The 66107-nt window shown below is 58.2% G+C and overlaps 7 protein-coding genes and 1 long non-coding RNA gene across 9 annotated transcripts; 4 read left to right on the forward strand and 4 right to left on the reverse strand.

Moving 5' to 3' along the window:
* Positions 1 to 405: 405 nt before the first annotated feature.
* On the forward strand, positions 406 to 8476 carry NLRP6 (NLR family pyrin domain containing 6). 2 transcript variants are annotated; one of them, XM_012456063.3, is made up of 8 exons: positions 406 to 607; positions 1252 to 1532; positions 1730 to 1768; positions 1955 to 3683; positions 5811 to 5903; positions 7279 to 7449; positions 7522 to 7689; positions 8111 to 8476. In XM_012456063.3, the coding sequence occupies exons 1-8, from the start codon at positions 579 to 581 to the stop codon at positions 8247 to 8249; spliced, it is 2649 nt and encodes an 882-aa protein (XP_012311486.1). In that variant the 5' UTR covers positions 406 to 578; the 3' UTR covers positions 8250 to 8476. The 2 variants fall into 2 exon arrangements, with proteins under 2 accessions (XP_012311486.1, XP_012311485.1); XM_012456062.3 differs by having other exon boundaries at positions 579 to 607; positions 5808 to 5903.
* Positions 8477 to 12360: 3884 nt separating this feature from the next.
* PGGHG (protein-glucosylgalactosylhydroxylysine glucosidase) lies at positions 12361 to 18461 on the forward strand. Its single transcript, XM_012456065.3, has 13 exons — positions 12361 to 12701; positions 13044 to 13254; positions 13331 to 13766; positions 14709 to 14828; positions 15305 to 15436; positions 15648 to 15759; positions 15888 to 15960; positions 16089 to 16225; positions 16349 to 16482; positions 16582 to 16677; positions 16848 to 16945; positions 17016 to 17227; positions 17328 to 18461. Exons 1-13 carry the CDS (start codon positions 12455 to 12457, stop codon positions 17426 to 17428), a joined length of 2109 nt encoding a protein of 702 aa, XP_012311488.2. The 5' UTR covers positions 12361 to 12454; the 3' UTR covers positions 17429 to 18461.
* A 1658-nt stretch (positions 18462 to 20119) lies between these two features.
* Positions 20120 to 21417, reverse strand: IFITM5 (interferon induced transmembrane protein 5). The gene is made up of 2 exons (XM_012456046.2): positions 21197 to 21417; positions 20120 to 20603 (listed from the first exon to the last, which is right to left on the reverse strand). Exons 1-2 carry the CDS (start codon positions 21380 to 21382, stop codon positions 20391 to 20393), a joined length of 399 nt encoding a protein of 132 aa, XP_012311469.2. The 5' UTR covers positions 21383 to 21417; the 3' UTR covers positions 20120 to 20390.
* Positions 21418 to 27045: 5628 nt separating this feature from the next.
* On the reverse strand, positions 27046 to 28361 carry LOC105719828 (interferon-induced transmembrane protein 3). The gene is made up of 2 exons (XM_012456047.3): positions 27924 to 28361; positions 27046 to 27358 (listed from the first exon to the last, which is right to left on the reverse strand). Exons 1-2 carry the CDS (start codon positions 28170 to 28172, stop codon positions 27206 to 27208), a joined length of 402 nt encoding a protein of 133 aa, XP_012311470.1. The 5' UTR covers positions 28173 to 28361; the 3' UTR covers positions 27046 to 27205.
* A 6051-nt stretch (positions 28362 to 34412) lies between these two features.
* LOC135272148 (interferon-induced transmembrane protein 3) lies at positions 34413 to 35680 on the forward strand. The gene is made up of 2 exons (XM_064370324.1): positions 34413 to 34802; positions 35368 to 35680. The coding sequence occupies exons 1-2, from the start codon at positions 34554 to 34556 to the stop codon at positions 35518 to 35520; spliced, it is 402 nt and encodes a 133-aa protein (XP_064226394.1). The 5' UTR covers positions 34413 to 34553; the 3' UTR covers positions 35521 to 35680.
* Positions 35681 to 44275: 8595 nt separating this feature from the next.
* IFITM1 (interferon induced transmembrane protein 1) lies at positions 44276 to 45582 on the reverse strand. The gene is made up of 2 exons (XM_012456068.3): positions 45171 to 45582; positions 44276 to 44604 (listed from the first exon to the last, which is right to left on the reverse strand). The coding sequence occupies exons 1-2, from the start codon at positions 45354 to 45356 to the stop codon at positions 44410 to 44412; spliced, it is 381 nt and encodes a 126-aa protein (XP_012311491.1). The 5' UTR covers positions 45357 to 45582; the 3' UTR covers positions 44276 to 44409.
* Positions 45583 to 46117: 535 nt separating this feature from the next.
* Positions 46118 to 49745, reverse strand: LOC135272105 (interferon-induced transmembrane protein 3-like). Its single transcript, XM_064370254.1, has 3 exons — positions 49531 to 49745; positions 48946 to 49096; positions 46118 to 48376 (listed from the first exon to the last, which is right to left on the reverse strand). Exons 1-3 carry the CDS (start codon positions 49743 to 49745, stop codon positions 48239 to 48241), a joined length of 504 nt encoding a protein of 167 aa, XP_064226324.1. The 3' UTR covers positions 46118 to 48238.
* Positions 49746 to 63480: 13735 nt separating this feature from the next.
* Positions 63481 to 65475, forward strand: LOC135272116 (uncharacterized). The gene is made up of 2 exons (XR_010340216.1): positions 63481 to 63594; positions 65329 to 65475. It is a non-coding gene; the product is annotated as an uncharacterized LOC135272116 (long non-coding RNA).
* Positions 65476 to 66107: the final 632 nt, after the last annotated feature.

Raw genomic sequence — 66107 nt, forward strand, 5'->3', positions numbered from 1 at the left:
GGCTGCTGTCAGTCAAGAAGGGATCTTTCCCAGGAGTCCCATTAGCTGTTAAGGGTCCCCATCTGGGGAGGAAAAAGCTCCACATGTCCCGTGATCCTGTACAAGCTTCATTCTGTCACCCACAGCCATCAGCAAAGACTGCAAGGGAGATTTGTCCAAAGAGAATAGCAGTTAACATCCCATAGTGCCAAACCTCTTTTCTTTATAAATCATCCACTCAGACCCCCATGGCACCTTCCACCTGTTCCCACTCTCAGCGGAAGCAGGTGAAAGCCACCTACTCGCAGCCGTGCCCCGATGCCACACCCAAGGGTCCTTAGGGAACATTAATGGAATAAATGAGTGAGAAAATCAAAGTTCACCAAGCTGAGCCCTTAAAGGGCAATGCTGTGCGTGTGCCACAGTGCACAATGGCATCTCGTGCCAGCTAAGCTGGGGTGTGTGGGCCCGGGGAATGGACCGGGCTGGACAACCTCTAAGGCTTGGCTCCAGCTCAGCCTGTGAAAGCCTGTGAAGAAATCACCTCTCTGGTCCCCACCTCTGCCTCTGAGTGCTAGACCCAGGGAGGAAGACGCCCCATGGACCAGTCAGACGCCCCCTGCTCCAGGTGAGTGCTGACCCCCGGGTGGTCACTGGGAATATCTCTGGGGCCCCCACCTCGCCCGCTGACTCCCTGGGGCGCTCCACCCTTGTCCACATCCTTCCGCTACCCTCATCCTCAGGCTTAGAAGTCTAAGGACTGCATCCCCGCAGAGGGCATTTGTGGTCTGTTCCTCACCAGAGGCTCAGGCTCAGGCCCTGGCCCCACCAAGGGCAGCCAGGGTGGGGACCCCAGGAGCACCGCCTGGGCCTGGCAGTGTCTGCTGCCACAGAGGCCAGCTCTGCTCCAGGCTCGGGAAGAGAGAGGAAAGAAGGAAAGAGAGCCCGGGGTCCCTTGGAAATGCCTCCCTGGGGCCGTTGGCCTGGCCTGGGGTGTGGAAGGACAGAAGCAGAAAGAGAGGTGCAGGGGAGAAAGGTGCCCCCCAGAGCTCGGGTCTGCGGTGGCCAGTGCCCACTTCACCCCCAAACAGTGAAGAACACCAAGATGCCCCCACCCGGGCCCAGGGAGGGGAGGGCGAAGTCTGGGGTCCTCCACTCCGGATGCACACGGTGCTCGTCCGGGGCTCCCTGAGGCCCTGCCTGCGGTGGGCTCTCGGACGCAGAGTCCCCTAAGGGTCGCCCACCCACGAACCCGCGCCCGCCCACCTCCAGCACCGGGCCGCGCTTCGCCGTGGCCCGCGAGCTGCTCCAGGCCGCGCTGGAGGACCTGAGCCAGGAGCAGCTGAAGCGCTTCCGCCACAAGCTGCGCGACGTGGGCTCGGACGGACGCAGCATCCCGTGGGGGCGGCTGGAGCGCGCGGACGCGACGGAGCTCGCGGAGCAGCTGGCCCAGTTCTACGGCCCGGAGCCCGCGCTGGAGGTGGCCCGCAAGACCCTGAAGAGGGCGGACGCGCGCGACGTGGCGGCGCAGCTCCAGGAGCAACGGCTGCAGCGTGAGCTCGGGGCGGGGGGGGGGGTCCCTCCGGGCTGGGCAGAGGCCGCGCCGTCCTCCTCCTCGCGTCCCCGAGAAACCCACAGATTCGCGGGCCCCTGGCTAGGACCCCGCGTGCTCCTCGGGGTGACCGGGATCCCCGTGGCGCCTTCCACCTGTTCCCGCCCTCGGCGGAGCCTCACCCCGTTTCCCTTGCAGGGCTTGGCCCCGGCCCCGCGGCGCTGCTCTCCGTGTCCGGTGGGTGTCTCCCGAGGCTGGGGCGCACGGGTAGGGCCGGGCGGGGAGGGCCGGCAGGGGCGTGGACTGTGGGCCCGCAGGGGAAACTGAGGCCTGAGCGGGGCCAGGGAGGGCGAAGGCTTCCGGAGCGCGGCCGCGCCCGCGCGCCCGCCCCGACCCCATCCCGCGCCGTCTCCGCCCGCCCAGAGTACAAGAAGAAGTACCGGGAGCACGTGCTGCAGCGGCACGCGCGCGTGAAGGAGAGGAACGCCCGCTCCGTGAAGATCACCAAGCGCTTCACCAAGCTGCTCATCGCGCCCGAGAGCGCCGCGCCGTCGGAGGAGCCCGAGCCGCAGCGCGCGCGGCGCTCGGACACCCACACGTTCAACCGCCTCTTCCGCGGCGACGAGGAGGGCCGGCGGCCGCTGACCGTGGTGCTGCAGGGCCCGGCGGGCATCGGCAAGACCATGGCGGCCAAGAAGATCCTGTACGACTGGGCGGCGGGCAAGCTCTACCAGGAGCAGGTGGACTTCGCCTTCTTCCTGCCCTGCGGCGAGCTGCTGGAGCGGCCGGGCACGCGCAGCCTGGCCGACCTGATCCTGGACCAGTGCCCCGACCGCGGCGCGCCGCTGCGGCGGATGCTGGCGCAGCCGGAGCGGCTGCTCTTCATCCTGGACGGCGCGGACGAGCTGCCGGCGCCGGGGGGTCCCGAGGCCGCGCCCTGCACGGACCCCTTCGAGGCGGCGAGCGGCGCGCGGGTGCTGGGCGCGCTGCTGAACAAGGCGCTGCTGCCCTCGGCCCTCCTGCTAGTGACCACGCGCGCCGCCGCCCCCGGGAGGCTGCAGGGCCGCCTGTGCTCCCCGCAGTGCGCGGAGGTTCGCGGCTTCTCCGACAAGGACAAGAAGAAGTATTTCTACAAGTTCTTCGGGAACGAGAGGAGGGCCGAGCGCGCCTACCGCTTCGTGAAGGAGAACGAGACGCTGTTCGCGCTGTGCTTCGTGCCCTTCGTGTGCTGGATCGTGTGCACCGTGCTGCACCAGCAGCTGGAGCTCGGCCGGGACCTGTCGCGCACGTCCAAGACCACCACGTCCGTCTACTTGCTTTTCGTCGCCAGCGTGCTGAGCTCGGCTCCCGCAGCCGACCGGCCCCGGGTGCAGGGCGACCTGCGCAAACTGTGCCGCCTGGCCCGCGGGGGCGTCCTCGAGCGCAGGGCGCAGTTCGCAGAGGAGGAACTGGAGCAACTGGAGCTTCGTGACTCCAAAGTCCAGACGCAGTTTTTTAGCAAGAAGGAGCGACCGGGCGTGCTGGAGACGGAGGTCACCTACCAGTTCCTCGACCAGAGCTTCCAGGAGTTCCTCGCTGCACTGTCTTACCTGCTGGAGGACGAGAGCGTGCCCGGGACCGCGGCCGGCGGCGTGGGGACACTCCTGCGTGGGGACGCGCAGCCGCACAGCCACTTGGTGCTCACCACGCGCTTCCTCTTCGGACTGCTGAGCGCGGAGCGGATGGGCGACATCCAGCGCCACTTCGGCTGCAGGGTCTCGGAGCGCGTGAAGCAGGAGGCCCTGCGGTGGGTGCAGGGACAGGGCTGCCCGGGAGCGGCACCAGAGGTGACCGAGGGGGCCAAAGGGCTTGAGGACACGGAGGAGCCAGAGGAGGAGGAGGAGGAGGAGCCCAACTACTCGCTGGAGCTGCTGTACTGCCTGTACGAGACGCAGGAGGACGCGTTTGTGCGCCAGGCCCTGAGCAGTCTCCCCGAGCTGGCGCTGCAGCGAGTGCGCTTCAGCCGCATGGATGTGGCTGTTCTGAGCTACTGCGTGAGGTGCTGCCACTCTGGACAGGCACTGCGGCTGAGTAGCTGCAGACTGGTTGCTACACAGGAGAAGAAGAAGAAGAGCCTGCGGAAGCGGCTGCAGGCCAGCCTGGGTGGGAGCAGGTGCGTCTCCAGGGCAGAGATGCTCTCTTGTCTGGGAGGTGTGTGCGGTGCATAAGCCGTGCACCTGTGTCCATCTGACAGGTGTGTGTGCGGTGCATAAGCCGTGCACCTGTGTCCATCTGGGAAGTGTGTGTGCGGTGCATAACCCGTGCACCTGTGTCCATCTGACAGGTGTGTGTGCGGTGCATAACCCAGGCACCTGTGTCCATCTGACAGGTGTGTCTGTGTGGTGCATAACCCGTGCACCTGTGTCCATCTGACAGGTGTGTGTGCGGTGCATAAGCCGTGCACCTGTGTCCATCTGACAGGTGTGTGTGCAGTGCATAATCCGGGCACCTGTGTCCATCTGGGAGGTGTGTGTGTGCGGTGCATAACCCGGGCACTTGTGTCCATCTAGGAGGTGTGTGTGTGCGGTGCATAACCCGGGCACCTGTGTCCATCTGACAGGTGTGTGTGCGGTGCATAACCCGTGCACCTGTGTCCATCTGACAGGTGTGTGTGTGGTGCATAACCCAGGCACCTGTGTCCATCTGGGAGGTGTGTGTGCGGTGCATAAGCCATGCACCTGTGTCCATCTGACAGGTGTGTGTGTGCGGTGCATAACCCGTGCACCTGCGTCCATCTGGGAAGTGTGTGTGCGGTGCATAACCAGTGCACCTGTGTCCATCTGACAGGTGTGTGTGTGGTGCATAACCCGTGCACCTGTGTCCATCTGACAGGTGTGTGTGCGGTGCATAACCCGTGCACCTGTGTCCATCTGACAGGTGTGTGTGCGGTGCATAACCCGGGCACCTGTGTCCATCTGGGAGGTGTGTGTGTGCGGTGCATAACCCGTGCACCTGTGTCCATCTGGGAGGTGTGTGTGTGCGATGCATAACCCGGGCACCTGTGTCCATCTGGGAGGTGTGTGTGCGGTGCATAACCAGTGCACCTGTGTCCATCTGACAGGTGTGTGTGCGGTGCATAACCCGTGCACCTGTGTCCATCTGGGAGGTGTGTGTGTGTGGTGCATAACCCATGCACCTGTGTCCATCTGACAGGTGTGTGTGCGGTGCATAACCCGGGCACCTGTGTCCATCTGACAGGTGTGTGTGTGCGGTGCATAACCGGTGCACCTGTGTCCATCTGACAGGTGTGTGTGTGCAGTGCATAAGCCGTGCACCTGTGTCCATCTGGGAGGTGTGTGTGCGGTGCATAACCCGGGCACCTGTGTCCATCTGGGAGGTGTGTGTGCGGTGAATAACCCATGCACATGTGTCCATCTGGAAAGTTTGTGTGCGGTGCATAACCCGGGCACCTGTGTCCATCTGGCATGGGGAGCATGTGCAGACCAGACCCTGGCTCCCCAGATGGGGAGGTTTGACCACTCCCTTGCAAGGCAACCACCGAATGCCTCTCTTCTTCCCCAGGGTGTCCTCATCATGCCCACCCTCAGCCATCCACAGCGTATGGAAACTTCCTAGTACGGCCCTGCAGCTCTGGCCCAGCCCTTCTTCCCATTATACTTTCTGACAATGAGTTCTGGAACAAACGATGCCCTCTGTGCCCTGAGCCTCTGCCTTGCCATTCCCTCCACCTAGAATATTCTGTTTGCTGCCTGTCCTACAAGTCTGCCTTGGCTCCCCCAGCTGGCTCCAGAAGTGCCCTGCTGACCACCCTGCCATGACATCTGCCCCAGGCCTCCACCAGACCCTCAGCTCCTCCAGGGCAAGGCTTTTGCCAGAGTTCCTTTGAATTTAGCTCCAATTCAGTTCCTGCCCAGGTGCCTGGCATCTGTTGAGAGAATGAATGTCACGATGTTGGCAGGGACTGTGTCTGGGGACCCAAACACCCATGTGTAGGGAATGTGGGTGACACCCTCCCACTGGCCTCACTTAAATACCCCAGTGGGATGGTATGAGGGCCAGAGATGAGTGGTTTCACTCTGGGATTGGTGGGGGGAGGGAGAAGGGGGTTGCTCAGCTTGGAATTGAGGAGGAGGGGCAGCTCTGAGACTGCAGGACTGGAGATAGGAAGGGGTCCTTTCTGGGAGGCCGTGAGGGGCAGGGTGGACTGGAGATAGGGAAGGGCCCTTTCTGGGAGGCTGTGAGGGGCAGGGTGGGCTTACCTTCCTCTCTCCCCCAGCAGTTCTCAAGCCACCGCAAAACAACTGCCAGCCTCCCTTCTTCATCCACTGTTTCAGGCGATGACTGACCCCCTGTGCCGTCTGAGCAGCCTCACGTGAGTGGCCATGCCCCCAGCCCTTCCCATAGAGGGGGCTGAGAGCAGGATGCCCCGGGCAGAGACAAAAGTGTGGCCTAAGAAAGAAGGCTGAGAGGTCAGGCCAGAGCCGGAGGCCTCTGGTGCTGGTGCTGGGGCTGGGGGGCTCTCCCCACGCACAGTGGAGGTGGGGGGGATGGGGTCTGGGGCGTCATTACCAGGTTACGGGCTGGTAGGAAAAGGCTGGTCCTGGTGTGAGTGGAAAGCACCTAAGCACGCTGAGGGAGGGATTAAAAAAGGCAAGAGTGTTTTTTCCTTCCGAAGGAAGCTGCCACTGGAAAAGACTGGGTTCTTAGAAGCAGTGGAGGAAGGTGTTGGGGCTCAGGCTCCAGGGTCAGGCTGTCTGCAAATCCTAGCCTGCTTCTGTGTGCCCCTGTGAATGGGGGTCGGTAGATCCACAGAGCTGAGGTGAGACTTAATGTGGCCACACATGTTCAGTTCTTACACGGCAGTAACTTTCCAGTGACTCTTAGCTGCCACCAGGTGAGCAGAAAGCAGGAGAAAATGCAGGACTTAGTCCCGATGGAGCCTGGTGACACAGGTACCTCATACGTTCACCGAGACTCAGCAGAGGAGCTTGGTGTGGGGCTGGGGAGCGTGGCAGTCTGGAGATAAACGTGAGAGCCAAAAAGGTGATCTCATTTGGCCCAGCAATTCTGCCGGCAAACTAAGATGCTCAGGACATCATTTATAATGGTGAAAAAAAGTAGAAACAGCATAACTACGCAAGCACTAGGGACTGGCTACGTCACTGAGTCGGCGCAGCTCAACCTGGCGGACAACTGTGTGGCAAAGCTGTGGAAACGTGTGTGTCTCAGCTCACCGAAGAGCTCGTGCAGAGTGTCGTAGGGGCCGGGCGCGGTGGTTCATGCCTGTAATCCCAGCACTTTGGGAGGCTGAGGTGGGCGGATCACAAGGTCAGGAGTTCAAGACCAGCCTGGCCAAGACGGTGAAACTCCCGTCTCTACTAAAAATACAAACATTAGACGGGCGTGGTGGCAGATGCCTGTGATCCCAGCTACTTTGGAGGCTGAGGCAGAGAACTGCTCGAACCCAGGAGGTGGAGGTTTCAGTGAGCCGAGATTGCGCCACTGCACTCCAGCCTGGGTGACAGAGTGAGACTCCGCCTCAAAAAAAAAGACAGAGTGTCACAGGGAGAAGTGGGCACAGCTCTCCAGGGGTGCGTGGTTACAAAGGGCAGGGCAGGCTCGGCAGCGTCCAGGGAGGGACGCGGTGCCCAAGTGTCTCCTAGCTGAACCTTGGGCAGTTTGTGCAGGTGGAGGTGGAGTGGCGGCTGAGGCACCTGCGGGTAAATCTACGTCCTTCTTTACCACAGGCTGTCCCACTGCAAACTCCCTGACGCAGTCTGCCGAGACCTCTCCGAGGCCCTGAGGGCAGCCCCCATGCTGACAGAGCTGAGCCTCCTCCACAACGGGCTCAGTGAGGCCGGTCTGCGTATGCTGAGTGAGGGCCTAGCCTGGCCCCAGTGCCAGGTGCAGACGTTCAGGTGAGGCCTGGCCTGGGAGGGCCGAGGGATACCCCCACCACCCCACAGCTCCTGAGGTCTGTCCTCCCACAGGGTGCAGCTATCTGGCCCCCAGCGAGGGCTGCAGTACCTGGTGCCTATGCTTCGGGAGAGCCCCGCCCTGACCACCCTGGATCTCAGCGGCTGCCAGCTGCCTGCCCCCATGGTGACCTACCTGTGTGCAGTCCTGCAGCACCCAGGATGCAGCCTGCAGACCCTCAGGTGGAGGCAGGGGTGGGAAGGGTGCTGGGGACACAGCCTGTCAACCCAGGGTGGGGATGGGTGCCTAGAGGCTTCACCTGGACCCAGAAGAGGGGCTCCCAAGGCCTCCCAAGTGACGGAGCTCAAACACCAACCTGGGAACCCGGCCCTGACATGCCCGCCCTCTGGAGCCCTGGCCACAGCGCTGGGCCTCGACCACTTTGCCTGACCACATGTTCATCTGTTCATCTGGCCCACAGCTTGGGCCAGGGACCCCAATACCCTTTTGCCACCCCCAAGGCCCTGCCTCTGCCCTCCCAATCAACCACTGCCTGTCACTGAGTGCCTGTGGCACAGCCTAAGCCGACAGCCACGTCACTGCCCGCAGCCCGGCTGCTTTCCCACCGCTCACCCCGCTTCTGCTCTGTGTGTGTGGCTGCAGTCTGGCCTCTGTGGAGCTGAGCGAGGAGTCACTACAGGAGCTGCGGGCTGCGAAGAGAGCAAAGCCCAATCTGGTCATCGCGCACCCAGCACTGGACGGCCACCCAGAACCTCCCAAGGAACTCAGCTCAATCTTCTGAGGCCCAGGTGGCCAGAGCAGGGTGGAAGACCCTAGTCTGAGCCCCTGTGGAGGGAACTGCAGGACCCTGCTCTCGCCTCTGGGAAACGTTTGAGCCCAGAGGCCCTGGACAGGCATATGGGAGGCCCAGACACGGCACCCTGCCCTGTCCAGGACAGGCCCGGGCACCTGCCCCTCTCTCCACACTCTGGGGGGCCCCTCCTCCCCCAGCCCCACCACTACTCCACCCACCTTCCTCTCCTGGGACCCACCAGCCATTCCCCTTGAAGACCCCCACCCCCACCAAGCCACAGTAACGACGGTGGGAACTCCAGTTAACTAAGCACCTACCAGAGCTGGCGGAATGACCCTTCACTGCCTGAGCCCTCCCTGGCAGAATGGCCCAGTAGCCTCCAGAACTGTGCCACTGTAGACTGAAGGTAGGCTGGTCACCGTCCCTCTCTGTTAAGAATGAGACCATCCCTGAGGCTGTGGCCTAGGCCCAGAGGAGTCCGGTGTCTGAGGTCTTCAGGAAGGGAGGCCAGGGCAGAGACAGAGCAGAAGCCCGGCGCTGGATGGGAGGTGTGAGCACAAGGTGGCCAGCAGCCCCCATGCCCTGGTGATACATTCTCCTGTGGATTCACTGCCGTTGGGTTCTGTTACACCTGGCCAGGCCCAGTGCAGCTAGGCGCTCACAATCTTTCCAGCATCCCACTTTCACAAGGCAGGATGATGGCCCCGGCTCCCCAGTGAGGAAAGAGAGTCTCAGGGGCTGCCTGACTGCAGAAACTGCTGCGACAAGGCTTGGCCTTGATGGACAGGGCCAGCAGTGCACAGTCCTTGGATCCTGGAGTCTTCTCTGCTCAACACTGCTGGGCCGCTGAGACCCTGGTGTGTGTGAGCATGGGGGGTGAGGGAGACTCTGGATTCAGCCCCATCACTTCCCAGTGGAAATCCCCTTCTAAAATCCACTTTCTAAATCCATTCCTTCATTTCACAAAACACAAATCTCTGTCCTCCTAGAGCTGACATTCTAGGTAGGAATACAAACACCTAAACAAAATGTAGTGTAATATAGTAAATACGCATAGGACACATAAATGCACAACACGTGTGTGTGTGACACACAGTGCAACAGCACAACAATGTGTACTGTACACACACGTCTGCCAGGTGTGGTCCCAGACACTCGAGAGGCTGAGGCAGGAGTTCTGGGATGCAGTGAGCTGTCAGGTTGGCTGGAAATAAGCAAAAACCGCAATTACTTTTGCCCCAACCTAATATGATTGAGCCACTGCACTCCAGCCTGGGCCGCAGAGAGACCTCCAGCTCTAATAAGTAAATAAATGTGTTTATGATACACAAATACACAACACAGTCAATGGGCCCATGATGCATAAATGTGTAACACAATTTAACAGAGATGCAAACCTAGGGCTGATAAATGCTGAGAGGAAAGCAGCGATGGGCTGCTGGGCATGGAGCCCAGGGTTTCCTGTTGCATGAAAGGGGCCTGGGGAAGTCTAATTGAGGACTGGCCGTTTGAAAACCCGAAGGACTAAGGGGGCGGCCCCAAAGAGGTCTAGAGAAAAAGCGCTCCAGACAATGACGCCGCCAGAGCCAGCCAGGAAGGGGAGCGTGCTTGGAAAGTTCTAGAAGCAGCAAGAAAGCCAGGTAGCCGCAGGGGAGTCGGGGAGGGGAGGAGATGAGGTCAGGGAACCAAGGCAGGTGCAGGAGGGGTTTGCGGGTGGAGCTCGTGCGGGACAGCTCGGCTCATCCTCAGTGAGCTGGGCGCCATGACAGCCTTCTGGGCAGAGCGCGGGGTCTGCCCTAAACGTTGGGGGTTGGGGTGTCTGTTAGCAACAAAAGCAGAAGCTGGGAGTGACTGAGCGCCTCCAGGAGGAGGTGTGGGCGGCTTCCACGGTGTCCTGGAGGTGCCGCCACAGCCCCTGCCCATGGGTTGGATGGGGTGCGGGTGATGGACGGGCAGAGCTAATGCAGGGCCCTTGGCCTGGGCGGCAGGACAGGCCGCGTCACCTCACCCGTGGGGGCAGGCCGCGTCACCTCACGCTGTCACCTCACCCGTGCGGGGCAGGCTGTCACCTCACCCGTGCGGGGCAGGCCACGTCACCTCAGGCCGTCACCTCACCTGTGCGGGGCAGGCTGTCACCTCACCCGTGCGGGGCAGGCCACGTCACCTCAGGCCGTCACCTCACCCGTGCGGGGCAGGCCGCGTCACCTCACGCTGTCACCTCACCCGTGCGGGGCAGGCCGCGTCACCTCACGCTGTCACCTCACCCGTGCGGGGCAGGCCGCGTCACCTCACGCTGTCACCTCACCCGTGCGGGGCAGGTCACGTCACCTCAGGCCGTCACCTCACCCGTGCGGGGCAGGTCGCGTCGCCTCAGGCCGTCACCTCACCCGTGCGGGGCAGGCCGTGTCGCCTCAGGCCGTCGCCTCACCCGTGCGGGGCAGGCCGTGTCGCCTCAGGCCGTCGCCTCACCCGTGCGGGGCAGGTCGCGTCGCCTCAGGCCGTCGCCTCACCTGTGCGGGGCAGCGTCACCTCACCCGTGCGGGGCAGGTCGCGTCGCCTCAGGCCGTCGCCTCACCCGTTCGGGGGGCTGTGGGAGCACCTGCTGGGCGCCGACCGGTCGGGCGCGGACACCTGCGTCGCGTCGGAGCCTGAGACACCGGGACGGCGGCGCTGAGGTGGGAACTGCGCGCGGTGGCGGCAGGAGGAGAAAAACCCAAACGAGGGGGAAGCGTCCGGAGCCGTCAGAGCGGCAGGTCCGCAGCCCGTCCCGGCGAACCCCACCGAGGGAGAAACGGGCGGGGGCGGCGGGGCCGGGGTTCCCTGAAAGCCCCGAGACTGTTCCGCGCGCCCGGGAACGCCCCGAGGCGGGAGCCCGGACCTCACGCTTCGCTCCCGCCTTTCGCCTCCTTCCGGCCCCGCCCTGAGCTCCCTCCCGACGGCGCTGGGGTGTCACCGGGTGGGGGACCCTCCCCCCGAGTCCGCAGGCCGCGGGGAGGGCGCAGGGGACGGAGGCGCCGGGAGCGAACCCCAGGCCCCGCCGGCGGGGACCGAGGGGAGCCCGGACCGCAGCCCGAGCCCACGGCCCGCCCCGCGGCCCAGCGCCCGCCCCGGCCCTTCCTGGTGGCGGCTCCTCCTTCCTCCCGGCGCCGCGAGGAGCAGACGGACCCGGGTTCCCGCGCTGGTGCCCGGCGACCGGGTGGGGTGCGGTGAGTCCCAGAGGCCCCCGGCCCGTCCCCGTCCCCACGCCGCTCCAGCCTTCCCCTGCGCTGCCCGCGCAGCCCCGCACCCCACCCAGCGAATCCAGAGGCCCCACCTTCCCCCCCACCCCCGCCTGCCCAGCGCCCCTGGCAGCCCCAGACTCCCTCCCCAACCTGCAGCCCCGGCGCTCCCCATCCCCCATCCTCATAGCCGCCACACACCCCCCACCCCACACCCACCACCCCACACCCACAACCCCTCCCCCCCACACCCCTTCCCACACACACCCCCACACCCCCACCCGCCCAGGGTCCCGTCCCCCCAGCGCCCCTGGCAGCCCCAGACTCCCTCCCCGACCTGCAGCCCCGGCGCTCCCCGTCCTCCACCCTCATACCCGCCACACACCCCCACACCCCCACCCCACACACACACACCCCCACCCCACACACACCCCCCCACACACACCCCTCCCCCCACACACCCCTCCCCCCTACACCCCTCCCCCCTACACCCCCCATCCCCCGCAACCCCCCCCACACACCCCCCACCCCACACACACCCCCCACCCCACACACACCCGCTGCCTCCTTTCCCGCCACTTCCACTTCCCTCCAGCCTGGTGGGGCTGACCACAGAAGGTGGGGGCGAGACGCGGTGAGACGCGGTTTGCCGCGGTTGCGTTTGGACAGCAGGGTTAGGACTGCACTTCTGAGGTGCCCTGTAGGACAGACAAGCTTAGGGACTCAGCTGGTTCCTGGAGATCAATTTTCCGGGTTTGAGCGTCTCAGAGTTGAGCTCCTTTCCTGGGTGTTTTCCTCCTAGGAGGGGCCTCAGGAAAATCGGGGCCGCCCAGCCGGTTCCGCAACTCCCCACCGCCCCCCGCCGCGAGGGAGGCTTCAGAGAATTACGGACAGACGGACAGTCTCAAGAGGGAGGCCCAGCCGGTCCCCGGGCCCCTGACCCCCAGCAGGCCGGCCCGGCCCAGCGGCATTTCCATGGAGGACCCCACCACATTTGCTGCCCGCCGGTTGCCCAGCGACCCCCGCCTCTTGGCCACTGTGACCAACGCATTCCTGGGCACACGAGTGTTTCACCACGCGCTGCATGTGAGCGGCGTGTACAACGGTGCTGGAGGGGACACGCACCGGGCAGTGCTGCCCAGCCCCCTCAACGTCCGGCTGGAGGCCCCTGCAGGGATGGGGGAGCAGCTGACCGAGACCTTCGCCCTGCACACCAACACTGGTATCACAGTTGGCCTGCCCACCCCTGCCCCAGGCATCGTTCCAGCTGGGGGGGCCACAGCCACAAATCCCCCCAGCACCTCCTGAGTGTACAGGGAGGTCTCACTGAGACAGGAGGCCCCAGAGGCCCTCAGGGTCCCCCCGCCCTCGGCCTGGAGGCCACCTGGAGGGGCAGCAGCCCGAGGCCCCCGGGGCAGCTGTAGTTGCCGAGAATGAGCAGCCGAGTGTCCGGATGGATCTGCCCCGTCGTGGGGAGAGGCGGCCCAGGGATCCACTCCTGGCCCAGGAGGCCGCAGCTTGGCAACCCCCTCGAGTGGTCCTGTCTTCCCTTCTGCCTCCCCAGGCTCCTTTCTTCACACCCTGGAGGGGCCCCACTTCCGGGCCTCCCAGTGCATCTATGCACACCGCACACTGCCCCACGTCCTGGCTTTCCGTGTGTCCATCACCCGCCTGTCCGCGGGGAGCAGGCCCATCACGCTGCTGCTGCCGTCAGCCTTCTCCCCGGAAAGCCCAGACCTGGACCTGCATCGGGGTCCTGACTTCCAGGGAGCCCGGTAAGGAGGGGGCTGGGCCTGCAGCCAGGGAGCCGGGGAGGGAGCTCGTCCTTGAGGCACGGCCGCACTCTCGCAGGTACCTGTACGGCCACACGCTCACCCCGGAGCAGCCTGGGGGGCCGCGGCAGGAGGTGCACATGCTGTGGACACCCGCGCCCCCAGACCTGACGCTTGGGGAAGGCGAGGAGGAGGGGACCTGGGACTTCCTGACCGTGGTGGGCGGCAGCCAGGCCGAGGCTCAGGCCTGCCTCGAGGAGGCCCTGCGGCTGCAGGCCGGGGGAGCTCTGTACTCGGAGCACACACTGGCCTGGGCCCAGCTCTGGGCAGAATGTGGCTTGGACGTGGTGGGGCCCCTGCCCCTGCGCCAGGCCCTGCGTGGCTCCCTCTACTACCTGCTCAGTGCCCTGCCCCAGCCCAAGGCCCCAGGATACATCTGCCATGGCCTCAGTCCTGGGGGCCTCTCCAATGGGAGCCGTGAGGAGTGCTACTGGGGCCACGTCTTCTGGGACCAGGTGAGCGTTGTACACCCAGCACCAGGCACACAGCAGGTGATGCACAGAGGTCCTCTGCCTCTGCCCTCCCTGGGATCAGGGCTGTGGTTGGGAAGCACAGGGACCGTGGCAAAAGGGAAGAGGCCTGGAGAAGGTGGTGTCTCAGCCGGAGCGTGTGGAGGAGTTTGGTGGAGGAGTGATCTCAGTGAGGGGAACAGAAGGTGCAGAGACCAGAGCTGAGAGGGCCTGAGGCCCCCACCAGGGCCAAGGGAGGGGCCCCCACCACGGCAGGAAGGGCTACAGGCCCAGGTCTCCAGGGTTTGTAGACAGCGGTGTGGCGCTTGGAGTTTACCTGAGGGCCAGCGGAGCTGCAGAGACTTTGATCAGGAGGGGCCTGTGGGCACTGGGAAGACCTGTGGGCTACTGCGTGGAGCCTGGAGCTGGAGGCCGAGGAGGGTGACAGGGACACCGAGGGCACGAGGGAGGGGGCATGGCGGCTGCTGGGCGTGGAGGAGTGCAGAGTGAGGGCTGGGCACGAGGGAGGGGGCATGGTGGCTGCTGGACGTGGAGGGGTACAGAGTGAGGGCTGGGGCTGCTCCATCGTTGTCTGAGTCTCCCCATGCTGCTGCTGTGGCCATTTTCTCTGATGAGGCTCCCAGAGGCCAAGTCATTCACTGCAGGTCGGTTGGCCCGAGGCTGCCCGTGTCCACATTCGGCCGGAGCCTCTGTGGGCACACGAACCCGGCTGGGGAAGCAAAGTGGGGGCTGAGGACCAGATCAACAGGAGCATCTGAGCTGGAGACAGAACCGGGTGGGCAGGTGGGGAGGGCCTGCAGATCTGAGTGGGCCGCAGAGGAGGAACCCAGAAGGCCCAGCAGTAGAGCTGTGCCGGGGGGAACGTGGCCAGGAGGGAGGGAGACGTGAGAGCCTGTCCAGCGCTCGAACAAGGGCCCGTGCTCTCAGGACCTCTGGATGTTCCCGAATATCCTGATGTTCCACCCAGAGGCTGCCAGGGCCATCCTGGAGTACCGCATCCGCACGCTGGGCGGGGCCCTGGAGAATGCCCAGAACCTGGGTTACCAGGTGAGGGGACCTGGGCACCGGCCTGCAGAGCCCTGCAGCCCCTACATCCCTCCCAGCCTGTATCCCTCTCCACGGGCCCCACTCTGGACACTGGCAGGGCCTGCAACTCCCCGACTAACCCCTCCCCGGGCCTGTGTTCTTCTCCCCGGGCCCCTCTCTGAACAGAGCTGAGATGTCCTGGATTCTTCACCCTGAGGCTTGAGGGGCCTCAGCAGGGCTGGGACCCCATTCTGGCCCAGGACCCCTTGGGGTACCCTTGTGCCCTGCCCCCAGGTCAGCACATGGTGAGCACTGGGCAGAAGCCACCTTGCCTACAGTGAGGACTTGCAGCAGGCACTCCCAGCAGTGGTGCCCACCAGGGGACCTGGAGCAGGCTGTGCCCCCTCTTCCAGGGTGGGGGCATGGGAAAGTTGGTGGGCCACCTCTCCCCTCCAACAAGGTGTGCCCCTACAGGTGTGCCCGTCTCCACCCCTCAGGGAGCCAAGTTTGCCTGGGAGAGTGCAGTTTCCGGCCTGGAGGTCTGCCCTGAGGACATTTACGGGGCCCAGGAGGTCCACGTCAATGGGGCCGTGGTGCTGGCCTTCGAGCTGTACTACCACACCACCCAGGTGAGGCGTGGTGTGCCCACCGCTCCTGCAGGCGTGGCCAGGCAGCTGGTGTAGTCACGCCCACTCTGCGTGGCTTCCTGTTTGGGGCCAGTCCTGGGAAGCTGGCCGAGGATGGGTGTCTCAGTGCCAGGCCTTGCTTCTGGGCACAGACAGGCCGCTGGGAACGACAGTGACCAGGGCTCTGGCCTCTGTCCCGCCTCCTGCCCCCCAGGACCTGCAGCTCTTTCGAGAGGCTGGTGGCTGGGACGTGGTCAGTGCCGTGGCGGAGTTCTGGTGCAGCCGCGTCGAGTGGAGCCCCAGGGAGGAGCAGTACCACCTGAGGGGTGAGGGCCATGGTGGGGAGGAAGGGATTTCCCGGCACCTCACATGTGCAGGCCCCACGCTGACCGCTGTGTGGAGGGAAGGTCTCTGAGACTCTGCACTGAGCACCGTCTTGGACTTGTGTGTCCAGGAGTCATGTCCCCCGATGAGTACCATTCCGGGGTCAACAACTCCGTGTACACCAACGTCCTGGTCCAGAACAGGTCAGACACAAGACCCTCGCCTCACCCCACCCCCACCGCAGCTGGAGACCTGCCCCAGTGCCCCCGCTTGGCGGGCAGCAGCTGGAAGCCCAGGGGTCGCAACCTCTCTCACCCACCTCCACCCCTAGCCTGCGCTTTGCTGCCGCCCTGGCCCGGGACCTGGGACTGCCGGTCCCCCGCCAGTGGCTGGCCGTGGCTGACAACATCAAGGTGCCCTTTGACGTGGAGCGGAACTTCCACCCGGAGTTTGATGGATATCAGCCTGGTGAGTGTGGGTGGACCCTCCGAGGCCTCCTTCGCCCCTGCCGTGGAGACCTCAAGTCTGTCCTGGAACACCTGCCCACCCCCAAACTCGCACGTGCCCACCATCAGCAGCACCTCCCCGTAGGAGAGACGGTGAAGCAAGCAGACGTTGTGCTCCTGGGATACCCCGTCCCCTTCTCCCTGGTTCCTGAGGTTCGAAGGAAAAACCTGGAGATTTATGAGGCTGTGACATCCCCCCAGGGCCCCGCCATGACCTGGGTGAGCAGCCTTGGGGTGGGGAGCTCCTGCCCCAGTGGCCTCAGTCTCTGCCCTCAAAGTTGGCCTCACCCCTGCGCGTCCTGTTACCTTTGACCCAAGAGCATGTTTGCTGTGGGCTGGATGGAGCTGAAGGACGCGGCACGGGCCCGGGACCTCCTGGACAGGAGCTTTGCCAACATGGCTGAGCCCTTCAAGGTTAGCCTGGCCACGCCTGCCTCCCACTGGGCCCCTCATGGTGGGAGTGGAGAGGGCCCCAGAGTGGGCACAGCAAGGTGCAGCCCTGGAGCTTCAGCCGGACCTCAGACAGCAGCCCAGAGAGGACGGCGTCCCGGGGGTCCTGGTGTCAGCTGCCTTTGCCCCTACAGGTGTGGACGGAGAACTCGGACGGGTCAGGCGCTGTGAACTTCCTGACGGGCATGGGGGGCTTCCTGCAGGCGGTTCTCTTCGGGTGCACGGGGTTCAGGCAAGTGCAGAGGCTGGCAGAGGGCAGCCTGTACCCCCACCTGCCGCCTCACAGACCTCTCCTCCCACAGGCTCACCCGATGGGGTGTGACCTTCGACCCTCTGTGCCCCTCGGGCATCTCCAGAGTGAGCGTCTCCGGCATCTTCTACCAGGGGAACAAGCTCGACTTCTCTTTCTCCGAGGACTCGGTGACTGTGGAGGTCACGGCCCGAGCGGGGCCCTGGGCTCCTCGTCTGGAGGCTGAGCTGTGGCCGTCCCAGGCCCGACTTGCCCTGCAGCCAGGTAGAAGACCACGCCAGCCCCCAGAGCCCAGGCGCCTGTGGCCATCGGCCATCCCCCGGGCTGTCCCCCTCACCCCCGGGCTGCCTCCCTCTCCCTGCAGGGCGCAAGGCCTCCTTTCCCCTCTCGGCTGGCCGGATTCAAAGGTCACCCACGAAGCTGCCTGGAAGCTCCAGCTCCGAGTTTCCCGGGAGGACTTTTTGAAGATATTAGGTACCTGCTCCAGAGCCCGAAGGGCCCCTCTGGGTCACTCTTGGTCCCTCCTGCCCCACTGAGTCACTCACCCTGGAACCTGCCCTTGAATAATCAGGAGCGTCGGCTTTAGAAATGTCTCTTGGGCCTTCCCTGTGGCCACTCCTTCTGCACCCACCCCTCCTGGACACCCTCCTAGCCTGCCATCCCACCTGCAGCCAGGTGCTCAGGGAAAGTCCACGCTGCTTGGCCTAAAGTTCAAGGCTTTTTGACTCTAACCTGAACCCCTCCCCTGCCTGGACACCCTTGGGCTTCCCCATGGCATCCCCACGCCACGTCTCCCTGCCCCGTGGACGGATGCCGTCACCCACCATCCCAGGGCACCGCCCAAGGTCCTGAAGGCAGAGTCTGAGGCTGCATCACCTCTGGCCTCTCATCCGCTTCTCCCTGAGTGCCTTGGTCACCGTGACCTGCAGCTCCCTCTGCTGAGAGGGCAGAGAGGCAGGTGCAGAGCTCAGCGTGGACAGCAGGGATAAGGGCTGTGAAGGAAGGGACTCGGCCACCTTCAGAATTCCTCAGGACTCTCAGGTGCAGCTTTGCCAAAAAGGAGCTTTTCACGCCACGCAGTCGAGGGTCCGGCATGTTGGGGGATTTAATCTCAATCACAGGCTCCTCTGGACTCTGGGCAGCCTTAATCCGGTTGGGTGGCCTCTCCCACAGTGTGGGGTGTGATGGCTCTTTTCTCAACCTCGCAGCTTGTGAGGAGAGAGGTGGGAAGTGGGAAGTCACCAGAGAACTGGACAGAGGGACCTGAGGGTGAGACCCCAGCGCTCTCCACTGACCAGCCAGAGGGACTGGAGCCAGATGTGCATGGGTTCAAGGCCCTGCCCAGCCTCAGCCGCAGGGTTGAGTCGTCAGCAGTTTCCCAAGAACAAGATGCGATGGCATCTGCTGCTGAAACCCTGATGAGGGCCAGGACCCCTGCACCACGTCAGCCTGAGGAATTAAAGCTTTGGTGCCGGGAAGAGCATTATTCCTCTAAGGAGCCGATGTGCTTCCTTCCTTCTGAAGTAAGGACCGTGCCCTGGGTCCCACTTCCCTTTTCACTTGGGTCGGGCAGCGTGAGTCCCCTCGAATCTGCACCTCCCCCTGCACGGGCTTTGCGGCTGCACCCTTTCCTCAAGCAAGCTCCGGATGGAGACTCCAGGGAGGAAGGGAGAGAGGGAGGGAGGGAGGCAGGCAGGCAAGGACGCCTGTGCGGCTCTGGGGATCAGAATGCCTGTGTCTCCCAGGGCCCATCTCCTTGTCTCTGCCACCCTCCGTGGCTGCCAGGAGCAGAATGTTGGGGGTGAGTGTGCTGGGGACTCACGTGGCCGGGACCGGCACTCAGGGCCTGCCAGCTCTCTCAGCTCTCGCGACAGGAACCGTGGAGTGCAGATGGCCGAGGCCTGTGGCCACCACGTGTCTTACACCTGCCGTGACCATGAGCCTGGGGCTAGCAGACCATCTGGTCCCTGGAGACACTCATCCGGCCACACAGGGGCTGACTCCCCCCGAGCCTCTGCACCCAACACAGTTTGGTCCCTTCTCTGGCCAGTCCTGGGGCTCGGGGCTGGCACGCTCTCCCAAGCCAGGCACAGGTGGGCACGCTGCCCTTGTCCTTGGTCCACGTGGGACTGACCCTGTCTGTCTCCGGTGCCCAGCATAGCCTACACACATCTGCCTCCAGAGCTGGCTGGGCCTGCCCACGAAGTCCTGGCCGTGCCAGCTGTTGGCTGCAGGCATATCACAGATGGGGGTGCAGCCCAGGGCTCCAAGTAGACCAACTAGATAAAGATTCCCAACCCAGGGACAGCGGACAGACGAGGGGGATCCCTGGGGAGGGAAAGGCCCCTGAGGGAGGCGCTCAGAACCCTGGGCCACTCTGCGGTTACAGCCCCTGCAGTTAACCCCCGCCTCCTGGCAGGGGCGGCCTCCACGAGGCATCAGGGTGTGTGTGTCCCCAGCACCCTCCCATCACCAGTCCGGGGTGTGGGGGAGGCTGTGGTGCGCGATGCAGGTAAAACAGTATGAAAAACACGCACCGGCACCAGGGAGCTCAGAAAACTTTGCACACATGCCCATTTTCTGTCTGGACACAGCTGTGCCTGTGCGTGTGCGTGTGGGGGGGTGTGATCCTGCTCCGTGTGTATGATGTGTGTGTGTCCAGCCCCACCCACGGGATGGTCCCCTCCCTGCCTTCCCAGACACCCACCCCCCGGCCCAAGAGGAAGGGAAACCACCGTGGGGACTGGGATTTCTCAGAATTAAGGAGGACCCAGGGTCATGGGGACGGGCGGAATGACCCAGAAGGAAAGAGGCACACACCAGGGGACTCCCACGCAGACTTTGGGCACATGTGGAGTTGGGACACACCCGCGATGTTCTGGAGCACAGGCCGCTAAACCACAGAGTAGCAGAGATCAAAGGCCTGGTTCCCAAACTTCAGCCTAAAATACTCTGGGCCTCCGCCCCAGAAGCCACAGGCCGCCCAGTGACAGAGAAGGGGCCGGTCAGGACGTGGCTGAGCAGAACAGCAGAGCTGCAGAGCTGCCAGGGGACCTCCTGCTGCTGACTCAGTGTCGGCCCCGTGGCGTTTGGCTTCGGTGGTCCCCAGGGCAGCTCCTTCCCCTATGCTGGGCAGGAAGGAGACCCAGGAGGCACTTTCTGGAACCAGGCACTTTTAATTGTGAAACCAAGGAGCCTGGAATGTGAGGAGGGAGGGGCGGGGGGGCAGAGTTAGGGCCTGGGAGCCCTCAGGTTAGGGTGAGGCCCCTGGGGTCTGACTGGGTCAGCATTAGGTACCCATGTTGGGGCTGGAGGGCCCCAGGGTCAGGATGGGGCAGAGATGGAGGCCCCACGGAAGGGCCAGGCTCAGGAGAGCACCCTGGGATCAGCATCCTGGGGCTGGGGCCCCCCATCAGGACCCAGGCTGTCAGTCGTAGTCCCCATCCTCAAACTTGGTGCTGAAGAAGGTGGCGGAGTCCTTGGCCAGCCGGGCCAGGTGCAGGGCGCCGGTCACCACCAGCCCCAGGAGCAGCAGCGGAGGCACCAGCGTCCACATCGCAGCCAGGATGTTGTAGCACTTGGCTTTGGAGCCAAAACGCCGGGCCGCTTCCAGGTCCCCAGCCACCTTCTGATCCCGGGCCTGCAGGGTGGCCACGGGGCCAGATGTCCACGTGTCCTCAGGGCCTGGGGGCCCTTCCCACCCCCACCCTGGGCACCTAGAAGGCCCCAAAATCTGAATGGAGAGGTGTGGCCTGAGGAGGCACTCCCTGGGTCCCCAGCTACAGACCCAGGGGCCAGCCCAGGCCAGTGTCAGCCTGTAAGAGCTCTGTGGGTGAGGGTCCCCCAGGATGCTGAGACACCCCCCACCCTGCCACTCAGGAGCTAAAGTCAAAGGGGGCACTGTTCAAGAAGCCCACAGCATGTGAACCCCCTTGGACAGAGACCTCTCTGGGTGCCTCCCAGTGGCCTCTGTGCTCTTGGGTGGGCCAGACCGCCTTAAGAAGAGGCCCACGTGTTTAATGGAGAAGCCGCATGGCCTCACCTCTGTGAGGGGCTCTTTCTGGGCCATGCTGACGGAGTCACCTTCACAAGCGGTGCCCACAGAGACCCTCACTGGCAAGCAGAGCCCCCTGAGACCCCCAACAGGGCAAGGACCCCTGAGAAGCTCCCCACGCCCTGCCCCTTCTCCCTCTCCCCAACCTTGGTGGAGTAGGGGGTGGAGCCCCCGCCCACCTTGATGGAGTAAGCCAGCGCCAGGAAGCCGAGGCAGCACAGGTTCAGGTAGAGGGTGCTGAACACCGACCAGATCAGGTGGTCCCGAGGTGGGGGCTGCGGGGCCCCCAGTGTGAGGGCTGTGTGGGGGCCGGCCTTGCTGGGCGTGGGGGCCCGGGGGTCCTCTCGGGGATACGCCGTGTCCATGGGTTCCAGCGCCGTCTCTTCCACACTCAGACTGGAGCTGGGAGGGTGGGCACCCGCTGGCTTATAACCCTGCTGTCCCCTCCCGGCCCAGCCCCTCAGCGCTATATTTAACACAAATTACAGCCTGCAGGCTGAGGGTGTGGCCTGCCCCTCGGCCCCCACCCCAGGGAGCCCCTGTTTGAGGCTGCCTCGGACCACCCAGCAGGGCCCCTCCTGATGGACATCCCATCAGAGAGCCCCCCCTTGGAAGGCTACTGCCATACAGTGGCAGAGACCCCCACCCATACACCCCACCCCCACCCCATCAAAGGCTGCTGGCCAAATGGGCAGTGGGCAGAACGTTGGCCAGAGCCCCCCCCTCAAGCCAAGAGGAGTTGGTGCCGCCTCAGGGCCATGGGCCTCACAACTCAGGGATATACAGGAGCCGCCTCCTCAGAACCAGAGCTGCCGAAACCACAGCCCGTATATTCCCAGGATTCCGAACTCCGCTCTGTCCCCAACACTCTCGGAGCACAAGCTCCAGGCCCCGGCAGCACAGGCATCCCTGCAAGGGGACAGGGAGGGCAGCTGTCACAGGGTACCTGAGAATGAGTGAACACGGTGGGGGGAGGATGAGATGTGGGGTGCAGTCTGCAAGGGGCCGGCAGGGGGACCCCCAGGGACCAGCGACAGCTGTTAACACTGGTGTCGGGGATCAGGGAGCCTTTGGACTCCTGCGGTGGATGCACCCACCCCTCCTCAGCCTCCCTCCTGCCCTCCCTAATCCCAGCATGTCCGTGGTGAGGGGTCCTGTTAGGGCTCAAGGTCCACCCGTCTTGTCTCGGTGGCTGTAGATGTGTCTGAACGCTGATGACTCACATTCATGTCTTTAGCCCAGACTTCCCCTTAAAAACACTGGTGTGGGTCCCCAGCTCTGGACTCACACACCCAGTGCCTGCTCTGTGCAGAAGGGCTCACTGGACCCCCACCCAGTCCCCAACCATTCCCCAGCCGTGGTGCTCCTGCACCCACCCAGCCAGAAGGCTCACTGGACCCCCACCCACTCCCCGACAATTCCCCAGCCGTGGTGCTCCTGCACCCACCTGGCCAGAAGGCTCAGCTTCCCAGTCTCCCAGCCGGCCACACTCTCAAGGGCCCATGACCAAGCTGCCCTCCCCTCCTCCAGGACCCGCACTGGCCACCTGCAGGGGGTGGTTGGGTGGGGGGTTCCTTCCTGCTGTTGAGCCTGTGGACCCCAAGCATCTGAGACAAGCCTCAGCTGATGTAGAAAGTTTACTTTGCCAAGGTTGAGGACGTGCCCGTGACAGCCTCAGGAGCTCCAGACCACATGTGCCCAAGGTGGTCAGAGCACAGTTTAGTTTTATGCGTTCCAGGGAGACGGGAGAATCAATCAGATGTAAGACCAACAAGCTGGCTCAGTCTGGAAAGGCGGGACCATGCAAAGCAAGTGCTGGAGAGTCGAAGGGGGTCCCGGGTAGAAACATTCCTTTGCATTTCTGATTAGCTTCTTTAAAGGAGGCGATGGGATATGCCTTCACCTCAGCGGGCAGAGGGGTGATGGCCCTGAGCGATGCCCTGCTTGACTCTTTCCTTTAGCGACTGTGGCACCTCAAGATTTCCTTTCCTTTCACAAGCCCTTCGAGTCTGCTCTCACTGCTGCATAGTGATGACATTAAAACAGAAGACAGGTGTGCCCCTCCTCTGCCCACAACACTGCAGTGCTCCAGTTGTGAACTTAAAATATCCGAGGCAGGCCTCGATCAACTTAGAAAGCTGATTTATTTTGCCAAGATTAAGGACATGCCTGTAATGGATCCTCAGGAGGTTCTGATATATGCTCAGCGTGTTCAGCCCACAGCTTGCTTTTGTACCTTTTAGGGAGACGTCAGACACCCGCCAATATGTGTGAGCTGTGCATTGGTTCTGTTCAGAAGGACGGCTTGGCAAGGGGCAGCTTCCAGGTCATATGTAAATAAGAGACAAAACCTCTTTTGAGTCCCGGTTCAGCTTTTCACTGAATTACAATTTGGTCTGGCTCAGTGAAACTGCATTTTTACGTAAACAATAGGGCAGAGGAAGCAATCAGATATGCATTGGTCTCAGGTGAGCAGAGGTGTGACTTTCTGTCTGGCACCTGTGAAGGTAAGTTACCAGCTTACGGCACCAGAACCGCTGTAAGGTAACATCTTGAGACCCGTAAGGAATTTCCTGGTGGGCCGACTGTGAGGGAGGGATGTAGCTGTTTGATCTCTGTACTTCTCTTATTCAGAAATAAAATGGGGGGCAGTTTTGCTCGATGTCAAAGCCCCCAGCTTGACTGTTTCATGGCTTAGTGATTTTGGAAGGTCAAGATTTATTTTCCTTTCACAAAGGGAAACTGGAATAACCAGGCCCTGGAATGACCCACAAGGCCTGTGAGGGGGCTCCTGTCCACATTCCCAAGAGGAGATTTGTGTGTAGAACGTTATCGGGGGGGCTCTGCAGAAAGGAGAGGAGGAAGCGAGAGGTGAAGCCGAGCTGCTTCACAGCCGGTGCAGCTGGGATGGCCCCAGCACACATCCAGGGCAGGCGGCAGGTCTGGGCCCCTCCACTCGTGTTGAGCATTCACTGGAAGCAGGATGTGACCTCGAGGATGCATGACCCTGAGTGACCTCAGTGGCAACCAGCTCCCCAGAGCCACATGTCCACGAGTCCAGCTGCTGGTAAGGAGGCCTCCCTTTCTGAAGGTAGGTGGGAACCTGCCTCTATTGTATGCATAAGAACACTGCTGTAGGGCCTCAGCCCCGCTGGGTCCTGGGGTGTCCCCTATCCTGTGCTGAGGTGTAGGATCTGAGAAGTAAAGAGACAGGACACAGAAGGACTGGTGAAGAACATCTGGACTCGGGGGGCCACGCCACTTATGAGCAGAGACAGGCGAGGCCCCGAACATCCAGGAGCGTCTGTATTTATTAGATACAAGCAGGGGTCAGGGTCGTGAGTGAGGTCATCATCTACAGGCTTAGTGACAGGGCATACGTAATCACGTGAGTCACAAGCGAGGGGGCCACCCCATTAGGTCACCGAGGCAAGGAGGTGGGCTGTGTGCAGTAGGGGTCCGTGCCATGCGCAGTAGTAGAGGGTCGTGTACAGAAAAGGGGCCCACCCCCATTAGGTCACTGAGGCAAGGAGGTGGGCTGCGTGCAACAGGTGTCGTGTGCAACACTTCTTCTCTGGGGGCTAGAGACTTCAAAGGATTTCTAACAGAAGGATGCCGTAAGCCAGTGCAGTGGGAGCTGACAGACGCGTGCTCTTCTCTTAAGATAGTTATGGGAGGATGATTTGAGCCAGCATAGAAACGAGAAAAGACTGCCAGGGTGTACAGCCGCCGTGACTGGTCACACCAGAGGGTTCTTCTCCCTCGGTTACTTCCAGGATCTCAGGCCTGAGGCCGACTTTCCACAGGAACTGGATGCAAGGCGCTACAACTCCTTTATCGGGAGGGGAGGCTCCTGCTCCAAGCCTGCCATACAGCGTGTGCCCTTTCAGGCAGGGACGCCACCGCCGGGGTCTTTGGTTCTCGTCCTGGTCTGGCTGTTTTCCCATGTGCTGCTTCTGTTCTGTGACTGCTCTAGGCATTCCTCCTGCTACAGACTACTATATGGTTACATAGAAGGATTGTATAAATCAGCACTAAATGTGTCGGTACAGCCCCTACTACGATACCTATATGATTATATAGAAGTAAGTATGCTAGATATAGGTAAGCAGTTACACTTCAGGTACTAATTCTATAAACTAATATATGATTATATGTGAAGGATTACATAAAGGAAACAGCTGAGCAGTAACACTATAAACTAAGATATTCTTCAGGCACTGCTTGTGCCTGGGGTCTGCACAGTTCTCCTTCCTCTATTCCAACTTTTGGGAGTGGGAAATGCCTGTGGGGACGGTCCCTGAACCAGGGCCCCCCGATTCCTGGGCCCCCGTGTGTCCCATGTGGGCCAGTGGCCAGGATGAGGCTTCCTGTGTCAGGACCCTGGCCCGCCCCCGTGTCCAGCGTGGCCTGAGATGTCTGGATGCCCCCTTTCCTCAGGGCCCATGACCCAAGTGCACGGCCACAAGCTCCTCGGGAAGGACTGAGGCATGTGAGGGAGCCCGGAGCCTGGTGGGGCATGGGGTCTCCTCCTGGGGCCTCCAGCCTCACTGAGCGGATGGGCCGGGGCTGATGTCTGGAGGGCCCAGGTCCCGAGTGGTGACGGAGATGTCACCGGTGTCCTGCTCTGCCCAGGCTCCTGGGCAGATGGGAGGGGGGGCAGCCCTGTCCGCCTCCTCCCTTCCCTGCCGGGACAGCGTCTTTCTGGGCGTTTGTAGGACTCCGCTGGCAAAGCCGTGGGGCCGCTGTCGCTGCCACAGGAGGGAACTGCTGGCACCTGATCTCTGTCCTCTGAGCCATCAGGGCGCCTCTCCGTAAGGAGGCCAGGCCGGGTCAGGGCAGGGAGGCCTCCGCGGAAGCAGTGCCCTGAGTGGGGCTGTCCCGGCCGTTCCTGCTGCGCGGCCGCGGGGGGTTCGCAGCCTGAGACTCCTCCCGCACCCGGGCCGGACCCCCCCAGGGAGGGGCGCAGGAGACGCGGAAATCGGGGTCCCCGAGGGGAAGGGGAGGTGGGAGCGGCGGGGGTCGGGCCCGAGCGGGAGGAGAGCGGTGAGTCCCCGCCGGGCGCCCGAGTCTCCGGGTTCGCGTCCCGCCCCCCGCGCCCGGGTCCGGGCCGCCGCCAGGGGCGCCGCTGAGCTCCCGCCTCCGACCCGGGAGCGCTTCCGAGCGCGCCCTCAGCGCTGCCTCCGGGAGACCCCGAGGGGAGCGGGCTCTTCCCACGCGTCCGTCGCCCACCGCGGCCGGGCCCTGGGGTCACCGCGCGGCTCCGGGGCTGGGAGCGCGGCGGCGGCGAGTGAGCGCCGGGAGGGGGACTCGATCCAGACCCGGAGTCGGGAGGGACGGCGGGGCGCGGCGCGCGTGGCACCCCAGATGCCACCCCGGAGACCGAGCCGGGCAGGGGGCGCTTTGCAGGAGTTCGCACCCGGGTAGAGTTCACTCCGATGGGGGCGTCCGAGCGGGAGCAGGGACGAGGTCCCCTCGGCTGGAGGAGGCACCTGGGCCACCCAGGAGGGGCCACGAGGCCCGGGGCTCCTCCCTGCTGCCCTCCGCACAAAGCCCCCGTCCCTCCCACAGGGGCTGAGCTGCCCACGTCTGCAGGACCGGCTGCTCCACACAGCTCAGAGGCAGGAAGCTCGGTGCTCCCTCCACCTGAGGAACTCAAGCCAGGTCCCCAGCAGCACAGAGCAGGGCCTGGGGGCAGCTGGGGAGCCGGTGCCACCTTGCCCCTCAATGTCCCTGCAGGACGCTTAGGCCCTTCCCTCTCTTTTGAGACCACAGCCTGGGTCACTGACAGGCCGAGAGTGTGGCCTTGGGCCCAGGGTGTCCAGGACTCAGCACTGACGTTCCGAAAAGAGCTCACCTTGAGTCAGAGCTGAGACTCTCCAGGACACAGGAGCCCCTCCCAGGGTCCTGGACGGACCCAGCTGCTGCCCACAGCAGGAGGCCAGAAGCCAGAGGCCTGAGCACCTGCTCCTCCGGCAACCAGGCTCCGACCCTCCCCAGGAGCCCTCCCCAAGTGAGGTCACAGCCGCACCAGGAACACGTGCACTTTATTGAACGCGACTGTACAAAAGCGTGTGAGGGTAAAGGGCTGATACAGGACTCGGCCGGGGCAGGGTGAGGAACGGAAGCTGGAGTACGTGGGAGACAGGTCACGGGCAGAGCCCCTGGCCGGGGTGATTCCTCTGCATCTACTGATAGGCTTGCAGAATCAGTATTGGGATGACGATCAGCAGAATGGTCGTGATGATGCCCAAAATCAGGGCCCAGATGTTCAGGCACTTGGCGGTGGAGGCGTAGGCCTGGGCCCCGGTCAGGTCGCCGACCATCTTCCTGTCCCTAGACTGGGGCAGAGGAGACGGTCAGGGGACCAGGAGCCCTCAGGCAGGAGCCACGTGCTATGGCTCAGGCTCCCCGCCGGCTCCTACCTGCCCTGAGATCAGGGACCACCCCTCCCCTTCCTCACCCAACCTCAGACCCTCCAGGAGCCTCGGGGCTCAGCGTCCCTCTGCCTCGGCCCCAGCACAGGCTGTTCTCCCCACCATGGGGCGAAGTCACCTGTGAGTCCCTTCTCACTTTCCGGGGGAGCCTGGGTGCCAGTCTGGAAGGTGAGGGTGTCATTTCTGGCACTGGGTTATAGGGAGCCTTGCTCTGGGCTGCTGGATCTCGGGACAAGCTCTGAGCCAGCCAGCCTCCCGGAGCCTCCTCCTAGACCTGCACTGGGCAGATTCCCAGGCCACACACACACGGGTCACTCAGACAAAGCTACAGATGTGGGCACACACGGGACAGAGGTGCACATAAACTCACACTCACAGGGACACACAAGCCCCCAGCCCAGGCAGCACCTGGGTAGCTGGAGCTCCAGACTCCCTGGCTCCCCCTGGACTCCCCCGGGGCCACACGCACCTTCACGGAGTAGGCGAACGCTATGAAGCCCAGGCAGCAGGAGTTCATGAAGAGGGTGTTGAACAGGGACCAGACGACGTGGTCGGGCACGGAGGTCTCGCTGCGGATGTGGATCACGGTGGATGTCGGGGGCGCAGGGTTGTGGGGCGCCCCCAGCGCGGCCACCTCATGTTCCTCCTTCAGCATCTCGTAGTTCGGGGGATGGTGGGTGCTGGCGGGAGTGAAGAAGGTTTGCACAGTGTGGTTCATGGTGCCCAGCGAAGACAGGCTGTGATCGGGTTGCTGGGATGCTTCTCAGTGGAAGACGGGCCGTGGTCGGGTTGCTGGGATGCTTCTCAGTGGAAGACGGGCCGTGGTCGGGTTGCTGGGATGCTTCTCAGTGGCCCCACTTCCCCATTAGTTTCGATTTCTCAGCCACTTCCTTTTCCTGGCCTTGCTCAAATCGGGAGTTGGCTGGGACCAGATGAGGGTGGAACAAATTCCTGAGGATCAAATTACTTTAGGGCAGGGAGGGAGGGGCTGAGGGCTAAGCGGGGCCTCCTCTCTAGAGCCCAAGCCAGCACAAGTTTCATCTGACTCCAACTCAGTTGGGAGTCAGTTTAGAGGGCGGGACCCTGGAGAATTCCTCTATGTCGAGAGTCTCCACACCCCAGGCCGGCAGCTTCCGGACCTCACTGTCCCGGTTCAGGGCTCCTGCCAGGCCTGTGGGCCAGGCCCCAGAACAATTACCCCAAAGCCCTCACTTCACCTGTCTCAGTCATCATCTGCTGAAATCCTTGTCCTTTCCTGGGGTGGCAGTCCTGCTCCGTATGGCTTTGGGGGCTCACGTTCCCGGTATCTCCTGGTGCAGGTCAGAGGCCTGGTGCTCCACGTTGAACACCTTTGCTACAGAATGTTTTCCAGGCCACAAAACGAGGATTATATCAAGATGGTAAAATATTAATGTCTCACTAAATGCCCACTTGAAGGAGTCAGTCCTTGGGCCCGGCTCCCTAAGTCCTCTTCCTCATGAGTTCTACCCCAGGCCACGTCTCCCTGAAACTCAGGATGGCCCCAGCTTCTGTATCTGGCTCTGCCACGGGCACATGATGGTCCAACTTCTCCCTCACCCACAGCAGACCCAAGGAGGAGCAGGCTCTGGATTTTACCTCCTCCATCATCTGATCCCCCTGGATTCACTCTGCAGCCCTTGACGTGGACAGAGCGACAGGCCTTGGGGAAAAGTGAGGCGGGAAGGGGGTCAGGGCAGCCTGTCTGCTGCCTCTGGGTGTTCCACATCCACGCTGCCGTGATGCCTTGCTGCTCGCCCCACCCCTGCTCTTACCTGGTGGGTCTGCCACAGCCCTGCTGGTGGTGAACAGTTCTGCCACAGGGCCACAGATTGGCCCCTGTCCATCTTTGGCGGCAGAGTAGAAAAGGCTGCATTTGCCAGGTCGGTGTCCACACCTCCCAGGCTCCAGGCCAGCTGCTGGGTGACACTTGGTCTGCAGCAAACCACACCACCGGCCAGGGGCCGTGGGTCCTGCGGGGCCAGACTGCTGAGGAAAGGGAGGGTGACTGGGACCAGTGCCCGGCACCCAGCAGGCTCCCAGGGCACTTCTTCCTTTTGCTCCTTCCCAGATGAGACCTTGCTTTTGTTTGACTCTCCCAGCTGGGGCAGGTGGGGGAGCAGTTTCAGAGACTCCTTTCCCCCAAGCAATGGCTGCTGCCCCCCAGGCCACTGACAGCCCGACGGGCTTTGCCCACCCCCATTTCTCCCTATTCCAACTACACATTTTGGGAGTGGGAAATGCCTGTGAGGACGGTCCCTGGACCAGGTCCCCCCGATTCCTGGGCCCCCGTGTGTCCCATGTGGGCCAGTGGCCAGGATGAGGCTTCCTGTGTCAGGACCCTGGCCCGCCCCCGTGTCCAGCGTGGCCCGAGATGTTTGGATGCCCCCTTTCCTCAGGGCCCATGACCCAAGTGCACGGCCACAAGCTCCTCGGGAAGGACTGAGGCATGTGAGGGAGCCTGGAGCCTGGTGGGGCACGGGGTCTCCTCCTGGGGCCTCCAGCCTCACTGAGTGGAGGGCTGGGTGGAAGACTAGCTGACGTCTGGTAGACAGTCTTTTCTATCTATTGGTGAAAAAAGCGAAACTCTGTCAAGTATGTAACACGTTTGTTCTGAGCTAAATATGACTGACCACGGCTCGTGGTACACGGAAAGAAATTCTTGAGTTTAGGTAACAGGGGCTGGGGAAGCCAAGGTTCCTGTGATGCCGATGAGACCTCCAGGCAGCAGGCTGGAGGGAATGATGATCAGTATCTCTTTCCCACCTTTAAAAATGATTCTTAGTTAAATCTCTGTGTTGGAAATAAAAGCTTGGAGCTCCAAAGGAATCCAGCACTCGAACAAAGAAGTTTCAGCAAGGCAAATTCGCTTCTGCAGAAGGGTGCCGCTGGCGCCTGGCAGGGTCCTAAGAGCACATGGAACGGAGGAGGGAAGGGCTCTCCATGCCGAATGCAGCTGGGTCTCGCTTCTGTGTCTAATCCCGGTCGGCTGGCGTCGGGCCTCACAATCTAAGCTAATTTTGATTGGCTATTTTAAACAGGGGAGGGGTATGGGTCACAGTGGCGGGAAGGGCAGTCTGGCAGGGCAGCGCCATCGCAGCGGGAGGGGCGGCTTACAGAGCAGGCGACCAGGAGTGGGAAAGTGATCTGAAGAACAAAGAATAAAGAGGTGAACAAGCCAAACCTCTGAAGAGGAATTTACTCTATCTGACATTCGTCCCATTAGGAAAAGGCCTGGGAAGGGAAGGAGCTTCTCTACAGAATGCACGTTCCCCTGATGAGAGGCAGCTTTGCAAGGCCATTTCAAAATATGTCAACGAAATGCAGTTTGCAGCTGGGTGTGGTGCCTCACACAGCACTTTGGGAGGATGAGGCATGAGGATCACTTGAGCCCGGGAGACGGAGACCAGCCTGGGCAATGCAATGGGGCCCCATCTCAAAAATAAAAATGAATAAATATATTTTGGGGGTAAATAATTTTTATTTCCTTCAGAGCCTGCTCTCTGTTGTGAAGGGAAAATAAATCTTGGGACCCCCAAATCGTGAAGCCAAAAGGGGATGTCGAGCTGTGAACTGCTTAGGGCAAACTTCCCTGCCATTCTCTTCCTTAAAAAGACAACTACCAAGATAAAAAAGTCACATTCCTCCCTCACCACAGACAGAACTCAAAGTCACCCTTCGCTCACTGAGACAAACGCATATCTGATGGCCTCCTTTGGAAAGGCTAATCAGAAATTCAGAACGACACAATCCTCTGTGACCTGGAAGCCCCTCCCCCTTTCAGTTGTCCCGCCTTTCCAGACTGAACTAACGCACGTCGTACATATACTGATGTCCGTGTGTCCCTAACACGTACAAAGCCCAGCTGTGCCCCCACCCCCTTGGGCACGCTGTCAGGACCTCCTGGGGCGGAGTCACTTGTGTGTCCTGAACCTTGGCAGAATAAACGATTAATCGACTGAGGTCTTTCTCAGATATCTGGGTTTACACTGGCGAGTGGTGCTGTGCCACAGGCAGGTGAATGTGGTATCTTAGAGTCTGCTTTGTCAGTTCTGCGAGCTCTATTTCAGTGTTAATGCTGGCCGGTTGTGCCTCAACTCCAAAGGAAGGGGACACAAGGAGGCCTGTCCAACCTCCCTTCCCTGCAAGGCTGTGAATTCCGTTTTTCAGGCTTCTCTTGGCCAAGGGGGCCCATTCAGTCATTGGAGGAGGCTTACATTTTTATTTTTGGTTTGCAGTCTGCACCCCAGTCCAGTCAGAAGGTCTTCAGACCATGAAGAGGGGAAGTGTCCACATGGCAGAGCCAGACACAGATCCCAGGACATCCTGTGTGTGGGGGACACATGGCCCAGGATAGAATGCGCGTGGAGGCCTGGACGTGGCTAAGTCCTTCGAGCTCACCCCAGCCAGCAGAAATAAGAGGACTTAGGGGTCCAGGCCTCATGATAGACTCCTGCAAGCGGGCATTTAGTATGAGACTTGAGTGTTTTACTTTCAGAGCCAGAGCAGCGGCTCACGCCTGTCATCCCAGCAGTTTGGGAGGCTGAGGTGGGTGGATCACTTGAGGTCAGGAGTTCAAGACCAGCCTGGCCAACATGGTGAAAACCCATCTCTACTAAAAATAGAAAAATTTGCTGGGCATGGTGGCTCATGGCTGTGATCCCAGCTACCTAGGAGGCTGAGGCAAGAGAATCTCTTGAACTCGGGAGGCGGAGCCTGCAGTGAGCCGAGATTGCACCACTGCACACTCCAGCCTGGGCAACAGAGTGAGACTCCATCTCAGAAACAAAAAAAAAAAATTACCTTCAGGATACAATTGAGTCAGGAGAATAGGGTTTGGAGGCAGAAACTTCAGGACACTTTGCACAGTCTTCCTAGAATTCGGAAGTCCTGCTCTGTTTGCAAATTCCCACTTTTGCATGGAAGATGGGAAATTGAAAACACCTCTGATTGGCTTTTTGCCACCAATCAGATGTTTCCATAGGAGCGTACCCCGATAGCTTAATTTAAGCTTCTGATTGGAGGACAAGTCTTGTTTGCATAGAAGTGCAGCTTTGTGAGTTCAGCCTCTGATTGGGCGCTTCCTGCAATCGCTCAGACCAATGGCTGCCCACCCCTGGACTTACACGGGGTGAACACAAGGGGCCGCTGGGAAACTCCTCGCGGGTATCTGGATGCGAGAAGATTCTGTATCTGGCCCTGGAGCAGCTGCTGGGCCACTTTCACCGTCTGCAGTGAGATTTTTTTTTTAAAAAAAACTCTGCTTTGGTTGCTTCATTCTTTCTTTGCTTTGTGCATTTCATCCAATTCTTGGGTCAAAACACCAAGAACCTGGACACCCTCCACCCATAACACAATCCCTGGAAAACGTCCTGTAGCAAAGGTGAGTGGAGGGCAGACACGGCCGCTGTTAAAACGAAACCTCGTAAACCTTACAAACTATCAATAACATTTATCCTGTAAAGTCAAAGTCACCATTACTCAGACACATCACTCTGCAATTACACGGCTGCACGCTGCCGTCTTGAAGGCTCTGAGGTTACTGATGTAGCGTGACCTCCCGCCAAGGTGAGGGTGCGCAGCCGCCCACCTCTGGAAACTCCGGCTTCAGGGATGTCCTCTGGGGAGTCTGGCCAGGATGGGCGAATAAGCCCGGGGAAATGGGCACACGGAGCGCAGCAGGAATTAAACGGGCCCCTTTCCACCCATTAGCCCTCCCTGCCAGCCCCGCACACGCTGCCCCTCCGACAGATCCGCCTGTAAGCATCAGCTCCTTTTGCCCCAACAGCCCCCTGCCAAGGAGGGTCCAGGAGGAAACGCGGAAGTCACCCGAGGTGTTTTCACGGGGAGGACGTAACCTCAGGAACTGCTCAGAGGCAACACCAGCTTCTGGGGAAAAACCAAGAGGCGATGACAGGAAGCAGCCGGCACCCGTGTGAGGACCCGGGAGAGGCAGAGATCAGAACCTGGAAGTCTGGGGGGCGCCCCAGGGACCACACACCCAGAGCTCTGGGGGTGCAGGTCCTGCTGGGCCTCCCCTGGGTGCTGGGAGCCTGCACCCAGGGGGGCCTCGAGGCTAAAGGGCCACGGCTTCTCACTGCACCTTCCAGGCCTCTGTCACTGTATCCCAAAGCGAGTCCCCATTCCTGGGCCTGGAGGGCTCCTCTGAGGAAGCCGACATTGGCCACCAGGCCTCTGACCTGCGCCGGGAGATACGGGGACCCTAAGCCCCAAACCCGCGCGGAGCAGGACTGCCACCCAGAAAATGACAGGGGATTTCAGCAGATGACGCCTGCGACACGTGAGCTGGGTGTAAACTGTGACCGCGCCGTGGATGGCAGGGTGACCCCATGAACTGCACGTACACCTCTGGAGGGCCCCCTGTAATTAGAAAACCTGAAATGGCTGTAAGATCCTGGGAATAGGAAGAAATGATCCAGGACTGCGGTGCTGACTTAACTCTGAGACATTCCTATAGTTTCTTATTCCAGCCTCAATCCCCAAGGCCCTTGGACTTTGTAAATGACTTTGGCCAGCCTCCTGACACCACGCTCTAGGACCCCCCTCCCAGCTTGAAAAAACTGCCCAAAACTTAACTTTTGTAACTTTCCACGGCCTTCCCACCAACTTCTATCCCAGCGCCCTCCGCTGACACCATTTTCAGCCTCAGCCCCCTGCACCCAGGTGAATAAACAGCCATGTTGCTCACACAAAGCCTGTTTGGGGGTCTCCTCATTCAGAGCGCCTATGTTAACAGAGAGGGCCTTGGAGAATTGTTCTGGGGCCCGTGGGAATCAGATAAGACTTGTGCTGGCTTGGGCTCTAGAGAGGAAGCCCCGCTTAGCCCTCAGCCCCCTCCCTCCCTGCCCTAAAGTAATTTGATCCTCAGGAATTTGTTCCACCCTCCTCTGGCCCCAGCCAAGTCCCGATTTGACAAAGGCCAGGAAAAGGAAGTGGCTGAGAAATCGAAACTAATGGGTGGGGGGGGCCACTGAGAAGCATCCCGGCAACCCGACCACGGCCCATCTTCCACTGAGAAGCATCCCAGCAACCCGACCACGGCCCGTCTTCGCTGGGCACCATGAACCACACTGTGCAAACCTTCTTCACTCCCGCCAGCACCCACCATCCCCCGAACTACGAGATGCTGAAGGAGGAACATGAGGTGGCCGCGCTGGGGGCGCCCCACAACCCTGCGCCCCCGACATCCACCGTGATCCACATCCGCAGCGAGACCTCCGTGCCCGACCACGTCGTCTGGTCCCTGTTCAACACCCTCTTCATGAACTCCTGCTGCCTGGGCTTCATAGCGTTCGCCTACTCCGTGAAGGTGCGTGTGGCCCCGGGGGAGTCCAGGGGGAGCCAGGGAGTCTGGAGCTCCAGCTACCCAGGTGCTGCCTGGGCTGGGGGCTTGTGTGTCCCTGTGAGTGTGAGTTTATGTGCACCTCTGTCCCGTGTGTGCCCACATCTGTAGCTTTGTCTGAGTGACCCGTGTGTGTGTGGCCTGGGAATCTGCCCAGTGCAGGTCTAGGAGGAGGCTCCGGGAGGCTGGCTGGCTCAGAGCTTGTCCCGAGATCCAGCAGCCCAGAGCAAGGCTCCCTATAACCCAGTGCCAGAAATGACACCCTCACCTTCCAGACTGGCACCCAGGCTCCCCCGGAAAGTGAGAAGGGACTCACAGGTGACTTCGCCCCATGGTGGGGAGAACAGCCTGTGCTGGGGCCGAGGCAGAGGGACGCTGAGCCCCGAGGCTCCTGGAGGGTCTGAGGCTGGGTGAGGAAGGGGAGGGGTGGTCCCTGATCTCAGGGCAGGTAGGAGCCGGCGGGGAGCCTGAGCCATAGCACGTGGCTCCTGCCTGAGGGCTCCTGGTCCCCTGACCGTCTCCTCTGCCCCAGTCTAGGGACAGGAAGATGGTCGGCGACCTGACCGGGGCCCAGGCCTACGCCTCCACCGCCAAGTGCCTGAACATCTGGGCCCTGATTTTGGGCATCATCACGACCATTCTGCTGATCGTCATCCCAATACTGATTCTGCAAGCCTATCAGTAGATGCAGAGGAATCACCCCGGCCAGGGGCTCTGCCCGTGACCTGTCTCCCACGTACTCCAGCTTCCGTTCCTCACCCTGCCCCGGCCGAGTCCTGTATCAGCCCTTTACCCTCACACGCTTTTGTACAGTCGCGTTCAATAAAGTGCACGTGTTCCTGGTGCGGCTGTGACCTCACTTGGGGAGGGCTCCTGGGGAGGGTCGGAGCCTGGTTGCCGGAGGAGCAGGTGCTCAGGCCTCTGGCTTCTGGCCTCCTGCTGTGGGCAGCAGCTGGGTCCGTCCAGGACCCTGGGAGGGGCTCCTGTGTCCTGGAGAGTCTCAGCTCTGACTCAAGGTGAGCTCTTTTCGGAACGTCAGTGCTGAGTCCTGGACACCCTGGGCCCAAGGCCACACTCTCGGCCTGTCAGTGACCCAGGCTGTGGTCTCAAAAGAGAGGGAAGGGCCTAAGCGTCCTGCAGGGACATTGAGGGGCAAGGTGGCACCGGCTCCCCAGCTGCCCCCAGGCCCTGCTCTGTGCTGCTGGGGACCTGGCTTGAGTTCCTCAGGTGGAGGGAGCACCGAGCTTCCTGCCTCTGAGCTGTGTGGAGCAGCCGGTCCTGCAGACGTGGGCAGCTCAGCCCCTGTGGGAGGGACGGGGGCTTTGTGCGGAGGGCAGCAGGGAGGAGCCCCGGGCCTCGTGGCCCCTCCTGGGTGGCCCAGGTGCCTCCTCCAGCCGAGGGGACCTCGTCCCTGCTCCCGCTCGGACGCCCCCATCGGAGTGAACTCTACCCGGGTGCGAACTCCTGCAAAGCGCCCCCTGCCCGGCTCGGTCTCCGGGGTGGCATCTGGGGTGCCACGCGCGCCGCGCCCCGCCGTCCCTCCCGACTCCGGGTCTGGATCGAGTCCCCCTCCCGGCGCTCACTCGCCGCCGCCGCGCTCCCAGCCCCGGAGCCGCGCGGTGACCCCAGGGCCCGGCCGCGGTGGGCGACGGACGCGTGGGAGGAGCCCGCTCCCCTCGGGGTCTCCCGGAGGCAGCGCTGAGGGCGCGCTCGGAAGCGCTCCCGGGTCGGAGGCGGGAGCTCAGCGGCGCCCCTGGCGGCGGCCCGGACCCGGGCGCGGGGGGCGGGACGCGAACCCGGAGACTCGGGCGCCCGGCGGGGACTCACCGCTCTCCTCCCGCTCGGGCCCGACCCCCGCCGCTCCCACCTCCCCTTCCCCTCGGGGACCCCGATTTCCGCGTCTCCTGCGCCCCTCCCTGGGGGGTTCCGGCCCGGGTCCGGGACTGAGCTGTTGAGGACTTGGGGATCAGGAGCCCGGTCCTGTGACCCCACAGCGGGTCTCATTTAGGTGCCAGGACGGAGCCCGTGGGTCGCGTGGGGCAGAGGAATCGCGGTAAGAAAAGTGCGATTCGCGCAGAGCCGGCCGCGGGTTTACTACGAGGCGCATCCGTCTCCAGAACAGCGTTTTTTTGTTTTTTTTCTTTGAGACGGAGTTTCGCTCGTTACCCAGGCTGGAGTGCAATGGCGCGATCTCGGCTCACCGCAACCTCCGCCTCCTGGGTTCAGGCAATTCTCCTGCCTCAGCCTCCTGAGCAGCTAGGATTACAGGCACGCGCCACCATGCCCAGCTAATTTTTTGTATTTTTAGTAGAGACGGGGTTTCACCATGTTGACCGGGATGGTCTCGATCTCTTGATCTCGTGATCCGCCCGCCTCGGCCTCCCAAAGTGCTGGGATTACAGGCGTGAGCCACCGCGCCCGGCCCAGAACAGCATTTTTAAGGACGGTTTGGCGGGTGGGGCCGGCGAGTCAGGCGCACTGCCGGGTCCGGTGGGAGAGGAGGTCTCGGGGCGTCACTGTCTTCCCAGTCCTGACCGAGTCCTGGGGTGCTGGGTGTGGGTCCGGGGCCGCCAGCTCGTCACGGAGCGCGGGGTCCCTAAAGTGTCCCAAACCCTGACCCCGGGTTCTGCGGCGGTGACGTCATCCCGGGAGCAACTGGGCGGCAGGGGTGGGGTCGGAATCTCGCGTCCTGCAGCTGCAGGACCCCTAAGCCGTGGCTTCTGTTCTGGCGGCTCTGTTCGGCCTGCACAGGCGGTCTGGTCCCCGGGCAGGACGCCGGTTTGGGCGACCTTAATCTATGAACTGTTTTTCCCGAATTAGCGTAGCCTAAGCCCAGGGATGCGCGCGGGGGCAGCTCGGGGGTGAGGAGCCACACGGAGTCAGGTCAAATCTTTCGCCGGCGTGATATTCTCAGTTGTAATTTTTGCAGAGATGGTTCGGTCCCACGCCTGCCCCTCAGAATCCTGCCTCCCTCCTGCGCCCTGCAGCTTCTTCCCCCCGAGACTCCCCGCGCGCTTCCAAAATACCTTCCACAGGAAATTCAAGCCCCACCCCACTCCGCAGCGTTAGCGTGTGGCCTCAGACGGGAGATTGCAAAGCTCGTGGGGACTTTGCTTGGGCAGCCCCGTGTCTCGAAGCAGGCTCCATGACCGGCAGCGGCCTGTTGGGAATTGGGTGGAGGGGGGTGGGTGTGCGATTTGGGGGGCCCAGGAGTGACTCCAAGCAAGGGCGAGGGCTGGCTCTTAAGAGGAACTGTGGGGTGCTTTTGCAGCCTCGGGGTGCAGGTCTGGATGCACATTCAGATGCCCAGGCCAGATGCCCCTCCACGTGTGGGTGGTGGTTTAGCCTTTGAATCAGTTCGTTCTCACTCTACCATAAAGAACGGCCTGCGACTGGGTAATTTATGCAGGAAAGAGGTTTAACTGACTCACTGTTCAGCATGGCTGGGGAAGTCTCAGGAAACCTACGATCATGGCAGAAGTTGAAGGGGAAACGGCACCTTTTTCAGAACTTGGCAGGAAGGAGAAGGGAGGACAGTGGAAATATTAAATGCTTGTAAAACCATCAGATGTCCAGGAAACTCAGTGTCAGGAGAACAGCGCGGGAAGCCACCCCGTGAGCCAATTCCCTGGATATGCGGGGATTATGTGGATCGTGGGGTTGGGACACAAGGTCTAAGCATCGTGTCGGTCTCCATGCGCAAGCCCGGACCCAGCACGTCTGCAGTCCTGCCTGCCTCAGCTGCTCACACACACACACATCCCGCACCCCGCCTGCCATCACCATCATCCCTGATCACCCAGCAGAGCGTGCCCGACATCAACCCACCTGCCATCCTGTTCTTACGACCATGTGAGCACTCCACTCCACCCGCCGCTGTAACTACTTATGGTCATGTGCACCCCCTGCCCCACCCGCACTACCGTAACTGATCTGACTAACTTTCCACCGCCCGCCCAAACCTTTAAAACCAACTCCTACCCAACGCCCTTCAATATCACCCTTTTGGGCCTCAGCCCACCTGCCCCCAGATGAATAAACAGCCATGCTGCTCACACAAAGTCTGTTTGGAAGGTCTCTTCATTCAAAGCACGTGTTTTTAACACATAGCACCTTCTTTGGAGCTCGAAGAAGTTTACACCTGTGTTTTGGCAAAAATAATAAATGGAGACTAAAGTCATCAGCCCCTCCGTACCCATCACCAGCATCCACAGTGCCCACATTCTGCCATTTTCTCATCGGTGTCTCCATCTAAGATTGGATGACAGCCCATCGTCTTGTCAGATGTTTACTTAAGACTCATGTTAACGTGGGCAAATCCCATCTGTCCAGTTCTGAAAATGTAAAATCACCTTTGGAAAAACTGTGTTAGCAGCGGAATGTGTCTGAGTCACAGGGCACGGAAGTATGTTGGTGATGGCAAAGCCGCGGGGGTTTGCAGCCACCTCAACTCTGGCCTCCTCAGAAGAAAGAAACAGCTGAGGGCACAAGGCAGGAGAGACCAAGACAAGTTCTTTTTATGGATTTATTTTTATTTCTTTTTCTTCTTTTAAATTTGAGAGAGTCTTGCTCTGTCGCCCAGGATGGAGTGCAATTGAGCCATCTCAGCTCACTGCAACTTCTGCCTCCGGGTTCAGCGATTCTCCTGCCTCAGCCTCCCGAGTAGCTGGGATTACAGGCGCCCGCCACCACGCCTGCCTAATTTTTGTACTTTTAGTAGAGACAGGGTTTCACCATGTTGGCCAGGCTGGTCTCAATCTCTTTTCCTTGTGATCCGCCCGCCTCGGCCTCCCCAAGGATTACAGGCGTGAGCCACCCGGCCAGGCCGAGACCAAGGCACTAGTGAAGTGCACTTGAAAAGGTCCACGTGGGTGACTTGAGACGTCAAGTAAACAGTTTGACCTTTGACTTGGGGCGCTATGTGTTGGCATGATTCTGGCGTCTTGCGCCCCTTCTGATTCCTCCCTGGCGGGGGGAAGGGGGCTGCCCGCAAGCATGATGGCCTGCCAGCACTCGGGAGCAGCTGCACGCGGCGTGTTTGCTGGAGTCACGCACATGCTCAGTGTTAAGTGTGCATCCAATTGAAGAGGCAACCCACACAGGCTCTGTGTGAGCAGCAAGGCTGTTCATCCACGCGGCTGCCAGCGGGCTGAGTCCGAAAAGGGAGTCGTCGTGGAGGTGGGGGCCGCGCAACGACGTGGGGAAGCGGCAGCTCAGGGTCGGTGCCCCAAACAGGCTCTGTGTGAGCAGCATGGCTGTTTATTCACCTGGGTGCGGGTGGGCTGAGGCCGAAAAGGCCGTTAGCGAAGGGCAGTGGGATAGGAGTTGGTTTTACAGGTTTGGGGTGGGCAGTGGAAAGTTACAGAAGTCACTTTAGGGGTGTTTATTGCAAGCTGGGAGGGGGTCGTAGGGTGTGGAGTCAGGAGGCTGGGCCAAGGTCGGTTACAAAGCCCAATGGCCTTGTCAATCGAGGCGGGAAAGAAACAGAAGTGCCTCGGGTTAGTTGGGAGCCGCAGGAGTCCTCCTTCCAGCTGCTTCAGGGTTCCTGATTCCAGAAGGCCCTCCAGAGGTGTGCGCGCGGTTCCTGGGGTCGCCATGCTGTCCAGGTGCGGACTGACCTCACAATCCGTTTCAGGTTTTTTTAATCTATTCAAAGACTGCTTTTCCCTGGTGCTGGTTGCTACCAATTATCATTTTAGAGAAACAGTGTAACAACCATCTGAGCATCACCCGAGGGGTTGCTGGACATTCCTGGTTGGGGGTGGGAAGCGCTCTCCTTCCTGCTCAAGCCTGAGGAGCTACCTCCGGTAACACATCAGTGAGAATTATTGTTAACTGTGAGCTGAGCTAACCCCCCCTCCCCCACAGCTAACCTCCCCTCCATCTTGCCTTTCCCTTAATTATTCCTAGTCTTTTGGGCCAAGCTGACTTTGAGAGATATTTAGGCCATAGTTTAAATGACAACAGGCCTTGTTCAAAATTCAGCTGCTTGGCCGGGCGCAGTGGCTCACGCCTATAATCCCAGCACTTTGGGAGGCCGAGGCGGGTGGATCACGAGGTCAAGAGATCGAGACCATCCTGGTCAACATGGTGAAACCCTGTCTCTACTAAAAATATAAAAAATTAGCTGGGCATGGTGGCGCGTGCCCGTAATCCCAGCTACTCAGGAGGCTAAGGCAGCAGAATTGCTTGAACCCAGGAGGCGGAGGTTGCAGTGAGCCGAGATCGCGCCATTGCACTCCAGCCTGGGTAACAAGAGCGAAACTCCGTCTCAAAAAAAAAAAAAAAAAAAAAATTCAGCAGCTCATCATGATTGAGGACTAAACTCTGATTTTTTTATCCTCCCCAAATTCCTATCTAAGGGAGTCATGCCCTACAAATTCTCATCAGATGGGTTTTATTTAACCATATATATCAAGACTTATTTTCCAACCTGACCCTGGCATAACATCACGATAGGAGGAAGAAAATTGCCGGGAACTCTCGACCAGCAAGAGGATTCCAACCTGAGTGGGGAGCGCGGGAAGAAGAGAAGACGGACAGAGTTCCTCCTTCCCGGAGACACTGTGTCTGGGTCCTAACCTTCCCATATTGTGAAACTCGCTCTGCAAGGTTTTACACAGGAAGGCTCCCAACAGAAAATAAAAATATTTTACCCTAAAACAAGTTTCTTTGCTGTATTTTGAAATGGTCCTACAAAGCTGTTCTTTGTGGGGGAAATCTGCATCTGTAAAGAATCTATTAACATATGTAGACCATTTTCTTTCAGACCCTCCCAATCCTGAAGAGATTTAGAACAGAACAGGAACCTTTTCTCACCTATTGCCCCAGGACAGGCACTATCAGACTTCAAAACAACTTTGGTCTCCATATTTTTTTTTTTTTAAGATGGGGTTTCACCTTGATGGCCAGGCTGGTCTTGAACTCCTGACCTCAGGTGATCCACCCACCTCGGCCTCCCAAAGTGCTGGGATTACAGGCGTGAGCCACCGCGCCTGGCCTTGGTCTCCACATCTTAACCTCAGCAGCCCCTTTCTATCAATCCCAGGCCTTTAGACAAACTCAACCAATTGTCAAGCAGAAAATGTTTATATTCACCCACACCCTGGAACACCAACACCCCCTACACACACCGCTGTGTGTTGTCCTGCCTTTCTGGACCAAACTAATGTTTTCCTTCTTTTTCTATCTTTCTTTCTTTGTGACGGAGTCTCACTGTCGCCAGGCTGGAGTGCAATGGCGTGATCTCAGCTCACTGCAACCTCTGCCTCCCAGGTTCAAGCGATTCCCCTGCCTCATCCTCCCAAGTACCTGGGATTACAGGTGCTCGTCACCATGCACAGCTAATTTTGTATTTTTAGTAGAGACGAGGTTTCACTATGTTGGCCAGGATAGTCTCGAACCCTTGACCTCATGATCTGCTGCCTCGGCTTCCCAAAGTACTGGGATTACAGCCGTGAGTCAGCACCCCGGGCCCAGTGTCTTTCTGGAATGTATTTGATTTATGTCTCATGTCGCCCTAAAATGTGTAAAACCAAGCTGCGCCCTGACCACCTTGCATGTGCCCTCAAGACTTTCTGAGGGCTGTGTCACACCGGCCATGGCCACTCCTATTTGGCTCAGAAGAAACTTCTTCAAATACTTTACAGAGTTTGACTCTCTTTGGCGACTTGATTACGGAGTTGAAAATCAGCCTTTTGAGATTCCCCCTCTTTTTTGCGTTCCTGACTCCCATGGCTCCCCCTGGCCCTGACAGCTCGTGTGGTCCCACAAGGGAGGAGCGACTCAGCTCGTGAGGACAGCGTCACCCCAGCGCCGTCATCTCCGCCCCAAACTCCTGGAAAAAACCCGACCTAGGAGCTTTGGACGCGGTCATCTGGGCACCACGTCCGTGCACCGCGCGGTGTGGCCATCGAGTCCCTTAAACCCTTTTTTATTTATTTTTTTATTTGAAGCAGAGTCTTGCTCTGCCGCCCGGGCTGGAGCGCAGTGTCGCGACCTCGGCTCGCCGCCACCTCCGCCTCCCAGACCGTTTCTTCACCGCGACGCGCCGGTGTTTCTCCAGCCCGCGGGCAGGAGGCCCCTCCGGCGTTGCTGACGGATGCGGCCGATCCCCGCCTCTGGGACGCGAACCCGCGGCCTCTGACGCTGCAGCCCCGGGCTCCGCGCCGCCCCGTCCGAGTGTCCCCTGCGGAGGAGGAGAGGCCGGGGGCGCCGCCCGCAGGGACCCCGAGTCCCGCTCGGCCTCCCAGAGCTGCCGGGGAAAGACTCCGGCTCGGGCCTCTCCCGCCCCCGGCCCCGCGCCCGCCTGGGCCCCACCGGTGGGAACCACGCTGGGGCCGGGCCGGGCGGCGGGACCAGGACACAGCGCGCCCCGCGCCTCCGCCTTCGTGATGCACGTTTCGAGACCGGGTGCGCGGGTGCCTGGCCGCCCCGCGGGGGCGTCCACCTGGCGGGAGCCTCGCCCCGCGCCCCCCGCGCGCCCGGGCCTGGCGCCTCCTCCCGACCCTGCCTCGGACTCTCCCCGCCCCTCGATCCCGGGACCCCTGCGCCGGCCTCCTCCCGGGTCAAGCTCACCAAAGCGGAACCCCGGGGAGACCACGCGCCCCCACGCGTGTCCATGGTCCCCCGCGGGGACCCCCAAGAGGACAGGGCCCCCAGAGCCAGGGCGCCGCAGCGGGGGCGGCCAGGGGTCGGTCCCCGGGCAGGTCCCGGGGCAGACGGACTTGCCCTCGCAGTCCCACTGCCCGAAGCCTGAGAGCCGCGATCCCGCAAGGGACGACGCACCGCGGGAGGAGGCCCCGCCGCCACCCTGTGCTGGGAGGCGCTGCTCTGGCCCCGGGACCTCCTGTCCGGGAGGTGCCAGCCTGGTGGGCTCCGGCTTCAGAGTTTCTGCCAACTTGATGGAGAAGCCACTGGGTCTCACTGGCCTCTGCAGTCAGCCGGTGCTGGACGGCTCTGCCCACCCTCAGGTCAATGGCTGCCCCCACCCCAGGGGAGCAGGGAGGATGCCCGCTGGACTGGAGGAGGCAGCGGCCAGGACCCAGCAGCCCGATCACCCAGGAGGGGCTGCGGGCCGCGCTCCTTCAGTGGCTGCCCGAGGCACAGAGCCCGGTCCCTCCCACAGGGCCCGAGCTGCCCACATCTGCAAGAGCAGCGCTCCAGGCAGCTCAGAGGCAGGCAGGGTTGTCTCGGCTCAAAGGTGTTCTGGACACAGTGTGTCATTACCTGGGTGTCAGAGAAATCTCCACCCTGTGGTCCTGGTCCAGCTGCTGCCCACAGCAGGAGGCCAGAAACCAACAAAGGCCGAGCAGGCGCCTGCTCCCCTGAAAGCTTGGAAGAGGAGGGATTCGGCTGTGCAGGGCTGACTGCTGGGCTCGGCCTCAGGACCAGGCCCAGGACTCGGGCAGGTCCCCCCTCCAGGTGAAGTCAAGGCGTCATCACAAGCACGTGCACTTTATTGAATGCCATGGCAGACAGGTGTGTGAGGATACACAGCTATATGTGGGGGCGGGACCCAGGGAGCAGGACGGGCAGCAGGTGGTGGAGCACCGGGGTCACGGGCGATGGGCAGCTACAGGTGAACCCTTTGGTTGTTTAAGATCTGTGACACAACATGGTACAGCATCACAGAGCCAAACACCAGTAACAGGATGAATCCAATGGTCATGATGATGCCCAAAATCAGGGCCCAGATGTTCAGGCACTTGGCGGTGGAGGCGTAGGCCTGGGCCCCGGTCAGGTCGCCGACCATCTTCCTGTCCCTAGACTGGGGCAGAGGAGATGGTCAGGGGACGAGGAGCCCTCAGGCAGGAGCCACGTGCTATGGCTCAGGCTCCCCCCTGGCTCCTACCTGCCCTGAGATCAGGGACCACCCCTCCCCTTCCTCACCCAGCCTCAGACCCTCCAGGAGCCTCGGGCCTCAGCCTCCCTCTGCCTTGGCCCCAGCACAGGCTGTTCTCCCCACCATGGGGCGAAGTCACCTGTGAGTCCCTTCTCACTTTCCGGGGGAGCCTGGGTGCCAGTCTGGAAGGTGAGGGTGTCATTTCTGGCACTGGGTTATAGGGAGCCTTGCTCTGGGCTGCTGGATCTCGGGACAAGCTCTGAGCCAGCCAGCCTCCTGGAGCCTCCTCCTAGACCTGCACTGGGCAGATTCCCCAGGCCACACACACACAGGTCACTCAGACAAAGCTACAGATGTGGGCACACACGGGACAGAGGTGCACACAAACTCACACTCACAGGGACACACAAGCCTCCAGCCCAGGCAGCACCTGGGCAGCTGGAGCTCCAGACTCCCTGGCTCCCCCTGGACTTCCCCGGGGCCACACGCACCTTCACGGAGTAGGCGAAGGCTATGAAGCCCAGGCAGCACCAGTTCATGAAGAGGGTGTTGAACAGGGACCAGACGATGTGGTCGGGCACGGAGGCCTCGCTCTGGATGTGGATCGCGGTGGACCTGGGGAGCATGCTGCTCTGGGGGCCCCCCAGCACTGCCACCTCGTGCTCCTCCTTGAGCATCTTCTGGCTTTGGAGAAGGAAGTGTTAGTGAAGGTTTGAGCGGTGTGGTTTTCGGCGTGGAGTCGGGCAGCTGTGGTATTCAGACGCTGGAACGGTGCTCAGTGGGTTCTTTTTTTCCCCTGCAGTTTCTGTTTCTCAGAAGTGTGTATTTCTTGTAAGTTTCTATTTCCTGCTGTTTGTAAATTGGTGAATTAGCCAGGGACCAATGAAGTTTGGAACAAATTCTTGAGGATCAAATTACTTCATGGCAGAGTGGGAGGGAAGGCTGAGGGTTAAGGAGGGGCTTCCTCATCAGAAACTCAACTCAGGACTGGTCACTTCCTAAGTCTTGGGTTTGGGGGGCCCTGGGGATTTTACCCAGGCTAGAAAGTGCAGGATCTCAGCGTCCCGGTTCAGGGCCCCTGCCAGGCCCCCACTCCAGGTCCCGGAACAATCCCCCAAAGCCCTCACCTCGCTTGTCACAGGCCTCATCTCCTGACCTCCCTTGCCCTTTCCTGGGGCTGCAGTCCTGCTCTCTATGGGTTTGGAGGCTAAACTTCCCCGTGTCTCCTGGTGCAGGTCAGAGGCCTGGTCACCTATGTTGGGCTCCCGAAGCAGCCGCCCAGGCCCAGGAATGGGGACTCTGGGAGCCCGGACTGAAGAGGGGGGTGTGTTGGGACACAGGAGGGTTCCAGGGTCTGTAGGGGCAGCTTCAAAGCCCAGGGCACACGTGTGCCGTCCCCTACTTCCTCCCTGTGGGTCCCAGCATCGCCCACGGGTTTGGTTGGGGTGAGTACTGGATGACTTAGGCGTTGGGCCCCAGCCGTGCAGGAGGGACCTGGAGGGTTGGCAGAGAATTGTCCGCTGAGTAGGGAGGGAGCCCTCAGGCAGAGGGATCATGAATTAGATTAAGTAAAGGGAAAATCGGAGCCTAAAGGCGGACCCAGGTTCCCTTCTGCCCCTTTAAGTCGGCTGCTAGTTTTCTACAGAGATAGAATCCTCCGCTGTTCGCGTCCAGCCGTTTCTTTGTATTGTTTGTGTCAATCAGTGAATTTGTATTAGTATCTCACGGGTGCAGTTCTGAAGTAAAAGCATCCTTTTGTTTGAGTGTGTGTGTGTATGTGTGTATACGTGTGTGTATGTATGCGTGTACGTGTACGTGTGTATGTGTATGTGGGTGTGTACGTGTGTATGTGTGTGTATGTGTGTGATGTGTATGTGTGTATGTATGTGTATGTGTGTGCATGTGTGTACGTGTATATGTGTACCCGTGTATGTGAATGTGTGTATGTGTGTATACGTGTGTATGGTGTGTGTATGCATGTGTGTATGTGTATGTGTGTACATGTGTATGTGTACGTGTGTATGTGTATGTGAGCGTATGTGTGCATGTGTGTATGGGAGTGTGTATGTGTGTGTACATGTGTATATATGTGTGAGTATATGTGAGTGTGTGTGTATGTGTGTGTGTGTGTGTGTATGTGTACAGACACGTGTTTCATTGTGTGCTTTTGGCTACGAGTTACCAAACTTGGCTTAAACTTAAGGAGGACTCAAACTAAATAATAAGCCCAAATGCTTTTCATTCATGTGACTTAAGTAAAATCTTTAATAAGCTAGCTTTACAATTACTGGTAATGTTAGAAATGTCTTAATAGTCAACATCGATTTTTGTTTGCATTTATTTACTTATTTTATTTTTATTTATTTATTTTTGAAACAGAGTCTCGCCCTGTTGCCAGGCTGGAGTGCAGTGGCGTGATCGCGGCTCACTGCAGCCTCCAACCTCCACCTCCACCTCCTGGGTTCAAGTGATTCTCCTTCCTCAGCTTCCCAGGTAGCTGGGACTACAGGTGTGCGCCACCACGCCCAGCTAATTTTTGTACTTTTAGTAGAGACAGGGTTTCACTTTCACCATATTGGCCAGGATGGTCTCTATCTCTTGACCTTGTGATCCGTCTGCCTCAGCCTCCCAAAGTGCTGGGAGTACAGGAGTGAGCCACCGCGCCCGGCCTATTTATTTATTTTTTGAGACAGAGTTTCACTGTGTTGCCCAGGCTGGAGTGCAGCGGCGCAGTCTTGACTCACTGCAACATCCGTCTCTTGGGTTCAAGCGATTCTTGTGCCTCAGCCTCCCCAAGTAGCTGGGATTACAGGCACCTGCAACCACGCCCAGCTAATTTTTGTATTTTTAATAGAGATGGGGTTTCACCATGTTGGCCAGGCTGGTCTCGAACTACTGACCTCAGGTGATCTGCCCGCCTCGGCCTCCCAAAGTGCTGGGATTACAGGCGTGAGCCACCGTGCCCGTCTGTTGCCCAGCCTGGAGCGCAGTGGCGCAATCACAGCACCTTGCAACCTCCTCCTCCTGGGTTCAAGTGATTTTCCTGCCTCAGCCTCCCAAGTAGCTGGGACTACAGGCACCCCCAACTACGCTCGGCTAATTTTTGTATTTTTAGTAGATAAGGGATTTCGCCATGTTGGCCAGGCTGGCAGATCACCTGAGTTCGGGAGTTCGAGACCAGCCTGACAACATTGAGAAACCCCATCTCGACTAAAAATAGAAAAAAATTAGCCGGGCGTGGTGGCGCATGCCTGTAATCCCAGCTACTCAGGAGGCTGAGACAGGAGAATCGCTTGAACCTGTGAGGCAGAGGTTGCGGTGAGCTGAGTTCACGCCGTTGCACTCCAGCCTGGGCAGTAAGAGCGATACTCTGTCTCAAAAAAATAAAGAAAGAAGAAAGAAAAATTAAAAAATGTCTGGTCCAGGCACTGCCATTGTAGAAAAGTGTAAGGATAAAGGCCTGATATAGGACTTGGGTTAAGGGTCCAGGACCAGCAGCAGATGGCGAGTACCTGGCCGTGGAGATTCTTTATCATCTGAGAAATTGCTTGGGATTTTATCACAGAACTACTGGTGACGGGTTGATGCGTGCAGTGGTACAAGGATGCCAGGTCAGGGCCCAGATGTTCAGGCACTTGGCAGTGGAGGCGTAGGCCTGGGCCCCGGTCAGGTCGCTGACCATCTTCCTGTCCCTAGACTGGGGCAGAGGAGACGGTGAGGGGACCAGGAGCCCTCAGGCAGGAGCCACGTGCTATGGCTCAGGCTCCCCCACCCCGGCTCCCACCTGCCCTGAGATCAGGGACCACCCCTCCCCTTCCTCAACCAGCCTCAGACCCTCCAGGAGCCTCGGGGCTCAGCGTCCCTCTGCCTTGGCCCCAGCACAGGCTGTTCTCCCCACCATGGGGCGAAGTCACCTGTGAGTTCCTTCTCACTTTCCGGGGGAGCCTGGGTGCCAGTCTGGAAGGTGAGGGTGTCATTTCTGGCACTGGGTTATAGGGAGCCTTGCTCTGGGCTGCTGGATCTCGGGACAAGCTCTGAGCCAGCCAGCCTCCTGGAGCCTCCTCCTAGACCTGCACTGGGCAGATTCCCCAGGCCACACACACACGGGTCACTCAGACAAAGCTACAGACGTGGGCACACACGGGACAGAGGTGCACACAAACTCACACTCACAGGGACACACAAGCCCCCAGCCCAGGCAGCACCTGGGCAGCTGGAGCTCCAGACTCCCCGGCTCCTCCTGGACTCCCCCGGGGCCACACGCACCTTCACGGAGTAGGCGAAGGCTATGAAGCCCAGGCAGCAGGAGTTCACGAAGAGGGTGTTGAACAGGGACCCGACGACGTGGTCAGGCACGGAGGTCTCGCTCCGGATGTGGATCGCAGCTGAGTTCACTCTGTGCTCCTCCTTGACCGTGTGTCAGGTTTCGGGGAGGCTGCTGTGTGCGAGTGTGGGTCCTGCTGGCTGACGTGGCCGTCTGCGGAGTGACGTCGGACGCTGGGCACTGTCCCTTGCGGGTCTTTGCTGTCATGTCAGAGTCTTGCCCCGTGCCACGAGGACTCAGGGCTTCTGCTGTTTGGAAATTAGAGAATTTGTGTCAGGCCTGGGGGAGGTGACACGTTTCTGAACGTGAGGTTATACAGTCAGTGCAGGTGAAGCAGTGTGGGGTCGGGGCCTCCTATCCAGGGGCCCCATCAGGGCAAGGGCCACATGACTCCAACTTGCTTCTGCAGGGGTCAGAGGCCTCTGTGAACTTTACTAGGCCTGAGAGTCCCCTCCTCTTACGCCCGGAGCGCAGGACCTCACTGTCTTGGACAGGGCCTGCACACTCCAGGCTCCTCAAGCCCTCACCGCTCACAGGCCTCCAGTGAGGAAATCTTCCCTTTCTGGGCTGCAGCTCTGCTCTGTGTGGGTTCGGAGGCCCGGCGGCCAGGGCTGCCTGTCCCAAAGCAGCCCTCCAGGCCCAGGCACGGGACGCTGGGGAGCGCTGACGAAGAGGAGGCTGTCTGGAGACACAGGGAAGGGTCCAGTGCCTGTGGGGCAGCTTCAGTGCCCAGGGCCGACATGTGTGACCCCCCTTCTTCCTTCCTGGGCCCCTTTGTTTTATAAGATGCCACAGAGGTCGAGGGGACATGAGGGGCAAGGGGGTTTCCTGGACTCAGGGCCACACCCGTGGGGCCTGGGGAGGGCTCTAGGGTCCCATGGGCCAACAGCTTCCTGAGATAACAGAACTTCCTTCTTCCTGCCTCAGTGCCCGTGGACGGGGTGCAATCTGAGCAGAGCAAGCTGAGGTCACTGGCTCAGGGCTCCTGTGGCATCTGGCCAAAGACAACATGCTGAAAAGTTTCCCTGGAAAAATCTGGATGAGACCTCTCCCACCTCCAGAGAGGCCCCGTGCCTTCCAAGAGGAAGTGGGGGTCACGTGAGTCTGGACGGTCCCCGTCTCCAGCTCTTCTAGGTGGGGCTCTTGTTTCCCTGCAGGGTCCAGTCCCCTCCCCACCATATCCTGGAGCCCCTGTGCCGTCTCAGCCTGGACCCGGGTGGCCTGGGCCTCCTCTGCGGGGCCTCTGGCCTGGCTGCCCTCTGAGGCAGTCTCTGTGACCACCCAGCCCTTGGAACATGGCCAGTTCCATTCTCGAATTGCTGTGAGTGCAAAGCTCATGCTGGATTGTGAGGATTTGGTGAGATAAAAAATTTCTTCATAAAATGTCAATATTTCATCAATAGTATTTTTTGTTGATTATATGTTGAGATAATATTTTGGATATATTTGTTTAAATAAAATAGATTGCTGGCCAGGCATGGTGGCTCACTCCTGTAATCCCAGCACTGGGAGGTCAAGGCAGGAGGATCACTTGAGGCCAGGAGGTTGATGCTGCAGTGAGCCGAGATCGCACCATCGCACTCCAGCACAGATGAGAGTGAGACCCCGTCTCTAAAAACAACTAAGTAAAATTAAATCAGTCCAAAAAAAATTTAAAATAAAGAAGATGTTAAAACAAATATCACCATTTCCTTTTGCTTTTTTAGAAATGTTGGTACTGGGGGCCGGGCGCAGTGGCTCACGCCTGTAATCCCAGCACTTTGGGAGGCCGAGGCAGTCAGGTCACTTGAGGTCAGGAGTTGGAGACCAGCCTGGCCAGCATGGTAAAACACTGTCTCTACTAAAAATACAAAAATTAGCCGGGTGTGGTGGCACAGGCCTGTAATCTCAGCTACTCGGGAGGCTGAGGCAGAGAATCGCTTGAACCCGGGAGGCAGAGGTTGCAGTGAGCCGGGATGGCACTACTGCACTCCAGCCTGGGCAACAGAGCGAGACTCCGTCTCAAAAAAAAAAAAAAAAAAAAAAAAAACAGGAAATTCTCGTACTGGGAGATTTAGAACTGAGCGTGAAGGGCACCCCCTCCACACCGACGCCCTGAGTCCTTCCACTGGCAGCATCACCGGGGAGCGCCGTGTGTCCAAAGGTGAGGGTCTTGGCCTGGAGAGCTGCCCCCACAAGTCGCCCAGGACTCCGGCTTCCGCTCAGGGGCTCACTTCTTTCTTGAATTAGGGCTGGGTCCTTTCACAAATATGCCCCATGGCACAGGGCAGGCCTCTGTGCAGAGGGCAGCAGGGGCGGCGGGGGCTCGGGGCCACCAGCCCTGTGTGGGCGCTCCAGGCGGCTGCCCCCCACCCCTTCACACACGATAACTTCAGAAGGTGGCGTTTGTACCTGACCTCTTGGGAGTCTTAAGACTTTTTCTAATGGACGTTTTCCAAGGACAGGCTAATTATCAGAGACATAAGAACAAGCTGGTCATCATTATGAAGACAAATGTTCTGAATGCTCAGAGAAATAATGTTGATATTTCTGTGAACCTACTCAATTAACACCCAACCAAAACAGATTTTTAAAAATGTATCTAGGATATCGAAAAACATCTCTTCTTCCTCAGTGAAGAAAAGAATGAATACAGTGGTCCATTTCCAAGACAAAGTGCTTTAAATCAACTTCGGTCAGCAAACTGCAAAATAGCTGGCTTTGTCTGTTCTTATCAGCCTGCCCAGCTGCTTAGGTCATAAATCAAATGCACGAAGAGCCCCAGAGCCGACTAGGATCGCAGTGCATTGCGGGGCGGCCACAAAATGCAGCAGGACGACCCTGCCCAACCAGGCGACATCCGTCCGGGAAGTTCGTGGAGCCGGGGAGGGGCCTGAGCACCGGGGGACCCACAGCCCGGCTGAGCCTGCCCCTCGGTCGCCTGCTCTCGCGAGACCGTCTTTAAGTCTCACTTCCGCCGTTTTCGGGTCTCTAAGTTCGTTCCTCGGGTTTGGACAGCGAGTTTGTTTCTCACAGTGAGGCTCTAGAATTTTATGACTTAGCATTTTAAGGAAAAAGCAAGTCTCCATGGGGTCTCTCAACGGCCAAACGATGGAGTGAGGAATAAATAGGGTTGTTTCGTTTTGTTTTGATCTGTGGGTTTTGTTTGTTTCTTACTTTGAGATGAGGTCTCACCCTGTCACCCAGGCCGGAGGGCAGAGGCTCCATCACGGCTCACCGCAGCCTCGACCTCCTGGGCTCAAGCGATCCTCCCGCCTCAGCCTCCCGAGTAACACACACCACCGTGCCCAGCTAACGTTTAAATTAGGGTTTTAATCCACAGAGAAATAAAGAGCATTTGAGCATTCGTCTTCCACAAAAGCAACCTGAAATGGTCTCTGCGAGTGGCGCCCTGTCTTTATGGAGACTCGGTGTGGAGAAAGAGGCTGCTGCGTCCCAGGAATGTCACAGCTCCTTCCTTCCAAGCCTGTTCTTAGCCGCAGTGGTGGGAGCTGCAGCCAGCGGGTGCCTGGCAGGAGCCAGGACAGATTCAGAGAAGCCCCGGGTCAGAGGGAGGGTGAAATGCACCCTTCCCCAAGCTTAGGTTGAACAGCCCCATGCGGGGTACCCTGGCCTTGCTCTGATGCAGCGGCTGTTCCTGGGGCAATGACTGGCCTCGCCCTCTGCACAGGCACCCCCCCAGGACCCGCGTGGCCTCAAGGGGCCCAGGTGTACCGGGTCAGTGCTGCTCCCAGAGGCTCCGGCTTTCCTCCTGGAACCTTTCCTCCCCACCACCTTGCAGTTAGGCGTGAACTCACCTCAACTGACAAGCTCACACCTAACTGCACAGTGGTGTCCACTGAGATGCTGTGGGCATGAGAGCTGGCGCCAAGCAATCCGGTGTGACACCACCTCCGGTTCCCACCTCGGAGGCCTGGCAGCACACCCCGGGGCGCCCCAACCCGGCGGTGGGCGAGGGCGGCGCACAGACCCCACACCCGCGCAGGCCCACGCCGGAGAGAGCCAGCAGCGGAATTGCTGGTCACCGGCGCAGCCCGGCTCATCCTGGCTGCCTCAGGCCGTGATGCCGGGACCTCACGGGACAGGGGGCGTGTGGTGGAAAAGCTGCCCCTGGGTGTTTGGAAGGCAGAGCAAGAACCCGTGAGCCCCAGGGTTTGAGGCTGGGCGGCAAATGTTCTGCGTGTGCCGTCAGAAGAGAACTGGTCGGTGGGTGAGCAGGAATGAAAGGAAATAGAGAAAAGCCAGGGGAACTTTCTGGGTTAAAAGAGGCAACCGCCTTTCCCTCGTGCCCAGTGGAAGGTGAGATTGCAGAGACCCTTGAGTGGCCATTTCAGCATTGCTGTTAGGATGGAATCGAGAGCATGGCCACCACACCCACTGCTGAAAACTCTGAGGAGCTCAAGCAGCCAGGGATACGGCACAGGAAAACCCTGTTATTGCACCAAGTGCTCCGAGAGAAAGAGACTGCGGGTGTGACTCGCCCTCTTTGCCTGACCTGATGCTGCATTTTGTACAGGGAGATCCTAGAGCGAGGAGGACGCCCAGGGAAAGAGGTGCTGAAAGCTGAGCGCAGGGAGGAGCAGGTGCCACACGGCACCTGGACCTGACTCATCAAACTGAAGTCTACGACGTGGAATGAGCCCGGGCGCGGCGGCTCACACATGTAATCCCAGCGCTTTGGGAGGCGGAGGCGGGCGGATCGCTTGAGCCCAGGAGTTCAAGACCAGCCTGGGCAACATGGTGAGACCCCATCCCTACAAAAAGTACAAAAAAATAGCCAGTTGTGGTGGTGCAGGCCTGTGGTCCCACCGACGCGGGAGGCTGAGGTGGGAGGATTGCTCGAGCCCAGGAGGTGGAGGCTGCGCCGAGTGGTTCAGTCATGTCCCTGCACTCCAGCCTGGGCGACAGGGTGAGACCCTGTCTCAAAAAACAAGAAAAGAAAAAAAGTTGATAAAATATTTGAAAGAGTTGCACTATCCTCCTAAAAACACAGCCTGGATCCAAAGGGACCGTGACAGCTCGAGACTCAAAGCAGCCCTCGGCCTCCCACGTCTCTTGGCGAGAAGGGAGCTGAGGGAGCCACTCGGGTCTCCAGCACCCGCCCTGGTGGGGCCACGAGGACCAGGGGGATGGGGGTGTTCCCTCCACCGAGCACAACCCACATCTCTTCCAGGAAGCTGCTCCCCGGGGTCTGAGTCCTCACCCGGCCATCCGAGGGGGCTTTGGAGCCGCTGCAGAGCCTGACCGCCGGGGTCTGCCTTCCTCCCCTTCCGGAAGGCACCTGTCCCTGCTCCTTGGTTGAGTACTGGGGGCGTGGGCAGCAGATGGTTCATCTTTTCAACTCAGAGCCCTCCAGCTTGAGAGGAGACACGGCCAGGCTGAAGGCGGCAACCGTGAACTGCTGACCTTCCTGTAGGTGGAGGACACGCGGGCTGGCTGCCCTTGAGGAAGCGGGTGTATTTTGCTTGCAGGAAGGGCAGCCTTCCAGGCAGCTCGCAGGTGTCTGGATGTGGTATGCGTTCGTGCTGTTCACCAGACACCTTCGCTCTCCTCTGGGCAGATGGCAGGGTTGTGTCTTCCCATGGACTTCCTTCTTGTCACCTCAGCAACCACAGAGACGCGTGTCGAGGGGTGACCTCGCCTGGGCCTCTGCGTGAGGGTGGGGAGCAGAGTCCTCCCGAGGGGGAGTGGCGCATGCCCGGGACGTAACTGTGTGGGGTCATGTGTTACGCAGCCTGTCCTGGCGGATGCAGACGGCCAGTGCAGCCGTCACCTGTGGGTCCTCAGCTCAGTCTCACCCTCACTGGAGATTCTCGCCTTGGCCTCACAGGCTCTCCAGATCTTTTCCTGGCAGAATTTTGGTGACTTCAGAAGTCTGATTACTGCTGACTCCACTTCTCACACCGTTTCTATTTGTGGTTGCTGAGTGCGCATAAAGTCTGTGTTGCTGGCCGGGCACGGTGGCTCACGCCTGTAATCCCAGCACTTTGGGAGGCCGAGGCAGGCAGATCACGAGGTCAGGAGTTCAAGACCAGATGGGCCAACATGGTGAAACCCCATCTCTACTGAAAAATTCAGAAATTAGCTGGGCATGGTGGCCTGTGCCTGTAACCCCAGCTACCTGGGAGGCTGAGGTAGGAGAATGGCTTGAACTGGGACCCAGGAGGCGGAGGCTGCAGTGAGCTGAGATTGCGCCCCTGCACTCCAGCCAGGGCTATGGAGCGAGACTCCATCTAAAAAAAAAAGTCTGTATTGCTGGGTGCATATGTTTTTAACTTTTCCCTATTGTGAAATTTAATACATTTACAGCAAAATGCATAAAAGTAAAAAACTACCGCACTAGTCAAAAGACGGTGACTTGCCCTCTCCCAGAAGGTGCCTGCCCTGCCCAGTAGCCCCCTCCATCCCGAGACCACCACTCCGGACATCTGTGGTGAGCGCGTTCTTGCTTTTTGTCAGGACTTTAACACCCAGCTGTGGGTTAAACGGCTGAACCTAAACACGATGATTTCGAGCTTCCGGCATCTAAGTCCTTGGAACTCCACTGATGCGGTTTTCTATGGAAGCTTCTTGACGTGGGGACAATTGATTAAATCATTCCCACGGGACAGACCTGATCGAGTCCCCCTCCCCTCCCCACAGGCTGAGGGTGGGGCTGAAAGTTCCAACCCTCCAATCACCTGGCCACCAGAGCCCCCTTTCCAAAAGCCTCTTCATTGGCATAAACCCCGATGTGGCTGGGGGGGCTAGTTCCACCTTTCTCCCCTTGCTTTGGAAATCATGAGGGTGTTATGAGCTCTGCAGAACCAGGAGTGAGACCAGACCTGTATTTCTTATTGCATCGCGGTATCCACTTCCCAGTCCTTGAAAAAATGTTCAAGTTTACCTTTTGTTTCAAAACCTGGCCGGCACAGCTGGTTTGTCGTCTGGGAATTCCAGTGCCGGGAGTTCTGGCTGACCCTCTCCCACGCTGTCCTGTCTCTTCACGTTGCCTGTTTACGAGTCACTGCTGGACACAGTGACTTTCAGGCCTGGGGCGGTGTCTCCGTGGGGCAGGGTTGCCTGCTGATTCTGTCAGGCACCTAGAATCACCCAACGAGTTTCAGAGAACTCTTCCGTATTTCTGGATTTTTTTCTTTTCTTTTTTTTTTTTGTTTTGAGATGGAGTTTTGCTCTTGTTACCCAGGCTGGAGTGCAATGGCGTGATCACGGCTCACCGCAACCTCCGCCTCCTGGGTTCAGGCAATTCTTCTGCCTCAGCCTCCCGAGTAGCTGGGATTACAGGCACACGCCACCATGCCCAGCTAATTTTTTGTATTTTTAGTAGAGACGGGGTTTCAGCATGTTGACCAGGATGGTCTCGATCTCTTGACCTTGTGATCCACCCGCCTCGGCCTCCCAAAGCGCTGGGATTACAGGCGTGAGCCACCACGCCCGGCATTGGATTTTTTTCTTAAAATGTGTCTCTTATTAAATCTCTTTTAATTCATATTTATTGAAATAATTCTTCTACAGGACATATTTCTGCCATAGTTTTTTTTTTTTTTTTTTTTTGAGACGGAGTTTCGCTCTTGTTACCCAGGCTGGAGTGCAATGGCGCGATCTTGGCTCACCGCAACCTCCGCCTCCTGGGTTCAGGCAATTCTCCTGCCTCAGCCTCCTGAGTAGCTGGGATTACAGGCACGCGCCACCATGCCCAGCTAATTTTTTGTATTTTTAGTAGAGACGGGGTTTCACCATGTACCTCGTGATCCACTCGCCGTGGCCTCCCAAAGTGCTGGGATTACAGGCGTGAGCCACTGCGCCCGGCCCTGCCATAGTTTTTATATTTTCTGTTTGCCTTACTTTTCGGGGGTTTTATTCTTTTGCTGATTTTCATGAGAGTTTTTTTGTATAACTTTTCTAAAAATTTATATTTATTCATTGAGTCAACACACATATATGTACACACACACACATATACACGCATACACACACATACATGTAAGGTATATTGCTGAGTTAAAATGAGGAAACTGAGGCCAGTGTAAAAAAATGAGAATCCAATTTATTCAGCTCCCTGGCGAGGTTCTGTGGTCCGGGAAGGGGCCAGAGAAGTCGCAATGGGCTTCTCAGGGCGTGGGGTTTTATAAGAAGTGGAGGTAGTTGATTGGTCATTGGGAAACAAAGAGCAGACAATTTCATTGGTAAGGAGATTTGATTGATTGTTAGGGAAACAAAGAGCAGACAGTTTCATTGGTAGGCTGACTTGCTGGGGAGGTTAATGTTAAACTGCCATTGGACAAATCTTCTGTGGCCTTTTTAAATTTTGAAAGGGTTGAGTGAGGAATGCAGGAGTGGGCATGTGGAGCTTGCATGGAGAAACCAGATAGGAGCAGGTGTGGGGAGCCAGCACAGAGAGATAAGTGTGTCCATTTGGCTCTTCAGTGAGGCAGCCGGCCTTACAATACACACACATACACACACATACACACACACACATATACATACACACATACACACACACATATACACACACATATACACACATATATACACACATATACGCATACACACATATACACACACATACGCACACACATATACACACACATACGCACACACATATATACATACACACACATATACACACACACATACACACACACGCACACACATATATACATACACACACACACACACACACACACACATATATAATTTTTTTTAGCTGGAGTCTCGCTATGTTGCCTAGGCTGGTCTCGAACTCCTGGCCTCAGGCTCTCCTCCCACCTCTGCCTCCACGGAACTGGACTTGCAGGTGTGCTGCACCATGCCTGGCACAATCACAACAGAACTTACTGTTTTGCCTTTTGCTGTTGGGGCTCCAAACGTCATCCTCAAATGTGGCCCCGTGGCACGCTGAGTGCTTGGGTCTGAGGCATTGGAAAGGCCTCAGAAGCAAAGTCCCTCTGACCCCCTCCTTCCCTCCTATTTCCTGCCCATTTTCTCCCCGGTGTGAATACAGGAACCAGAATTCCTTTTCCCCACAGTGAGTCATAGAAAATAGAACTCCTCTCCCCGACAACAAGCGTGAAACCTAGACCGTCACTCCCGCCCTTTGGCCTCGGAGGCCTTCGTTCCGGACGTCCTGCCCTGCCGCGCGAGGGAGGCGGGGAGGCAGGCGCGTCGCTGGGGAGCTGGGAAGGCTCCGGGCAGCCCTGCTGGGCGTCTCCCCTCCGCCTGCCCACAGCTTGCTTCCTTCCGTCAATCCCATCCGGTCGGGGCGCGAAAGCAGCCTCCCCGGGCCTCTGGCTCTTCTGTCTCTGGCTCGCTGTGTGTTGTTGGAACAGTGTCGCCGTGACCCTCATGAGGGTGAAGAAGCTGTCACACCTTTCTGCCCCTACAGTAGCAAGTGACGAAAGAAACCGAAACACGCTCCCACCCAATACCGGGGGTTGTTGAGATGAAGACAGTCGAGGCACAGGGGACGCCGTGCCTGCTCTCTGCTTGCCTGGTGGCTGGACAGCACGTTACAAAGACTGGGGTCTTCCCGGCCTCCTCCCCGCCTTTCCCACCCGAAGATGGGCCTCTTGACGCCTGCGAATTCGCTCAGAGACAGAGAGAATCGGGAGCAGACCGGCTCTTCCCATAAATGCTCCTCCCCACGATCTCCGGCCTTTGTCTTGTCCCCATAGGATTCATGGCTCATTGTTATAAGGCTCCTGAGCCCTTGCAGAGACAGAACCACTTTTAAATGGAGGCCTCTCCCAGGAGACGGTACAGCAGGCGTCCACAAACTGCTGTGGGTTTTTCTCATGTTAATTTCTCCTCTGTTTTCAGGACACGTCTCCACTAAGAACCTGTGAGGGAAAGAAAAACGCTGCATCTTCTCCCCGCAGTGGCGGGCACAGCGTGGTCTAGCTGAGTTCTTGTGGTGGTCGCAAGACAGACACCCTGTTCATTTGCCCCCGTCACTTCCTGGCCTGGGCACACTGGAGCTCCTGGCACCGCACCCCTTTGGCAAAGCTTCCCGTATCCCTCTGATGTCTCCCTTCCTGTTGCGTTATCTAGAGTTCAGGCTTTGTGCAACCGTATTTCCCGTCACCTTTGCCTTTGACGTCCACCTTTCTGTTGGCAGAGATTTGCTCCTAAGACAATAACAGATTTCACAAATGTTTGGTCCCACCTTCTCCTGGCGCTTGCAGCATTTCCTGGATTTGTGTTTTGTGTTTTTTTGCATTTTTTTCTTTTTTGACTTCCTCCATCAAGAATGTTTTCAATGTAGACGTGAGGGGGAGACACATTCTGAGGCTTTCTGGAAATATCTTTATTGTGCTCTTAGATTTCAGTAACAATTTGGCCGCATATAAAATTCTAGATCTTTTTCTCTCAGTTCTGTAAAATATCACCCTATAATCTTTTTTGTGTTAAAATATAAACATAAACACAGTAACATTTTTTAAAGTTGATGTGAACAAGCAGCAATTCATGAACTAGGCAGCAGCAGATTGCAAGGGTTTCCGGGCTCCGGCAAAGGATCACGGCGGGGGCTCCGCAAGGCACGTGGGGGGCAGACCCTTCCCTGGTGAAGGGGGAGCAGTGGCCTCTAGGCCCCCAGTTAGAGGTTAGTCAACACGTTCTGACTCAGGAAGCTTCAGCTGTGTTTTCCTAGGATACGACCTTCCAAACTCAGTTGGGTTTCACTTTGCTGACACGAGAACTCAGGGCACTGAGGCCTCCTCCATCCGATGGCCTCCCAGTGGGTTCTTCTGAAAACTCCATCCGCCAGCCTCTCATTTATGAGAGCTTGACCAAAAGTCAGACTCAAGCACCACACGCCATCACCACCACGGCTGGCTTGCCTCTGTCTCAGCATGGGACTTGTAAGTCACAATGTCACGCTCATTGGGAAAACTTTTCTTCTCCCGTTTTGTTGTTCTGATCACAGGGAGGCCATCTGGTGTAACATTCTTGGCCTTGAAGATGCGTCTAAGACCCCTGAGATGCCCCAGGAGCTTCACGACGAGGACCGTCGGGAGAATGGTCTCACAAGACTGGAGTGTGCTCCTCAGCCAAGCTCCCCATAAGCCTAAACAGAAGAAAAACGACGGGAAATGTCTACCACAAACTAAAAGCTATGTCTCTGAGTCCAGAAAGCGCTTAGTTGAGGAGAGTTCCAGACCTGAGCTGAAAGCACGCTTCTCTGGGCTGGCAGCACCAGCATCTTGGTGAACTCCAAACGCACACGCAGCAGCGCACGAGGGGTGTCCTCTGAGGTTTACACGCAATTTCCAGCTTCAGCGGGCAAGGCTCAGCAGCAGGGCAGACCCTCAAAGAAAACGAAGAGGGCTAAAATGTCATCGCAGGTGCACTATAGCCTTCTATTGAAACGCAGTTTTCTCTATAGTCAGCCCCATTTCTACCAAAGATAATCACAGAAAACTAATTTGTTTGCAAACTAGCTCTAGTCTCATTAAACTCGGCAGGATTATTTACATGTCTGCAGTGAATATGAATAGTGATTGATCACATAGGGTTTTTTGTTTGTCTGTTTGTTTTGAGACAGAGTCTTACTCCATCGCCCAGGCTGTAGTCCAGTGGCGTAATCTCAGCTCACTGCAACCTCCGCCTCCCGGGTTCACGTGATTCCCCTGCCTCAGCCTCCTGAGCAGCTGGGATTACAGGTGCCCACCACGCCCGGCTAATCTTTTTGTATTTTTAGTAGAGATGGGTGTGGGAGTAGAAAAGTTCCTCTTCAAACTTTCCTTTCTTGTTAAAGAATCAATCACAAGTGTTAGAAAGATTAGGTTGTTTTAAAGACCTTCTTCAAAGCCGTTTGCTTTTTGCTAGTAGCTGTCTGTGAAGCCCCATCCTGTGTAGCTGTCAGACGTGCTCACAGGCACGTACATTCTGCGTCCTTGTGCTTTAACCGAGGTATTTGTGCTATTACTTTTCTAAGTGTTTTCACAAGCAACCTCCTGCCCCTTCCTTATTTGGACTTCCTCTTTGCCTTTTGTCCTCCAGTGCCTTTACCTATTTAGAAAAGTTTTAAGTTATGAACCAATCAGGTTCAGTTTTAGACTGTAAGATCTGGCTCCAACCAACGGAGCTCAGACACAGCAATACGGACGCCCCCAAACGCGTGAGGGATGAATACGTCTGCTTTTCCTGTGTTCGCTGTACTGTCGTGGGAAGACGGCCAGTGAAGGCTCCTTTTCTACAAGAAGTAAAGATGGCCTTGCTGAGAGATCCTTGTCCCAGTGCTGACTTCTTTGTGGCACTGAAAATTTACATCTAACAACAGGGGTTTGCCACGTTAGCCAGGCTGTTCTCAAACGCCTGACCTCAGGTGATCCTCCTGCCTCGGCCTCCCAAAGTGCTGGAATTACAGGTGTGAGCCACCGCGTCCAGCTGTAACTTTTAATACAGAATTTTAGATTTGACTTTTAAACCTCTTGAGCCTAGGAAGCCATGCCACTCCATCAGACTTTGCCTGCAAGACCGTATTAGTTCGTTTTCACGCCACAGATAAAGACAAACCAGAGACTGAGCATTTTACAAAAGAAAGAGGTTTAACTGGACTTAAGTTCCCATGGCTGGGGCAGCCTCAGTCCCGGAGGAAGGCAAGGAAGTGCAGGCAGAAAATGAGAGCGCGTGTGCAGGGAAGGTTCCGTTTTCTTTAAAAACTGTCAGACGTTGTGAGACTCATTCGCTATCACGAGCACAGCTCAGGAAAGACTCGCCCCCATCATTCAATCACCCCCCATCGGGTTCCTCCCACACCAGCGTGGGAATTATGGGAGTACAATTCCAGATAAGATTTGGGTGGGGTCATAGCCAAAGCACTTCGAACACGGATAGGTTCGGTGAGTCGCTCTTTTCTTGAGGTCCTCAAAATACTTTCGTTTCTTGGCCCTCCTTATTTAACCCGTAAGGCCAGGAAATCCTTAAAGCCAGGCGCCAAATCAGTTTTTCCCTATAGATTTTACTGGCTCCATCAAATCAACCTTTGTTTCTCAAAAACTGTCTGGTCGTATCTAGTTGCACATTTTCAAATATGACCTCCCAGTCAAAGGCTTAGTAATAAAACCAATGTTTCCAACCGTATCCTTTACTAGGAAAGCAAATTCCTATTAAACTTATGCAAATAACTAAATTGCCCTGAAAATAAGAATATTCACTAATAGTTTTTAAATTCTGAGGGATCAGGTAAGGAGAAAAACTAATTCTTTCATCTTTGTTCAGAAATCTGTTTGCCAGATTGCTGTGAGCTATAGATCACTTAAAAGACAAAGGCGTCCTTGCACCTGGAAAACAGAACATTAGAGGGCCAGCCACAGTACTTCCTCATCAGATCACTTAGTCCCGTGTAACTCATTCTCTAATTGTTGTTTTTTTCCCTGCAGGATAATTCTTGTTCTACTTGATTTTGGTGAGTAGTTTAATGAATCCATCCTTCTTTTCATGAGCGTTCTGGAAATTCTCACAGTCCTATATTGTGATCTTGAAGTTACCAACAATCTGTGCACACTGGGCTACACATGTCCTTGAAGACACAGCACTTTAGGATTTTACTTGCTTGCAAACTTTCGGGAAACCATCAGAGTAAAACAATTAACTCTCAGCGGATAACAAAAGACTTAAAATTAGCCATAGGCAGCCTGGCGTGGTGGCTCACGCCTGTAATCCCAGCACTTTGGGAGGCCGAGGCAGGTGGATCACGAGGTCAAGAAATTGAGACCATCCTGACCCACATGGTGAAACCGCATCTCTACTAAAAATACAAAAAAATTAGCTGGGCGTGGTGCTGCCTGTAGTCCCAGCTACTCCAGAGGCTGAGGCAGGAGAGCTGCTCAAAATCAGAAAACAGAAGTTGCAGTGAGCCGGGATCGCACTACTGCATTCCAGCCTGGTGACAGAGAGAGACTCTGTCCAAAAAAAAAAAAAAAAAAAACTAGCCATAGGCCGGGCTCATACCTGTCATCCCAGCACTCCAGGAGGCTGAACTGGGTGGATGGTTTGAGCTCAGGAGTTTGAGATCGGCTTGGACAACATGGTGAAACCCTGTCTCTACAAAAAAATACAAAAATTAACCGGGCATGGTGGAATAACTGAGCTGCAGTCTCAGCTACTTGGCAGGGTTGAGGGAGAAGAATCACTTGAACCCAGAAGGCAAAGGTTGCAGTAAGCCAAGATCACACCATGGCACCGCAGCTTGGGCAACAGAGCCAGACACTGTCTTTAAAAAAAGGTAGCCATGGGTAAATGCCTGATGACAGTGCGTTTTGCTGCTCACTCCTGGTGAGGACACTGCTCGCTCCTGGTGAGGACACTGCTCGCTCCTGGTGAGGACACTGCTCGCTCCTGGTGAGGACACTGCTCGCTATTGGGGAGGACACTGCTCGCTCCTGGTGAGGACACTGCTCGCTCCTGGTGAGGACACTGCTCGCTCCTGGTGAGGACACTGCTCGCTCCTGGTGAGGACACTGCTCGCTCCTGGTGAGGACACTGCTCGCTATTGGGGAGGACACTGCTCGCTCCTGGTGAGGACACTGCTCGCTCCTGGTGAGGACACTGCTCGCTCCTGGTGAGGACACTGCTCACTATTGGTGAGGACATTTGAATATTTCTGTGGCATACAGGATTTTTACATAATAACTGGGATTGTGACTCACACCATTATGTTAGAATGTACCAGAGTTCTGGGAATGTCATACAATCTCCAGAACGCTTACATTAATAACATATATTCACACAAGTGTAACACCGGAAGGATGCACACCGCCTTCCTGACAGGGCTTCCCATGCAATTTCACACATCAAATGAGCCTTCTGAGTTTAACATCTCTCTTTTTATAAGAAAAACACCAAATTGTTTTGAAATATTCCAGAGGCATATATGGAAAATTCCAAAATTTATTTGAGGTCAAGAAAAAGATAATTTAGAATTTGATTTTGGGAATTTGGTCAGAAACCATCAAATGGTTTAAACCAGGGATCCAATCCTCTGGCTTCCCTGGCCACACTGGAAGAAGAATTGTCTTGGGCCGCACATAAAATACACTCCCACTCCCACTAACAATAGCTGATGAACTAAAGAAAAATCACACAAAAAATCTCAGAATGTTTTAAGAAAGTTCAGGAATTTGTGTTGGGTCTTATTCAAAGCCATCCTGGGCCACATGTGCCCCGAGGGCCACAGGTTGGATAAGCTTGAATAAAATCAGGTCTCTGTGAAACAATACTTAGTTATTCATTCAACCAGAGTCATAATTCAAAGATGCCAAAGGCAAATTCAGAAAGTTATGCCATTGTTAAAAAACCCTTCCCTCTTTTAATAGAGAGAACTCAGTTTTCAACATAATCAAAGACCTAATAAAGACAGAGGGAAGCACAGGAAATTATCCTGATAAAACAAAGCATCTTTGTTTCCTGGGTCAATTCCTTAAAGGTAAACAAAAACCTTTAGGATGTGCTATTAAGAGCAGAAAACATTATCATTTTGACAGAAAAGACCAAATTCTAGTTTTGCATCAGTTTACTTCTGATATTGAAAGTCATTTTGTGGGGCTGAGATGAGAAAAATAACAAAATAAAAATGTCAGGCCGGGTGTGGCGGCTCACGCCTGAAATCCAGCACTTTGAGAGGCTGAGGCAGCCGTATCACAAGGTCAGCAGTTCAAAACCAGTCTGGCCAACATAGTGAAACCCCGTCTCCACTAAAAATACAAAAAATTTAGCCGGGCGTGGTGGCGCATGCCTGTAATCCCAGCTACTCAGGAGGGTGAGGCAGGAGAATCGCTTGAACCCGGGTGTCGGAAGTCGTGGTGAGCAGAGATCGTGCCACTGCACTCCAGCCTGGGCAACAGAGCAAGACTCCGTCTCAAAAGCAAAAATAAAATAAATAGAAAAAACAAAAGTGTCATCTTGACCAGGCACAGTGGGTCACACCTGTAATCCCAACACTCTGGGAGGCTGACATGGAGGCTCACTTAGCCCAGGAGCTGGAGACTGTAAGGTTAGGCAAGAGAAACGAGAACACACCCAAAGTCAGGCAGGCACGTTCTGTTAACCGCCAGGCTGCTCCTTAATGATCGGAAGAGGCAGCCCCCAGCTCACAAAACCAGGGGTTTATATGGGGAAGGGGCGTGCGGGAGTTTCAGGGCTGAGATCATCTGTCCACTTCTTACAGGAACAGAGATGGTTTGTTAACTTGTGACAGACGATACTCATCCTGTGACTTTTTTGGTGGCACTTTTCAAAAAACAGGATTTTACAGGTATGTGTCAAACAGGAATTTACAAGTACAGATGACAAACATTTGTCTTCCTTGTCCTCCCCAGCCGAGCTCAGGAGGCTGAGCCTGAGAATCACTTGAACCTGCGAGGCAGAGGCTGCAGGGAGCTGACATCACACCACTGCACTCCAGCCTGAGTGACAGAGTGGGACTCTGTGTCAAAAAATTAAATTAAACAATGCATTCCATTTTCTCTTCGTTGTTCTGGATTCCATCTTTTCCAGTGCACACCATAGATGAATAGCTTTGTTTAGGTAACCACTTACGCACTCACCAACCTCTCTAGACAAGTACAGGTTCTCAGATGGAGGAATCTCAGACTCCTCGGATTCAGATAAAGTCACTATTCTGTCTTCCCAAATCCTTACCTGTCTGAAGATGCCTCCTGGGCCCAGTCCGGCTTCTGCAGTTCTCCTCCTAGGCTCAGTTCAGTCCTGACACATCGTCCAAGAGGGATCTGCTGGTGGTGACGTCTGAATCAGCAGCAAGAACGCAGAGACAGCAGAGGCTCGACGGGCTTCCACACCTGATTATTCGTCGCTCCCAGGTGTTCTCACGGCCAGGAGGAGACGCTTTCAGATCTCACTTCTGATGCCTGAACCGCTAAAAGATAAACAGACACATTGAAAAATCTTAAAGTTTATTTTAGCCCACAACGGTTCTTGAGTTTGGCAGCACAGAATGCAGTTAGTTCAGGGCTCCTCTGAGGGGACACAAGGGGAAAACGTTTACGAGACACACGTGGAAGCCAAACTTAGATTAAAAAAAGGATGGGTTAAATCAAAGCAGCAGCTTCAAAGTCCCTAGACTGAAGCTGTGTTCTAG

Source organism: Aotus nancymaae, unplaced genomic scaffold (assembly GCF_030222135.1).
Source record: "Aotus nancymaae isolate 86718 unplaced genomic scaffold, 86718_ANA_hifiasm-v0.15.2.pri h1tg000106l, whole genome shotgun sequence".
NCBI classification, from domain to species: domain Eukaryota; kingdom Metazoa; phylum Chordata; class Mammalia; order Primates; family Aotidae; genus Aotus; species Aotus nancymaae.

Excerpts from the sequence above, each read along its gene's own strand:
- LOC135272105 (XM_064370254.1), bottom strand. The coding sequence starts at position 49,745 with ATGTCGGCCCTGGGCACTGAAGCTGCCCCACAGGCACTGGACCCTTCC. Across the intron at positions 49,097-49,530 it reads TCACTGGAGGCCTGTGAGCG|CACGGTCAAGGAGGAGCACA; the intron begins GTGAGGGCTTGA and ends CGAAACCTGACA. Across the intron at positions 48,377-48,945 it reads CCTTCGCCTACTCCGTGAAG|TCTAGGGACAGGAAGATGGT; the intron begins GTGCGTGTGGCC and ends CCTCTGCCCCAG.
- IFITM5 (XM_012456046.2), bottom strand. The coding sequence starts at position 21,382 with ATGGACACGGCGTATCCCCGAGAGGACCCCCGGGCCCCCACGCCCAGC. Across the intron at positions 20,604-21,196 it reads CGCTGGCTTACTCCATCAAG|GCCCGGGATCAGAAGGTGGC; the intron begins GTGGGCGGGGGC and ends GCCACCCTGCAG.
- NLRP6 (XM_012456062.3), top strand. The coding sequence starts at position 579 with ATGGACCAGTCAGACGCCCCCTGCTCCAG. Across the intron at positions 5,904-7,278 it reads TGCCGTCTGAGCAGCCTCAC|GCTGTCCCACTGCAAACTCC; the intron begins GTGAGTGGCCAT and ends TCTTTACCACAG. Across the intron at positions 7,690-8,110 it reads TGCAGCCTGCAGACCCTCAG|TCTGGCCTCTGTGGAGCTGA; the intron begins GTGGAGGCAGGG and ends GTGTGGCTGCAG.
- LOC135272148 (XM_064370324.1), top strand. The coding sequence starts at position 34,554 with ATGAACCACACTGTGCAAACCTTCTTCACTCCCGCCAGCACCCACCAT. Across the intron at positions 34,803-35,367 it reads CGTTCGCCTACTCCGTGAAG|TCTAGGGACAGGAAGATGGT; the intron begins GTGCGTGTGGCC and ends CCTCTGCCCCAG.
- PGGHG (XM_012456065.3), top strand. The coding sequence starts at position 12,455 with ATGGAGGACCCCACCACATTTGCTGCCCGCCGGTTGCCCAGCGACCCC. Across the intron at positions 13,767-14,708 it reads GCCACGTCTTCTGGGACCAG|GACCTCTGGATGTTCCCGAA; the intron begins GTGAGCGTTGTA and ends CCGTGCTCTCAG. Across the intron at positions 15,760-15,887 it reads GGAGCAGTACCACCTGAGGG|GAGTCATGTCCCCCGATGAG; the intron begins GTGAGGGCCATG and ends TTGTGTGTCCAG.
- IFITM1 (XM_012456068.3), bottom strand. The coding sequence starts at position 45,356 with ATGCTCAAGGAGGAGCACGAGGTGGCAGTGCTGGGGGGCCCCCAGAGC. Across the intron at positions 44,605-45,170 it reads CCTTCGCCTACTCCGTGAAG|TCTAGGGACAGGAAGATGGT; the intron begins GTGCGTGTGGCC and ends CCTCTGCCCCAG.
- LOC105719828 (XM_012456047.3), bottom strand. The coding sequence starts at position 28,172 with ATGAACCACACTGTGCAAACCTTCTTCACTCCCGCCAGCACCCACCAT. Across the intron at positions 27,359-27,923 it reads CGTTCGCCTACTCCGTGAAG|TCTAGGGACAGGAAGATGGT; the intron begins GTGCGTGTGGCC and ends CCTCTGCCCCAG.